The sequence below is a fragment of the Centruroides vittatus genome, unplaced genomic scaffold (genome assembly GCF_030686945.1).
Source record: "Centruroides vittatus isolate TY-2023 unplaced genomic scaffold, ASM3068694v2 contig_1109, whole genome shotgun sequence".
Lineage (NCBI taxonomy): Eukaryota > Metazoa > Arthropoda > Arachnida > Scorpiones > Buthidae > Centruroides > Centruroides vittatus.
In genome coordinates this window covers 444,251-516,339 of record NW_027120710.1, presented here as the reverse complement: position 1 = coordinate 516,339, position 72,089 = coordinate 444,251, and the positions used below count along the sequence as shown (strand labels likewise).

At 38.6% G+C, this 72,089-nt stretch overlaps 3 protein-coding genes across 3 annotated transcripts in view; 2 read left to right on the top strand and 1 right to left on the bottom strand.

Moving 5' to 3' along the window:
* LOC136976187 (protein C-mannosyl-transferase DPY19L1-like) overlaps window positions 1–19,814 on the bottom strand; it is an 82,302-nt gene extending 62,488 nt beyond the window's left edge. The window contains exons 1-9 of the mRNA XM_067271417.1: window positions 19,646–19,814; window positions 16,115–16,139; window positions 15,961–16,048; window positions 15,282–15,419; window positions 11,918–12,038; window positions 7,566–7,659; window positions 5,012–5,069; window positions 2,242–2,333; window positions 2,048–2,120 (exon numbers count right to left, since the gene is read on the bottom strand). Of these exons, the coding sequence (XP_067127518.1) occupies window positions 2,048–2,120; window positions 2,242–2,333; window positions 5,012–5,069; window positions 7,566–7,659; window positions 11,918–12,038; window positions 15,282–15,419; window positions 15,961–16,048; window positions 16,115–16,139; window positions 19,646–19,790 (834 nt within the window). The 5' untranslated portion in view covers window positions 19,791–19,814. The remainder of the gene's footprint in view (window positions 1–2,047; window positions 2,121–2,241; window positions 2,334–5,011; window positions 5,070–7,565; window positions 7,660–11,917; window positions 12,039–15,281; window positions 15,420–15,960; window positions 16,049–16,114; window positions 16,140–19,645) is intronic.
* Window positions 19,815–27,073: 7,259 nt separating this feature from the next.
* LOC136976013 (uncharacterized) lies at window positions 27,074–28,929 on the top strand. Its single transcript, XM_067271215.1, has 6 exons — window positions 27,074–27,427; window positions 27,620–27,775; window positions 27,843–28,133; window positions 28,201–28,364; window positions 28,446–28,700; window positions 28,790–28,929. The coding sequence occupies exons 1-6, from the start codon at window positions 27,109–27,111 to the stop codon at window positions 28,895–28,897; spliced, it is 1,293 nt and encodes a 430-aa protein (XP_067127316.1). The 5' UTR covers window positions 27,074–27,108; the 3' UTR covers window positions 28,898–28,929.
* A 5,386-nt stretch (window positions 28,930–34,315) lies between these two features.
* Window positions 34,316–71,755, top strand: LOC136976166 (partitioning defective 3 homolog). Its single transcript, XM_067271389.1, is given in 23 exon segments — window positions 34,316–34,736; window positions 40,883–40,987; window positions 41,320–41,497; window positions 42,140–42,270; window positions 42,673–42,794; window positions 43,142–43,219; window positions 43,700–43,977; window positions 44,113–44,250; window positions 44,467–44,606; window positions 44,829–44,969; window positions 46,001–46,195; window positions 47,525–47,749; window positions 47,752–48,026; window positions 53,584–53,804; window positions 54,524–54,610; window positions 57,601–57,666; window positions 57,914–58,204; window positions 60,917–61,109; window positions 63,984–64,100; window positions 65,439–65,730; window positions 66,283–66,363; window positions 69,602–69,666; window positions 70,886–71,755. Coding segments are annotated over 23 exon segments (4,212 nt in total). The 5' UTR covers window positions 34,316–34,352; the 3' UTR covers window positions 71,295–71,755.
* The last annotated feature ends 334 nt before the right edge of the window (window positions 71,756–72,089 follow it).

The window sequence follows — 72,089 nt, the reverse complement described above, 5'->3', positions numbered from 1 at the left end:
AGTGGGTACAACGCTGTTTCTCAGTGCATCTGTGCGATGTATGCCCAACCCAGTGCAATTAAAGCAGCAGGTAATTGCTATATAATCATCCAGAAGAATTGAGGACCAGCCTATGTAGACTCTTTGGTTCTGTATGAGCGAGTTTCTTATGCCTGGCTGGACACTTAAGATGACATGCCTGGTATGGCTGTTTCCTTTGGGACTAAAACTGCGATTAATTTTGGTGCTGTTGATGAACTCTTCTTCGGGTAGAATTTCATGTAGGAAGCTATTTTGTTGATAGATATTCTGAGTTAGGTCGCCTTCTTCTATGTAGTTGGGCACGTTATACAAGATTAGTTTTGGTAATTTCTTGATCCTATCCACAATCCGTATTTTATTTGCTAAGGCCTCGTGATTTTGGACTGATTTTTTTAGAGTGTGGAGGTCGGTTTCATCATGCAACAGTATCTTAATGTCTCCGCTGGGGAGAGGTCTTGCTGACTTAATTTTAACTCCGAGCCTTTTAGGATCGACGTGCATTTGTAAGAGCCCCATTGTCTCTTCAGGGATTGGTGTTGGTTCCTCGGGTTCCCTTATGGCTGAAATTATTAGATCATGATTCTCATTTTTTGGGTTATGTACCCCTTCAAGTTTGGCCGATTTGGCTGTTATAAGTTTTGTGGTCTGACTCATCGGCGTAAGATTCTTCTTTACGGCAGCAGAGTATGTGCTTTTGAGTTGATGGATACCAGTGATTTCGAGCGCCTTAACCCTTTCACGGAGAGCAAGCATGACCCCGAAGATCTGGTTGGCGGCGGCATGCATTTTCACCGCAGCCTCCCTTGCCTGAGTACGCTCCTTTGTTTTTACAAAAATGTTGGAGTTGATGGGAATATTAGATAAGATTAACTCAAGATTCTCATTAATTACAGTGATTAATTCTTCTTCCACAAAGCTGTTATTTAATGTATCGTTTTCGTCCTCAGTGACCATTTTGTTCGTAAACAAAAATACTTTACAGGGAAAAACAGGACTGGAACATTTGGACAGGGAGTCCAAGCTTATGCAATGGCACTTAAGCCGAGTTGGCCTCTTCAGAGGGCGAGAAACACGACACGCCGAAACGGCGCGAGACCGCCGAATGGCTAGACCGAGAATTACACAAACTGGACGCGCACGAGCGACATCCTATAAGCTCGACCGACAACAAAAAGCAATAACGAAAGCGTACCAAAATTGGCCGGAACAGGAGAGGCAACAGCCGAAGACGCCGAACGCCGACCGGCTTACCTACGCCGATTGACAAGCACTACCACGTGGCAGAAGACAGATCTTTGTCTAACGGTAAAATTACCCAACGATTTCTGCGCTACTGTTACGAAAGATACAAAAATGAAACTTACAGGTTAAGATACTTATCGGACAGGCTAGATAATACTGACAATAATTCCGACGAATCACAGTAGGGAACTCCAGCGGGGGCCGAAAATGAGCGAAAGAATCGTACGTTAATATCTCCGGAAGTTGATGTCCAAACTTAAAAAAAATTTTACACACAGGAAGTAATCGTTGACCTGGAACTAACGATACCAGATAATTCAAGAACATCAGACGATAACCAAAAAAAAACACAAACGAAAACAGAGCACGAAAAACACGACCGCTTACTAGAGATCCCCTAGCGGTCTTATACTTTAGAAGTAAATCTAGTATCAAAAACGTTCGATTCAGCACGACACAGTCTGACTGAAAATCGTTCGGATAAGCGGCGATTCGGATTACCGGGGTTCGGATTAACGACTCTCTACTGTATGTGTTTCTGGAGGAGGGAGGAGGCGCCAATAAAGTGTCGTGCCCCGGACACCAGTTATGTTCGTTAAGCCACTGTAAACTTCAATTGTGATTCATTGAATAAATTATTGATTTTGGATTAAAATTTTTCTCTATTTTAATAAACTTATCAAAGAAATTTAAACAGTTAATTTCCAAAATAATTTCATTATGCAATTATTTTGTTCATATAAAATAAAATCGGATGAAAATATTTCCTATTTTCTATACATACTTGCCAGAACAAAATGGATATTATAGTTAATATCGAAATTATTAAAAAGTTATTCCAACTTCTTCTGTTATCCCTGTAAAAGAAAGAGAAAAATTAATTATGTTACAAGATTTCTATTTGATTTAATCATTTTAACTGTTATTATTTTTCTATCTATATATAAAATTTAACAAAACTATAAAACTTAAGTTTACCTCAAAGTTTTTGTTATCATCAGCATCTGTGCTAAGAGTATCGGATACGCAAAACTCTCTCTCAATGGCGGAGTCCACTGAACACGAGTTGCCTAATAAATATGGTAAATTTTTTTATGAATTATGAAAAGTACAAATGACAGATTATCAGATGCATGTAAAGATAATTTATTTGTAAAAAATTAAACTACCTATTAAAGGGTGACTTATATATTTGTTAACTCCATATTTTCATAATTATGAAGCTTAAAAATATGTTTAACTTGTTTTGTCGACATCAGTTAATAGTGAGGTTGAGACCGAAGTTTTAAACGTGAAAACGTGTACGTCGGACGTTCGGCGGTGCTTTCCTGTAAGCCTAGAAGTTTGACAATGGCGTTTGGAAAGTCAGTGGAATTGTGCTCAACATTCCAAATGCCAATGTCAAACTTCTAGGCGTATAGGAAAGCGGCGCCGAACATCCGACGTACACGTTTTCACGTTTAAAACTTCGGCCTCAACCTCGTTAATAATTACATTTTACTTCTATTTACGAGCGCTTGATATTTGAAAATTTGATTCAATGAGCCATTTTTTCTTAGTTTCCTTTCCCACTTGCAACAAGACAAATTCCAACAAGCCACGATTAGATAGTTTGTAGGTTCCGATCTCCATTTCATTTGTTTCATTCATGTTATGTCTTTGTTTGCTAGGGATAGTGATATTCATCTTAACGCAGTTGTACAACTTTATTTTCACATTACAGAACCTTCCATCAATGATTACAATTTCATTAACTAAAAAAAAAAAACAATTTTAATTTACGCTATTTTACTTGTTTCCTGTTTACCTATCGTATTAACTATTTTCTTGTTATCGGGCATTTAATTAATGATACAAAAACTTGCATATTTGTCTTATCTTATGTTGTATTTACCGATCTTGTTAACAAAATCAAATATTTAAACAAGAAATCAAATAAATCAGATAAAGAATTCAAATAATTTGTTTTTGAGTATTTGAGCCAAATATTTATTTACTGATAAAGTCTTATGACTATCAATAAATGATGATTCAAAAAATAAATGATTAATATTATTATTTTATTAATGCATAATATTAATAAAATACAAACAATACATTAAAAATATATATACCGTATTTTACGGACTATAAGACGCACTTTTTTCTTCAAAAAATTGCCTCCAAAATTCAGGTGCGTCTTATAGTCCGTAGCATCTTAAGCAATTTAAAAAAAAAAATACCTATAAAATTTAAGGTGCGTCTTATAGTCTGTAGCGCCTTATAGTCCGTAAAATACGGTGTATATATATATATATCTACTTTAAAAATCAAAATATAATGTGTAGAGATTAAAAGAAACTGAGAAAAAATATTTGATAACATCAAATATCTGAATTTGGCCATCATAAAAAGGATATTAACCCCTTTTGATGATAACTTCATTGTTAATATTCTAACTCATTCAGAATTCAGAAGTTTTTAATTTTCAAATTATAATTAGTATATTTTTTGTTCTTTATAAGTTCCTACATGATTTGTAAAATACTCGCTTGAACTTAGAATATCTAAACTTGAATTGCAGTGCTTAACTCTTTCTTGACCGGGGTACTGATCTGTCATACTTCTAATTGTTAAGCAAATAGTCCAGGGTACCGATTCATCGATAACCTGTTAAAAATCGATTTTTATAAAATTTATCGACAACAGACGTCAGCACTTGACGGCAGCGTCTTGTTTATTGTCTGTTTCACATATTTTTGTCCAGGTGGTGTTTCGTTGACTTAAAAAATTTTAATTAATAGTTTTTTTCCTTAACTCTGCATCACCTGATAATTTTTTATTTCATTTTTAGCATATTCATGCAATAATATTACTATAATAAGTTCATTCATGCTGTAATAAGTTTATTCAGCTATAATACGTATTATAAATATTCAAGTAGTGATCTTCAGATCTGATCTTTTATATATTTTTTTATTTTTTATTTTAATCAAAAATATAAGCAAATGTTACATCTATTGCTACTGATAATCATATGTTTATTATAAAAATATATAATCTTGTTCGATATGAAGTGAATAAAGTATATTAGTTCATTATATTAGTTGATAGCAGAATAAAGTTTTGATTTCAAACAAATGTTTGATATAATGAGCGATAATTTCACAACAAATAAATGTACATGCATAAGTGTTATATCAAATTGTTCATAACAATATTCTACATCTTTCTGGCTCAATGCCACCAAAAAACTAGGTAACTAGACAATGTTAATTTTGACAAAAAGTTACACATTTTTAAGTTTAAATGTCAGTTCTGCTATATATAATTTTTTTTCTTATAAATTTTTCTAATAAAATGTATTGAAAAATATCGTATTTAAAACTAAAGATATTACTAAATGTAAGTGATTTTTTTTCGTATGAATATAATGATAATTTAATTTTTGGTGAATTTTTAAAATAATATTGCCTGAGTGACCTCGACTGACCTATATTGCCCTCGGCCATTTTACAAAGTAAACGTAAACAAGAGGGCATAGGAAACGGACAAGAAAGAGTTAAAGAGTTAAATTAAAAATCTGTTGTATTCTTAAATGTAATCTATGATCTGAATATTTCAAACATCAATTTGTTATATTATTTAAAATTCTGAAAGAAAATTTAAGAGAAAATTAATTTTTTGATATAGTTAAGTAAAAATGTAACAAACTTCCTTGAGCAGAGAACTAAACAATTAACATATATAATATTTGCTTAATACTTACCTCACCATGATTGAAGAAAAAGCCAGACACTGCTAAAATTCCACCAAGAAATGAATTGCTGAAAATTAGAATGCGTCACCATTGATAATTGTCAAAATTTCTCTATATTTGTTAAGTATTTTTATGCTTTTTTTTTTATCATCGTAAAAATTAATTTTAAAAAATTGCTCTAAAAATTTATTTATTTATTAATATTTTATTCACAATACTTGTAAACAGGGAAGTAAAGAAAAAGTGTGACTATATTCAGAACTCAATTAAATTTTATTGTACTTACTTCATGACAAAAGAAAACATGCTAAATATTTTTACGTAATTTAGAATACGTTTTTTTTTATTTTTGTAATTTGATAGACTGAAGAGAGTCGAATAAATTAAAATGAATATCTACATAATAGTAAAAAAATACCATACAAGACCAAACCATAAATGCAAAAAATTATAAAAAGCACATTTTAAAGACAAAACTTGCAGACACCTGTAGGAAATGCCACATCGTAAACAAAACTACACGATATGTTGTATCGGGTTGCAGTGGCATAGCGAGGGGGGTGCAAGGGTGCCTCCCCTCGCTATGCCACTGCACTGAGTGCCACTACTCACAGAGGGACGCCCAAATGGTCTCCAAGACAAACTATATGTGTTTCTGGAGGGGGAGAGGGGCGCCAATAACTTTGTGAGCAAGCCCCATCTGAAACTACTGTGTACAAGTGGTATCTGTGCTTTCAATTGGGTGTTTCAGCTTTAATGACAATGAGCATGAAGGGTGTCCAAGGACTGTGGTAATTCCAGAGATTGATGTTGCCAAGGCCCTGCTTGATAAAAACTGATGAATATGTTCAGGCAATCTATGCATTTCTAGATCTAAAAAGGAGAGTTTGACATTTAGTTCTTCCTCCACAGTAAATTTGATATTTTCCCAAAACTGCTATTTTCTGTGTACCATAAAAATAACAGAGTGCCACATATTATTCCCGTCACTGCATTCCAGCCTTCACACTTTGTAAACTCAACAATTACTTCTTCTATTTGCAGAGCACGCCTTCTTCCGTCCAACCAGACATTAGTAAACAATGAACAACAACTTATTCTTAGAGCAGTACGCAATGCTGTTTATTTGCCTTCTAGGTTTCGTTAAATGCCTTCTAGGTTTCGTTATCTCTATAATCGGGTCAAGAAGTTGACCCTACAGACTTTCCTCCACACCAAGGATGAACTGAGGGTAGTACAACACCATTTTTGGCCCCATATCGTTGAGAATATCACATACTTTTCAGAATCAGATTTACTTTGTCTATAGCCCCCAACCTACACTACGAAGAAATGTTATGTAATGATTGAGACACTATCACATTAAATGAAAAATCAGGAATCTACAACATTCCGTTACAACACACACTCTCAGGGGAGGAAATTATTTACATTAGAGCTACTGCTAGAATGTTACAGTCCCGTATTTTAGAACATCATGATATTAAAAACAACAGACCAGAACTGAGTTATCTGAACGGGTACTAGACCAAGATTATCTAATGCTTTGGGTACACACCAAATCACTTAAGCAGTTCATTCAAATAACCAAATGTTCGAGAATTAACTGTCTTCAATTTGTTTTTCGCCTGAGGATGGCAGCTGTAAGCTGTTGAAAGTACTAGCAAGTACTTCTTAATTATGCTAATAAATTGTAACTGTAATGCTGCCACACTGTTGTGTTAATTATTTTATATGGTTGTTGGCATGAAGTGTCTTTTTATGATTATTATTTATTATTAACATTGAAATAACTACTTTATTCTGAAAACTAATTGTAACACACCATTTTTCTGTTCAAAACTATACATAATATTTTCAAAGAAGAACAAAAATGTTACTAAATGAGATAATCCATTTGGTTTCCAGAATTAAGCAGTAATTTTAACAATAATATTATAGTACTAAGTTTTAATTTTATTGATGTAAATACTTAATAATTAGAGAAATTACTTTACAAAGAATTTCTAAAAGAAATGGATCAAGATAAGACAGAAACCATCAATCCTCATATGTTTTAGGTAACGTTATTACCAGATACATTATTTGAACTAAGATTTTTTTCAAACTACTACTTTTTTCGTATATAACCCTCAAGTTATCCATGTTTAAAAAACAATTCAAGAGATTAGATTCAACAGATTATGTAAACAGCTACTCCCATAGGTACAGGGTACATGGTAATGTACCCTGTACCTATGGGAGTAGCTGTTTGCTCTTATAGTGTAGATTATACAAGGCTTTTATTTTTGTTGTTGTAATTCTCTGCAAATCACAGACCGCTGCAAGTTACGTCTGTTGTAAAAATACAATATTTCAATTTTGAATTTAAAAAGCTAAATACACATAAATGTTTATATCTAATATTTTATACTGGGTGATAAAGCAAAATTTACCTCGCTATGTGTTTTGTTTTATCAAGAACTACGGAGTTGATAAAGTCATTAAATTGAGTGTTTTAAAATCATTAGTATCTGTATTAGTACATAACTTAAAATGTTAAAATTTAAAAATTTCTTCATACCTTAACATTTTTCCATATAGAAATATAAGACCACTAACAAGTCCGTTCCACAAGAAAACTGCCGTGATATAAAAATATGCAGGTTCTCCAAGACCTAGAAATTAAATACAATTTTCAATTTTAACATATTCACATTGTCAACAAACAGTCAGAAAAAAATCATTAAATATAATTAATTAACTGTAAAAAGATTAGGCAGCAAAATATTTCTAGTTTCTAATAATACTTAATAAAACATTAGAAATCATCCACTCGATAACGGAACTAAATCAATAAAACACATTTAATGTAATTACAAATGCCGACGTTCTAATACAAGCGTAACTGTCAATGTTGTTATTTTTTCGCTGTTATTTCATTAGAAAGTGTTGAAAGGCCTTCTATTCTAAATAACTGCCCTTTAATTTAATATATTATCTGCATTTTCATTTATACATTTTACAATTGAAGTACTGAAAAGTCAATTCTAGAAAAAAGCCAAAATTCTGTTGTTAACAGAGGCATGACTAAGAGGCAAGGATATGCTCCGGCACCAACCTCGCAGGCTTCGAAATGAGCCCATAGAATTAAAGTCCCACAGAATTTTTTGTAACTGATGTTGAATCGGGCACCGGAAGAGGTTTGTCCGGGGCACCAAAACCATTCAGTATGGTCCCGGTTGTTAAATATATAAAAGTTAACAAATTTTTGAACCTAAATATGTCTTCACGTTAAATTTGAAATTTTATAATTTTTCTTAATAGTAATATATAGAAACAACACACAATTGAATATTTCTTGGTGCAGACTATGCTCTCGTCATAAGATTAAGTAAGGCGTAAACTAGATCATAAGACTTGTTATATTGCTTTTCTAATCAAAAGAACACTGTTATGCTGTAAAATGTTAAAATTATCAGGCACTGATATATCAATGAAATACAGGTATTTAAATCAAACTGCTTGCTAGATAAAAAAGCAAAATGACAAGTATTCCGAATCACCTATTCATACACTGCTTAATCTGTTGATGAGAGTAATGTCTGCACTGACGAATATTGAATTGTGAGTGTAATTCTATACCGTGTACATATTACTATTATTTTTACATTACAACAGATAATAATTACTGATTTTTATAGATATATATAATTATAATTAACTACTGTTTACAAATAATACTCATCAATACTCTTTGCATACAAACTTTTATTCTAGCACAAATTACTTATTAATTTTCAAAGAAGTAAGAGAATTTTCAACCTTGTTAAAAAGTTTTCAGGTTTAGAATGCAAAGGGACAGAGCTAAGATCATAATGCCAGCTTGATACAATCCAACATCAAAATACACTGAAGCACTTGAAATATACAAATCGGCACCAAAAGGCAAATTGATAAACTAGTCTGTAAAGACCAGGGACTACATCTAACGCATGGAAGTCGTGGTATGAAGTGAGTGAGTGATACAATGCACTTATGCATACAGACCTGTAATAAGTAAATTATACGTTAACAACTGTAGTTTTGTGCACTTAAATTTGGTCCAATATAATAAAGTTAAGAGAGATTTTTGTAAGCTTCAATCAGAACTTTCCACAATTACATTCCAATAGACGATACATAGGTGATTTTCTAATACAGAGATGATAATTCTTGCCTCAATATCAAACATGGCTGTGTATGGCAATTGTTTAATTCCAATGAAGAGCTCTATTTTTTATAAGAGATCATTTGAGACAATTTGTGGTTGTCTTTTATCCATGAAATCAATATATTTTCTGTCTTGTCGCTATGTCAGTTCTATGTCATAACAGCTACATCAGAGTTCAGTAGAACTCTTACTTTAGCTGCGTTGTGATTTTCTGTGAATGATCTTTAACTCTGACCAGAAAGCAGTTAGCTTCTCTATTACAGAGTTGACAAACTGTCTTAACATTATTAGAATATAAAATGTGGTAGGCACCAAAAGTCAAAGATAACTAAAATCAGCCTCTTCGTGTCCTCTTGCTTCGGAAGGAGATAAAACTCATCACTGATCAAATATTCCTGGTATACTCACTTGAAAACTTGGTCAGCCTGAGATTTTCTGTCAATTAGATCTATCTGATAGCAGCTGTTCATTTCTGAATGAAAAATTGGTTTGGAAACTAAGCCTTTCTTCTTATTATTTCTCTCTTGTTGGCTTGTTTCACACATTAATAAAAAATATTTATCATTTCAGTTGTTGTGTTGGCATATTTTCTTGACATTTCCATTTTCACTCCATCTTGATCTGCATGAAGATGTTCATTTCATCAAGAACACTGAATCTTTTCAGCTTTTGATATTGTAAAGACATATTCATGGAAGATTTAGCATCACAAGCTTATGGTAATTGTCATTATGTTGTAGTGGCTTTTTTTTCATCTTTTTCTGAAGTAATTTATCCACGAAACATACTTTTCATTTTCTTCACGGGTCCTCCTTGTATTGTATTTCATCAATCATCTCAAATAAAGATAATAAATATAATAATTATTAAAGAATTCCTACACACTAAGTAAACTCATAACAACCTAAAAACTCAACAAACAAACTTATGACACATACCAGTCAATGGAAAATAGAAAACTGATACTTATAACTACAACTAAGAAGTTGCTACACCCACGGCCTAAGAACATCTCCACAACGGCACTCAGCCAGCTAACGCTGAGCTGGCTGAGTGCTGTTGTGGAGATGTTCTTAGGCCGTGGGCGTAGGAGTCATCCTCAGCCAGCGCCGTATTTAACTAAGAAGTTGCTAATCTTTTAAACATAATGGTACAGTTTATTTTGAGGCATGATAAGTAGAATTGATGTAGAATTGTGACAGAGTGAAGTGGCCTAAAGATAAAGCAGACTCACACCAAGATATACTATTAAGTGTAAAATAAACTGTCTTTAGTGTTAAAAATCACAAAATTAATTCAAAAGACAAATGATTGTTTACAAGATTTTAGTCACAAACATTTTTTACACAGTAGGATATTAACATAAAAATTAAATAAACAAACTCAGATAAAATGTGTAAAAACAATGAAATAAATAAAGCAAATACAAATATATAAAATTATGTATAACCTTTAAACTAAAGGCACCTAAAAGTGTAAAAAAACTATTTCCGCTATCTATCAAGTACCGTCCAATTCTCGAGGAGGGCCATCATCATAGAATTGCAAGGTTGCTAAGCAAGAGGTGTACAGTAGACAAACTCTCACAGGCCCACAATTATCTGTCATACCCTCCAATCTGGTTGCTCATGAGCTTCTGTTTTCATGAAAATGCTAGTCATTTCATATATCCTGTTTTCTCTGGTTTGATTTCTGTGTACAGTATTAACATCTCAGCCTGCTATATTATTTGCCTGACTCCTCCAAAAAGAATTCGTACCAAAGGATGACGAGTATATCATTCTCTGCCTTTAGGCCTATACACTCTCACTAATCCAGCGCATCTCTTTGCAAGGAATGGACAGATTAACAAGAGTCTAGTTTAATTAAGTTGGGATCTGTACAAGCCTGTATCAGTTACTATTCCTTCCAAATGGGTTCAAAACTACCATTTAAAATCTTCCTACTAAACTCCATTGTTTGCTAGGCCTGTGAAATATCTCTTTGATATACAACTTTGCAGGTAATCAGCATTTTGGTTGTGGTTTCTATCTAAGATGTCTTAACACACCACCAGTACTTCTTAATGTAGGGATTTTATAAACTCCAGATCTTTCCAATAGAGCAAAGTTGTCCCTATCATTTGTTAACATTCTCCTGAAATTGAATCGGGGATATATGGCTAATACTGGAACAATCCTTTCTAATGATTCTTAACTTCTAACAGGCTATTTTGAAGCTTCCTTTCAGCACACAGTAAATTCTAGAATAAACTAATTAAAAGCAGAATTAGTTCTAACAAAGCATTTTTGCTATAACTAATTTTGCCAGTAAGACATGGTTCTGACAGACTTCAGGTTTTGATTGTAACAGTGGCGTAGCGAACATAACTGGTGCCCGGGGCATGACACTTTATTGGCATCCTCTCCCCCACCAGAAACACATATAGTTTGTCTTGGAGACCATTTGGGCACCCCTCTGCGAGTGGCACCCAGTGCATAATACACCCCCTTGCACCCCCCTCGCTACGCCACTGCATACACACATATTTTCTGTATCAATTAAAGCTTAAAGTCAAATACTGAAATCATGTTTCTACCTGATCTCAATATTTGAAATAATCTTGACCAATTAAAAACAAATTACTCATAATTAACAATATGAAAACCACAGGATATAATGTTTAAAAATAAAAACACAAAAGAACAACTATGTATTTTTGTAGTCTGTACAAAATATATTACCTTCACAACTCTCAACTGGAGGAAGATCGTCTCCTCTCGAAACCGTCCAACACTGCTTTATGTTAATTTGAAAATGATGTGCAATCTTCACAAAGAATCTATATCCTATTCCCAATATAACCTAAAAAAAACAATTATTATTGTTTCAAATAACAATTTTAAATGAAATACTCTAATAAAAGTCTTATTATATGTCAGCCAATCAATGGATGACTATAATTTTCAGCTGAAATTAGCTCATAGTCAATCACTCAAACATTTTAAAGATTAGATATATTATTATTTGCTTTTCTATTTTATTAATATAGTATATAGTATTTAATAAAAAAAAATATAGAAAAACAGAAAATATGTTTAATAAAATTTTGCATAACACTGCTTGCACTAAATATTCAAATTTGATAAATTTAAACGAGTAAGGAATCAACAAGATTGGCTGTACTACAGATTACCACCTACGGAATTTCGGGACTTTGAGTATATATTTGACCTCGGGGGACCGAGACGAGTTCAACGATACCCTACTTTTGGACCCAAGACTAAAAATAAGAAAGTTATAATATTTACAATCTCTTGCCTTTCACGGTGCATTCCATGCCGTTTCAGATTTTTCTGCTGCCTAGTGGTGACGGTCATCTTTCGAAGGGATAGGTTAGGTTTGTTGGACAAGCCGCAATAGCGGCGAGTAGTATGAGTCGATGGTGAGCGATAGCAAGCGTGTCTAACTGCAGACGATCGGTGTGCTCGTGGATCAACATCTGCCTCTGTTGAAGGTATACATGGCCGACTTGCCGGACTGCCTGTTAAACATGCAATAGACTTAGCAGAGAGAGCAATGCGACTCCTGATCGTCGCACAATCGCCAGAAAAAAGTATAATAACTTTCTTATTTTTTGTCTCCAGTCTAAAAGTAGGGTATCGTTAAACTCGTCTCAATCCCCTCAGTTCAGAACAGGGTTTCTCATTTTCCGGTCTTTTGCTTGTCCCGGGATTCCAGGATAAAAGTGAACTGTTTCCCAAGATCCCAGGACAAAATTAATTATTTTTAACATATACAAATTATCATGAAATCAAATGATATAATTATTTTTCGTCTTTTAAAATAATTTAATGCATTCTACAACCTCCAAAATCATATTAATAACGCTGTGTAAGATATATATTAAAAATTTCCTTTGAACTACTAGAAATTTTCACAAATAGAAAAAATTTATTAGAGCTTGTTGGAAACTGCATACAACAACAACAAAATGCTTTGAATTGAGTTTAAAAAAATGAACTTAGATCAAACTTCTAACTTAAAAGGCAATTTTCGTTTTTTAAATGAAATATAATACAAAATATTGTAAATTTTTATAAGATTTTAAAAAGCAAAGATGGTCAATACTCTGATCACTCAATCTAATTCTTATTTTAGTAATAAAAAGCCTTGCTACCGAGAATGCCTTTTTCGATTCAATTGATGTGATTGGAATCGTGTTTAATGCATTTAAGAGAAGACAAATATTATGTGTTATTCACCTGTATCCTGAAAGATTTCTAGTTCGTTTTCGAGATTGTAGTACTTCTTTTGTTCTCTAGTATTCTTGATTTGTCTACCTCGACTGCTTTAATTGAAACATCATAGCCCAATAATTCGGCAGTTCGTTTGTCTTTAATAATCAAGTTATAAAGAAAAACTTCATACTTGCAGACTTTGTTTGTATCCTGGCCCAATTTGCACAACTTAGTGTTATGCAGTTATTGAAGCTACTGGGCATGGTTAAAAATTAAGACAACATAAGCACAATTATTAGATATTACAGGTAAAGAATTTTGAGAGTCTTGCCACAAATAAGCTACGTATTGATTATTGACCATTTGTGACGTGCCATAACGAGTAAAAATTAAAAAAACTAATAAGTAGGTTTAAAATTAATAAATACAAATGTATTCTGACAGTTTATGAGTTAATTATACTTTCTATTTGCAAAATTTCCCCAACCTTAACACAAAAGTGAATTTTTCAGAAATTTGCGGGATTTCCTGGGATATTTCCCAGGTTAAAAAAACCTTCTCAAACAGGATCCCGGGATCCTGTTTGAGAAACCTTAGTTCAGAAATATACTCAAAGTCCTGAAATCCATAGGTGGTAATCTATAGTATCCCCACAAGATTTATCATAATTTCCTGCTACGTATAATCCACAGACGACATTTCTTGTTGACAAACAACTTATTGTTACATAACCTGCAGGACAGTTTCTGGTCGAGAATTAATTTGTCGTGTCATTTGTGCATGTTTGCATTGCCTTTTATCTGTTTGCTCGCCAATCACCAATCAGTAAATAAATTATGCAATATGTAAATACATTTGAAAATTAAAAGACATTCTCAAATCTAGTAAAGAAACGAAATGACTCATTTTAAAGCAGTACAATGAAAATGAAAGTTTAAAATCCAGTATTATGATATACTGGATTTTAGTCTCAGGTTTATGACCACCCAACTTACAACAGCCAAAATTGGTATATTAAAAAAAATCAACTCATAATAATCAGTTGCATTCCTTAACACACTATAACAATTAAATATTTAATGTAATATTGTAATGTACATGAGTTCGTTTGTTTTTACCTACAACTCAAGTTTGCTTAAAAGTCATAAATGAAACTAAGTTTCTGCAGAGTTGTTTTGTCCAAGATTATCATTCTAATCTCAAATTTATAAAAAAGTTAATATGAATTATTATTGAAAGCATTCCTTTATTTATAACTTTTGATGTGGAGTATCATATCCATCTAATTCTGAATTAATAATAAATTAAATAAATAAAAATTAACAATAAAAATAAAATTGATTTCACATGAAGATTGTGCTGATGCCAACAATAGCGAGGTGGAGGCCGAAGTTTTAAATGTGAAAACGTGTACGTCGGACGTTCGGCGCCCCTTTCCTGTATGCCTAGAAGTTTGACAACGGCGTTTGGAAAGTCAGTGGCATTATGCTTGACATTCCAAACGCAATTGTCAAACTTCTAGGCTTACAGGAAAGCGGCGCCGAACATCCAATGTACACGTTTTCGCATTTAAAACTTCGGCCTCGACCTCGCTACTGATCGTTTCTTCATGTCTCTTACAAAAAGTCTTGTATTCCATTAGGTGGTGCACCTAGAGCAATTGCAAAGTGAGAACAAATTAATTAGTCTTGTAATTTATGTAATCTTTGCAAAGCTAATATTCAAAGTGAAGAGGTTGGCGACTGATAACACGCAAACAATTACCAAGAAATAAGCATGTCAATATATGTTGAAGTCCTCTCATCTATGACATTTTTAGTCCATTTCATAAAAAAATATATTTCTAAATTAAAAATAAATTACTCACCTCAGGATAAAGATTAAATCGTTTCAACGTATTTATAGTGCTTGGATACTCAGTTAAATTATTATACATAATGTTATGAAGTCCTTCAGAAATTGATTTACTTTCTACAATTGTTTTAAAATAAGAATAATAAAGACCCTGAAATATAAAATTTTTTCAATTAGGTCAATTTTTTATTTTATATAATGCAAGAGAGATATCAAACTTTACAAAAATCATCATAACCTTATTTGTGAAATAATGTTTCTAATTGCTTAAACACCAACCTTTATATTAAACATGAAAGAAAAAGTGATTGTAACATAAATTTTAAGTCTAAATTTATTTAATGGAAAAATGTACTAATAAACAACACTTTGAATATATAAGAATCGTAAAAATACCATCAAAAGATTAAAGCAATAATAAATTGGTTATGAAATAAAAAATATTAAAAAAACAAGATATCAATTAAGTCTGCTTTTAAAGATATGGGAGTGCTCTTCTGCTTGTACCATACACATCATGCGTCTAAGAATTTGTCTTAGCAATCGGAGTGCTAGCCATGGAGGATACCGGCAAGACGGTGCCATCCACACGCCTCACACACTTTTTTCACCGGTCGAGACAGACAAAACAAACCGTTTCGGGACCCATCAGATGGGGCAGTGGAGTCTAGTAGAAAAAGGAAAAAACTCACCATCTCCGTTCGGAAAGTCATCTCCCTCTCCAAGGTGGACAGATGAGAGAAGTGGCGGTAGTTTTCGAACAGAACATACTGGTGGTAGCTGCAATGAAAAACACGTCATCGGCGTCGGACCCGGGGACCTGGGCCCATTGTCACCTGGCCTCACCTGTTCAAGGCACCACAAAACGTTGCTGAAAATATAAGAATGAAGACAGTGAGAAGATTCAGTCCTCCTTTCTTAAATATGAGGAGGCAGAAAAGACACTTTTGTCCCCTATCCTACTAAAACCAGTAAAACCATAAAAGAAAATGCTCCATCAATTGGAAAAGCATTCTTTCTCAGATTCATAAGTAAAATGCTTTCCACCAGCAACTCTTCCAGGCCGGCGTGCAGTATTCCGGATCTTCTTCGATAGCCCTTTTAACCAGAGGCTGACCTCTGCCTCCGGTTAAAAGTCCACACAGGAGACTCCCTCTCGATCAACAGAGGGATCCAGCCCTGCATCCATCCACCCAATTCTATTTGGACCCTTTCCCAAAAGCACCCATTACGGTACAGGTAACTTTTGCCCGCTTAAAAGGAATGGCTCCCACAGTTTTACAGGGCCTCCAATTTTTAAGGCCGGCGGCTGGAAGTCAGGCCTCGTTACCCTTGCTTCTCCGGCCAGTGGCACCCTCATAGTCACCACTAGCCAGAGAAGCAAGAAAAAGATATAGTAAGATGGGGAAATTGGCAACTCAATTTCATAACTGTACGGCAACTGTATACGTGTATGAACAAAACAAAGTCGAAAAAGTATTTTCATAACCTTTAATTACAATACTGGATAGTTTCACCAAATACAAAGCAAAAGCGTGTAAAATCAAAATATGTCGAAATGCAATTATTCCCTGACGGCTGGGAAATACAACCACGTGCAAAAATGTCGACAGTTAGTGCTGTACTGGTTGACATTGTTCTTAAAAGGATAACTAACAACCAACTATGCCTAATTGTGAAGATAGGTAATAATTAATGAATAATGGTAAGTAATGTTTTCAATTGTCCTCTGCAGTATCTTCACAAAAACAATTAGACAGCGAGCTTATCTCGCGAGTACAACGCAGAGGCTGCACCCATTGAAACCAATCACATTTCAGTTCTTGTTTGTCACCTATGGTATTATACAGTCGAGTCCGCATAAGTCGACACCCGGATAACTCAACACCATCGGTTAAGTAGTCAGTTTTCTCTGGTCCTGGCCAACTTACATAGGCATTAATGTTAAAAAACTCCGGTTTACTCGACACTGTTTAACTCGTCACCACCGGATAAGTCGACATACTTTTGCTGTCCCACGCTCCAATAAGTCGTCACCCCCTCCTGAAAAGATGAATTCACTCCACTCGTGTGGTGCGAACTCATTTTTTTTTTTCAGGAGAAGGACTCAATTTATTTATTAATATATAATTAATATATTTAATAATATATTATTATTATTAATATATATAAGGCATTTTTATTAATATGTATAACATTTTATGTATTATGTATAAAATAATAACAGATAAACAAAAAGAAAATATACAATCTACAGCGTCACACCAAAATCCAATTTTGCATTTTCTCATGCCAGAGGCATTAAGAATCCTTAGAGACGTTACTCGCCAACAACTGACAATTGCAAAGACGATGTTTTAAAGGCGTTCGTGATCGTTGAAAAAGGATCTCAAGACAGTTCAGTGCTCAAAACAAACAACACTAAATGAATTTTTCAGTTTTTCATCTACAGAGTAATTGTAAATGAAGGACACAATGTATTGTAAGCCTATACTACTGTATAACACCCTACTGTATTTTATTAATTGTAGTTTTGTGGTTTTATTTCCAACTTTGCTTTAGTCATCACATTGGATAACTCGACACATTTCCACTTCCCCTTGGGGTGTCAACTTATGCAGAGTCAACTGTACGTCGCACACGGCATATCCCCCATCAACTGCCTAGCTTATTACCCCAAATTACATCAATTTTTATAAATTATGCTTAATTAAGCTAAGTCATTTTCAACACAACGGTTTACCAATGCCTCGATTTCTGTAAATTAAATGAAGAGTGGATTCATACTTTAGCCCACCTTTTCACTTTATTTACAGAAATATTTGCTTCTCCTTTCATTTCTACATTTTCCTGCACCTTATAAAATTTTGGCTGCCATAGACATAAATACCTTGTAATTCTGGTGAAAATCTGTCAAAATGACTTTTTGTCGCTATCATGTGGCATATGCGACATATTACCCTACATGCCATATTTCCCCAACTCATTTTATTCCCAGCACAGACTGGCGAAGTTAAAAAAGAGGGTCAAATCGACTGACACATGGAGGAAAGTAATTTCTGGAGGAAGTCGAAAGAACACTTTTCCAACAAAAAGAATTTTTCGTTGGGGTCTTTATCCACATCGGTGGAAATGGGAAAGCCACTTTTCGGCCGCCTTCCAATTAAAATTTAAAAAGGGCACTGGGAACGAACATTGCAACATCCTGAAGGACCTTTTTCACAGAAAATCCATTATGAAAGAAAACGCTACAGAAACAGCAGATGTGAGTGACACTGTAAGGACCTTAATACAACTGTAGAGCATTCCCATAGGAGCAAAAAAGTCAAAGGAACCATACCTCTAAATGTGACCCTTTGCGATTTATCAGACAGAACAGCACGGTAATCAGACATTCTAACAATATTTATTGGTAAAGAATAAAGAAAAGTCCAACACCTGACTCTTTGCAAGATATTTGCCTCCAAATGTGAAACCCAATGACGGCAGTTCCAGTCGCCACCATCTTACATGCGAAAGTCACACTTGCAAGTTATAGTCACTGATCACAGTGCCGATAACAAACAAATGCATTAATTTCTATTGACCAAAAAGAATTTTTATCTTGAACCAGTCCTGCGTCAAGGCGAGCCTTGACCGATGCTCCGCACGTAGTCATGCGCTTCAGTGCTAGCTGTTGCTTGCATGTCAGTTTCTCTCTCTCGTCTGCACAGTCAAAATAAACGAGAGCATGAAACAAAGAGCATGAAACATTGTCACCTCTTCTTGCCACATATTCTCACTCGATTGCTCGCTTGCACCCTCAGAAATGTGCGAGAACCAGAAATTCACTCTCACCAGCGAGATTTCTCACATATTCACGTTTTCCTTTGCAAGAACTATATTGCTTCACTTGCACCACAGCGTCAAAGTGGGGCAAGCCCACTTTTTAGCAATCAAGTACTCCACAGTCAAGCAAGCTACTGAGCTGTTCGTGGCTAATCGAACATAAAATGGCATAGTTGTGTGGGCTAAATAGTTAAACGCCATGCGTGCGATGCTACTTGCGATTGCATGCGGCCAATTTCGGGAGGCTTTATCTCGCAAAGCGTTACATTTAGAGAGTTGTGATTCCTTTGACTTTTCTCTCTTATGGGCATGCCCTAAATCTCCATTAACGTCCTGACAGCATCGTTCACATTTGCAATCTAACCACAGAGACGGTGGGAAGAGAAAAACAGTCGTTTCCCGGGAGAGAAAGGAGCGGAATTCGCCCTCCCGGTGGCCCTTCCCGATTCCTGTCGGATTTTACCCGGAAAAGGCGCTAATTTCCACGGCCCGTTCCCTAATTAATTAGCAGACGAGGTTCTCCGCCTACTCGTCTGGGTCGTGGCTTACCCAGAACCGGGACGAGCGCCAGAGAGAAGAAGGCGGCGGCCCGACTTCCCTTCCGTTCCGGAAAGGCTCCGCCGCCTCTCTTCTCTCCCGCGCATTCGTCCGTCCGTCGTCTCTCCGCTCCGATCTTCCTCTTCTTCGGCGCCATTTTTCGAACTGTGGTTTCTTTCTTGGCCGCCGGAGGGAGCTTCGAAAAGGGGAATGGGTTTCCCGACGCGAGTTTCTTTCTCTGTATTTTTTTTTTTTTTTTTTTTTTTTTTTTTTTTTTTTTTTTTTTTTTTGCTCCGAATAAACGAATTAGTTCTTCTCCGTCAAAACTCGGAAATAAAAACTATGTATCGAAGGAAAGAAGCCCAAATCTCCGCCGCGAGATTTTTCATTCGTCGCTAGCTTACATTGCGGTCGCTAGAGGTCACTGGAAAAATTGATAATAGCGGGACTATTAATTAATGCTAAGAAATTAGCGTAATAAATATTTCTGCCGCTTCGAGCACTGTAATCGCTTTGCGGCTGTAAACGTTCCTGTAATTAAAACGTGACATTTTTTCAATTCGATTATCGACTTTTAAGTTGTATTTACTTCAATTTGTTGAAATATTTTGGGGAATTACCTTAATGAGTAGGCAAAAGCTAGTCAAAAAACTGTAATTAAACTATCCATATATTATTAATATGGGATAGCTCGGGATTCTCGAGAACTCTCTGAGTCGGAAGAAGACAGGTTGATGAGAATTATGTAAATTTAATTATTGAAATATATAGAACTGTTAAATCAAGTTTTAGGATAGGTTACATAAAAAAATGGAGAAATTTTGGAATTTATAGAGGTTTAGCTTTAAGCCAGTATATTTCTTCTTAATTAATATTAGATGGATTATTGCAGGATACAGTGAAATTATTCACAATTGATATTGTGTTTAATGAGATAGAGAATAATTACAGTTGGCCCAGAAAAGGTTACGAACACATTAAAGACAGAGGGGGATTAAAAGTCACTAAAGACAAGACAGTTCCTGGAATTCAGATATGGGCTTTTAGAAGAAACAGAGGGGATTACACTTTGGGACGTGTTACATTTCAACTATTTAGGTCATAATTACACGTGTAGAAGTAATTAGATGTTAAATAATTCCCAGTGATTTTTCGGGGGGAGTCGTCCGTTCGGATATGTCGGGCCCTGTCCCTCACCATCCGGCCGCCCTATTGTGGACCTAGCCGAACCCGTAATGAACTGGCAAAAAGATGCCCGACTATGCAGACGCGAATTTAGTAGCAAGCGAGAGGTTGCGCGATATAGTTCTCTCGAAGAAAAACACGCATAAGCGAGAAGCGAGAAATTCGTTCGCTGGCGAGAGCGAATTTCTGATTCTCGCACATATCTGACATTTATCGCATTTCGTTTCTTCTCGTCACATATTCTCTCTCTCTATGCATGGTCGCACCATAAATATTTTCAACAAATTAAGCTATACCTTTCTAGTTACGTAACCGGTTCGGAAGTGCCATTAAAAATGCCGCTTCTCACCAGATTTCCTGTAGCCAGCCTGGCACCCGGTCAGAAAACACTTAATAGGTGCTCTATTTATTTACAAAACTGTAGAAAAATCTTACAGAATTACTCGAAAACAACAGAACTATGCATGTACCAACCAAATAAATATAATAAAATAATAATGAGTCCATAAATGTTGAAATCTGGGAGGTCATTTACTGACCGATGGCCTTACTTCCCCTCTATTATACTATATAACAGAGCCGGAAAGGTAAAAACAAAAGTTTATTTCTTTCCGTCTGGCAAATGTTAGATTTTGCCGCTCTTTGGCTCATTGGTTTTGCACTTAACCGGAATTGTTTAGGGAGCAACAAAGTAATTACTAACGGGATTTTAGGAAATTCTGACGAAACGGATACAAACCTTTATTAAATTATTGAAAAACAAATGCACAATTACATTTAAAAATTAGCTGGGTATAATAACATGCTCTAAAACTTCCACGAAATCTGGGTACTCGGGGGGATTGCTTATTAGTAAAGCAATGTTGTCCTTAGGCTGAATATCAAAAGAGGTCAAATAAGGGCGAAATAAAGACACTAATTACTTTAGAGAATTTAATTTCGGGAATTTAGTAGAGAACAATACGATACAAACGGCTTGAGAAGAAATTCCACGAACAGTTTTAAACATTTTAAATGCTCCCGATAGGAATTTATGTGTTCAAATAACAAATAGCTTTTGTGTTCTTCGGTGTATTTTTTACCGTTTAATATCGCTATTGAAATAACGTCGTGTTTTTTGCCCACATTTTCTGCCATGTTGCACCGATCTGTCGTTGGCCACCCCCGTATAGTGTTTGTAGTACGATCGGTAAATCTGACACGTAAATTATGTATTTTGTATTATGTATGTTGTATTCTCCAGTCAATACACTCGATATTCGGAGCTGTCCATAAATTACGTCCGCATTTTTCTCGAAATGAAATGAGTTAATCTGGAAGGCCATTTAATTTTCTACGGGACAAACGACGTCGCGGGCCTTTAAAAGTGGTTTTCGTCGGTCAACGATTAGTTCTTTCTGCCTCCCCGTTCGGTCCCACTCGGCCCGCCGTCGGGCCGGGTGGGAACGGGAAAACCGAGCAGAACGGAAAGGTGCCGACACCGGGCAAAAACCGTCGGTGCCGACGACTAATGGAGGTAATTACCGTACCACACCGGGCACCTCGAAGGCGGTTTCGGCTCTTTACGCCAGCCGTCTTCAAAGCGGCCCGCGGCTTCGGACGTCCCGTTATTCCCGGGGAGGGAGGGCTCTAAAATACTCCGCCGGCCGTATTAAAGAAAATGTCGGCCGCCAAAGGCCTTCCGACGGTTAGTTCGGCGCCCAGACCCGAGTGGACCCCGCCCGCCGTCGGCTGGGGGATTTTCTTCCCTGCTGCGATCGGAACACCGGTAACCTTACGTAACCTTACCGGTAACCTTGTATGTAACACACAAAAACTAGCAAATCAAACGCTTACCGGCTAGTAACAAAAGATTTAATAAATTGACAGAAATATGCCAGAAAAGTAAACCTTTTTATATCAGTAGTAAATAGGTCTTTCGTCTTATTATTTAATAAACTAGAAAATACACTTGATGGCGCCGGTAAAATAAATTCCCTCCCCTTACGTACTGTACGAGAATACGAAAGTCGTCTTTTTGTCGGTGCGGTGCCTATCTATCAACGGGATCCCGGCTGCTTTTTAACCCGGGACGAGCAAAAGACCTATTACCTATATACCCGGCGGGCACACTCTAACGCGTGAAAGAAAACAATTGACACTTCTGTCGTCGGTTATGTCGGTGCGCGTGTACTCGACTTAATCATTTCTTTCTGGAATATTTCGTCGGGATTCCGATTAACTATCGTTTAAAACTTGACACGAGACGTAAACGAAAATAGAACAATCGATTTGTATTAAAACAATACCGTTCCCGATCTTCGTTTTATCCAAATCCCTGGTCGTTTGCACTGCTTTCTATAGCGTTGTACTGTATATTGAGGAAATACGTCGCAGTCCTAAATTCGGTAGTGGCTTTTAATAAAAATATCGGGGGAGGGGAAGCAAATATTGGTATTACAAGACTTTGTTTGAACTTCTCCCACACTCGAAGGATTTATTAATTAAATGAGATAATGGTAATGCAATAATATACGCTATTTGTCTTAGAATAAATATATTACACCATTTTTAGTCCAGGTGTTTAGTATTTTACCTTTCTTCTTTAAAACTTAGAGGGTAGAGACGAGTTTTATAAAAGTCATAAATGCTAATAACTAGGGAAAATCTTCATTAATTACAGTTGACCCTTGATAATCCGACAGGTATGGGACCAAAGGGGTGTCGGATTACCGAAAGTGATTACATATTTGGCATTGTTTTGTTAGCAGTAGCCTACAATATTCCTACATTTGCGAGTAAAATGCTGCGGTATGTTTCTAAAACATGTTTATTAAAAGAAATATGGAAGCCAATAAATGTACAGTACAGTACATACAGTATGTATAGGCATAAATAATACATTACGTACAGAATTGCTCACGGAAAACACAAGAAATGTGTGTCATTGTGTAAGAATTGGGTGGGGATATTCATGTGGCGACATCCTTCTGTGCAAGCAGACGCGTAACGGGACCTTGATGGGAGGTGCGTCGGATTATCAAGGGTCAGCTGTACTCTTTTTTACGGCGATTTAACCGCTCGGTTCCGGCCCGTATGGCCCGCGCGGGTAAGTATTTTTTCAAGAGGAGCCGCATCCGGGCTCCGGAAACGTAGGGCGTGGCCACGTCCCTGGGGCCCCGGCCTCTATCAACCCTTTCTAATTAAGTCTTCTCGGAAGAAATATAACGAGAACGTTTCGGAAGGAGTCCTCGAGTGGCCCGGGCCTCTTTTCTCTTCGCCGCCCCTTAATTATCACTCCACCGGGGTCGATTGCCCCTTACCCTTTCCCGGAAGTAATCGTTCTTTCGCACGTAAATCTTGCAATCTAGGGGAAAAATTCTAAATGCAAATAATTATAAAGAATTACTCTTTGTTTATTGGGTAGGGGTTTTTTCCCAATATTTATTTATATGAGATGCTGGCAAACTGGTCATAAATGGATTCGAGATGACGAGAAGTCTTTCGGCCGGTCCGAATTTCCATGTTTTCCTCGTAAATAATTGGCTAAACTGTGATAATAAACAGTTTAGTCGACTATTTACGTTCGTTTTTCCATTGGCAAAACTTCTTTTATAATTTAAATACCCGAAGATACAAGCTTTAATCGGAGCCGGTTCTAAGCTGTTAGCCACCCGCGTGCTAGAGATATTCGGCCGTCCCCGCCCTCATTTTGTGTAGATTTATAACTTAACCCAACCGATAGGAGTTTAGTCCATATAAATCCATAAAAACATTCGATATATTCATTCGAATTTTATCTTCGAAAAACTCCTTTAACCCTACGTTACACGTGACAAAAAATTTGTCTTTCACTTCTTTCCCAAGACAACAAATATTTAAAGTACAAAGTAACCGGTTTTAACTAATTTCTACCTTAAGAAGTAGTTAAATAATTAAGAGATTGGGGAATTAGGGACATAAATAAAACCCCTGTGCAAACAGTCGCAATTTTACTTAAAGGAAAACTTAAATAAACCAATCTCTAGCGAGTACACTGGGGACTGATTTCTTGGAAACGTTAGACGGAATAAAGACAAACACCTGGTCTTAAAACGAATCAGTTAGAAAACAAATGACGGACAATCTATTAAGTTTAACATATTTGTCGGAACGAAGTTATGACTAATACTTCACTTCATGCATTCCTTGTCAACAATTATAACTCTAGAATGATTTGTCCGATCTTGACGAAATTTTCTAGGACGACTCATCATCACTCATGGATGAACTGAATAAAATTTCAACTCTCAAAAATGATCCATTTTTGTACAACTGGCGGTAGGGGTCAAAACGAAGATCGAGTTTTTCTTCAGTGTGGATCATTTTTGACAGTTAAAATTTTAATCGGTTCATCCATGAGTGATGACGAGTCGTCCTAGAAAATTTCGTCAAGATCGGACACCTCATTCTAGAGTTATAATGTTGACAAGGAAAGCATGAAGTCGAGTGTTAGTCGCTTCCTGCACGCACGTGTAGAAGCGTCATCTATTGGTCGGAAAATTTGACAAGCATTAAAACGGTCATTTTGAAAGGTAAACGTTATCGCTAACAATAGATACACAACAAATATAAAGAATCTTTATAGAATAATAAGTTTAAAAAAGTTTTCTTTTTAAAACGTGGAGCAGCAGCGATCAATATTGATGGCTTTGCGATCCCTTCTCTCCTTCGTCTCCCTATCGTTAGTACGAAATTTCCATCTCTAAATGGAGAAGCTGCACAGAGATTCCAGATTGAGATAAAGTCGCCCAAATTCGTCGTCATCGAAGAAATGTCAATGATTGGTGCAAGAATGCTTTACATGATCGAGAGAAGATTACAGGAGATAAACCCCGAGAAACATGAGCCGTTTGGTGGATTCTTTATTTGTTTGGTGATTACATTGTAATGTCCCAACAGGTAGTGACATTGTTGGGACATTACATTACATTCCCATTTGATTCTTTTCTTATGAGAGTAATTCTCATAGACAAAATAGCGCAGATAGTTCCTTCACAGATGTCTTACAACATCTAGCTTCGGGTGATTTCTCTGATACAGATCTGAACATTCTGACAAGAAATCGAGCCTATTTATCCAGAGATGAACTTGATCGGTTCCAAACGGCAGTAGAGCTATATCCAACAAACGAGCGAGTTAAACAAAGCAACGAAGACTACTTGCAGTCAACTGGGTACCCTTTTGCTTATATAGCATCTGAAAACATTCCAGATATTGCCCCGCCTTCGTCCAAAGATGACTCGGCTCTTGATCTCTCCAAGTATTTGAATCTCTCAGTTAATGCCAGAATCACGCCGAGAGTCAACTTATGGGTGCGAGGAGGTCTCGTCGATGGTTCACTAGGAACTACACGCTACATTATATATGCTCCTAATGCTCGCCCTCCAGCTCTTCCCGTGTTTATTTTAGTGAAATTCGATAGCTATCGGGGATCTTTCATCTATGGTAATCTGTTTCCAATAATCCCCATAACACGCTCTTCGAACGATGGCAGTATATTGCCATTTCGTAGACAGTTTCCCCTCACCTTAGCATACTCGTGACTATACATAAATCACAGGGATTAAATCTTCCAAAAATCGATATAGAGAAAAAAGAGACAGCTATCGGTCTTACCTATGTTACATTGAGTCGAGTGAAAAAAATAACTGACTCGGTATTTTTAAAGAGTTACAATAAAGATGGCTACGAGTCAATCTGTAAGTCCAAGGCCCGTAGTCATAGTCAGAATTTCGTGAGACGTTGGCATAGCGATTAATAAATGGCTTATTCCGACCTTATATTTGTACCTTTAAATGATCCAATAGAAATCAAATATATTGTTGAGAACGAATGATTCTGTGTTTCTTTTTTTCCCTCATAATCTAGATAATAAAGGCGCGAGCAGCTTCGTTTCGACTACACGCTGATACAGCGTTACTTAACTAGTTAAATTATTACAGCTGTAGTGAGAAACGTAACAACCTGTCGCGCCCTTTGAATTCGGCCGCCTGCCTGCATGCACGCATCGCACACCTGGACTGGCTCTATCTTTAATAACAATACTCCTCTCGGAAGAAATCGAATTCGGTTTCTTCCGGGAGGAGCGGAGTAAAGATCCGTCCCCCGATTTTTGTTTTTTCTGCGGGTCGGAGGGCGATTTGGGTAATCGACTCCTGCTCCTTTCCCGCAAAGGGGCCGCCACCTCTTTGGCCTTTCGGCGCCCGGGGGACCGGCGGCGCCACCATCGCCGGTTATAAGAGAACTCCCGTCCGCCGGGGAGGTCAATCATGTTTTACACGCTACTGGTGACGTGCTGTATGCTGTCTTTCGAACCCGGCTGTCGGGCTTCCGACCTGCCTGCCTGGGCCTCCGCCGCCCTGTCCCTGCTGCGACCCGAGGGGGAAGTCAATCTCTATCTGGCTCCGGCCGACCCGCGGGGAACCCTTCCGGTGGTCTTTCCCGATGGGTGGACGGTCCGGACGCCGGGCCACGTTCTGCTGCTGGATCCTTCTCCCGGAGTTCCCTTCGGTCATCCCGTCTTCCTCTTCTTTGGCCTGTCTTCCTCCGACGCCGATTTCTGCCGGCGAGGTGCGGGACGTTACTTGGGTGAGTGTCTCTTAAGCCTACTTTTTTTCTCCCGGTTTCTTGCCTTAGAATCCTATTTAATCCTTCCGTATTTATATTTACTGTACATTTGTTTCGAGAAAGTAGAGATTGAAGGGTTGAGAAGAGCTTCGAGCCGAGCTCGACGTTGTCACGCTGTTCTGCAGCCCTTGACAAATCTTTTTGTTTACGCAGGAGACGGTCGCTGTCTGATACCCGTCTGCCGCAACGGGACCCCGGAAGACTTTCCCCGTCCCCCCTGCCACTTCGACTTCCTGCCACTGGTGACCGCCGGACCGGATTCCCCCCGCCAGGACCGACAGAGACTCGTCTGCCAAGACGATCTTCCGGGTGAGTCTCCTTCCTCTTTCCTCTTCCTCCTCCTCTCGTCGCCCTCTTCTCATCCTTCTTCTTCCAGGTTTCTCTCCCTGTCCGCGCCTCAGACCGTTGGAACGGAGGCGGAGTCTCTTCTGCGACCACCTGAGATCCAATCGACGCCGCTGCCCTCCTCCGGCGTCCTGGCGCTCGGGTTGCGGGCCGTCCGAGGGGCGGGGCCGGGCCCTGCTACTGTCGGGAGGTTGGAATGGACAGACCACCGACGCCGATCATCCCGATCGCCTGAGGAACTTCTACCGGAAGCTGCGAGAGGACGGATATCGTCCCGACGACGTGCGAGTCTTCTTCGCCAACGGAGCAAACGACGCATCCGGTGAGCCCCCTTTCCCTTTCTTCCGCTTCCGGTGGGCGGCCGTCGACTAAAATGCCTTTTGTTTCAGGCGAGATGGCTCCCGTCTACCCCTCCAGCCTCAAGTCCGATTTCCGCTTCCTGCTGAAGAGGACTTGCAAGAGTGTCTGTCTGGACACGCTGCTGATTTACCTGAACAGCCCGGCCACCCGCAACGGATCCAGTCTTCTGTGGGATGCCGACGGTGACGGAAAGGTGAGTTCTTCCTCTTTTCGACGGGGGGTCGTCTTTTCTCCCGCATATTTTTACCCACCGCGTTCCTTTTTTTTATTCCAGGTGGACCCGGACGAAGAATACTCGGCGGCGGAGTTGTCGTCGGACTTGGATAACTGTCGCGCGGGTCGGGTACTTCTCTTGCTGGATCAGAGCTTCTCCGACAGACTGGTCGATGCTATCTCCCCTCTTTCTCGATACCGCAACGTCTTCGTCTTGTCCGGAGAGAAAGTCCACACGTTTCGACAAAGAAACCAATTGGATGCGGTCTCCACGTCTTCCCTCCCTCCCTTATCCGTCCATTCTCCCGCGCACGAGGTGAGTATCCTTCTCCTTCGGACCGGATTTGCATCCTTTCTCCTTCAAACTGGATTTGCATCGAAGAGTGACACTTTCTTTGGTTTCAGATGCCGACTCTTCCGACCTCCTTAAGAAGAATTAGCGCGGCCGTCGCCGGAAGTCGAGTTCGTCGGAGTCTTTCCTCGGAGGGGACGGAGAGGAAACTTTCGTCCTAGAACGAGGGACGAAGATTTCGCTTTCCTATTTATTTTTTCCACCGGATCCTAATTATTGTTTATTCTGAATAAAAGAACCGAACGTGTGCCACAGAGCTCCTTCCGCCCGAAAATACGAACGAATCGTCCGAAAGAGAATCCGCCGAATCCCTACGGGAAGAAAGAAAAAAGGGGAAAATCCGGAGAAATTTCTGCCGAAAAAGGGGGGTAAATGAAGGAAACGTGCGGAATAGGGCAATAGGAGACGGCGGAAAAGGAAACCGGATCCGCCGTATTTATTTATTTAACGGAATCCAACGACGCTCCGTCTGAAAGAGTTCCTTTCTTTTAGGCAAAGGAGAGATAGAGGAAGGCACTTCCTCCTTATCGGGAGCACGGTATAAGGGAGACGATTAACGAATTTTCGGAAAGAATACTGTACGGAGATACGACGTCGACCTTCTCCCCGTAATTTGGACTTTTTTAATAAACAATGGTTAAAGGTTTATCCAGTCTCGTGTCTTTTTTTGTCTTCTTTCGCGCAAAGCCATCTCTACCTCTTTTCCGCTTCCGGTATGTGGCGTAGCACCAATAGAATGCGACGTCAGTAGGCCCGCCAGTATCCAAGCGGTTCCTTTCCCGAACAATGGGAGTTCGGTGGTGGGTTCGTGCCCGTCCAGAACGGGCTGGCCACGTGGAGTTTAACTTTTTTGCCGGGAAAGTCACGCAACTGTTTGCCGGAATTTCTATTGTTTTATAAATCAAATAGTGTTTAATGCTTGTTATATTATATTATTTGATGCAGTATAATACTGCAAAGGTTATCCTACGTAAAGGTTTATCACACCGAGTGACCCATCTAACACATTTTAAATTAAAAATTCTTTATTTCTCTACTGTACACAATTTAAACAAATATTTAAATGTGTTAGATTGTTCACTCGGCGTGATAAACCCTTACGTAAGATTAAGATAACCTTTGCACTTACATAAACCAAATTCTATATAATACAACAGAAGGGTATATTCTGTACTTACTATAGTATCGTATAATATAATCAAAATGGGTTGATAATAATAACAATAATAAGCGCAGATCCACGTGGGGATGAAAGAAGTGTATTCCTTAACAATAAAAGTGTTAAAGAACTGGCGTAATTTTCGTTTGTTTGTATATGGGACGAGAGAGATGCCCTGTGTTATTTTTAACGGCATGGAAATTTAATGCAATTTAAATCGGTACCTTTAAAAATATGACAATATATTTGAGGAAGTTTCCTTCCGCTGCTACTAGGCTTGTCTTATGTTTCATACATTTCAAATGATTTTAATGCCCGAAAGCCCACCACGAGTTACGAAAATTCTGAAAAGTACAGTTCGTGGCAGCTCGTGGTCTTCGTCCCCGTACTTTGAATGGACAAGACACTGAACACTGGGAGTTCGGTCGTGGGTTCGCGCCGCACTCGGACGGGCTGGCAGCGTGGAGTTTTCCGACGTCGAGGATGCCAGTTTCCCATAAAACTCCTCCCGGAAGACATCCTTTCCCCCGTATTGCACGTATTGGCACTTTAAGGCCGGCTCTTCGGTCGCCCAGCGATCGAAACCAAGCTATTTGGAGTATAAGTGCCTAGCTGTGCCATAAACTCCATATAAACCACCTCGTCGAAAGAAAGAAAGAAAGGCGGTCGTGGGTTCGTGCACCTCCAATACGTGGAGTTTTTTGTGTTTTCATCACGTTGGTAATTTTTTTTCTCGTTGTTTTATTAGCGAGTCAACAATTTGGCTATTGACATCATCTTCTTTGTAGCCAATCAAAACTCACCACGTGGAGGTGGCTGCTTCAGAGTTCCACCAAGAGTTAATTCGTCCTAACTTCACACTATAAAAATATTTACAACTAGTTAAGTAACGCTGCATCAGCGTGTAGTCGGAACGAAGCTGCTCGCACCTTTATTTTCTAGATTATGAGAGAAAAAAGAAACACAGAATCATTCGTTCTCAACAATATATTTGATTTCTATTGGATCATTTAAAGGTACAAATATAAGGTCGGAATAAGCCATTAGTTAATCGCTGTGCCGACGTCTCACGAAATTCTGACTATGACTACGGGCCTTGGACTTACAGATTGACTCGCAGCCATCTTTATTGTAACTCTTTAAAAATACCGAGTCAGTTTTTTTTTCACTCGACTCAATGTAACATAGATAAGACCGATAGCTGTCTCTTTTTTCCCTATATCGATTTTGTGGAAGAGTTAATCCCTGTGATTTATGTATAGTCATCGAGTATGCTAAGGTGAGGGAAACTGTCTACGAGATGACAATATACTGCCATCGTTCGAAGAGCGTGTTATGGGGATTATTGGAAACAGATTACCATAGATGAAAGATCCCCGGATAGCTATCGAATTTCACTAAAATAAACACGGGAAGAGCTGGAGGGCGAGCATTAGGAGCATATATAAAGTAGCGTGTAGTTCCTAGTGAACCATCGACGAGACCTCCTCGCACCCATAAGTTGACTCTCGGCGTGATTCTGGCATTAACTGAGAGATTCAAATACTTGGAGAGATCAAGAGCCGAGTCATCTTTGGACGAAGGCGGGGCAATATCTGGAATGTTTTCAGATGCTATATAAGCAAAAGGGTACCCAGTTGACTGAAAGTAGTCTTCGTTGCTTTGTTTAACTCGCTCGTTTGTTGGATATAGCTCTACTGCCGTTTGGAACCGATCAAGTTCATCTCTGGATAAATAGGCTCGATTTCTTGTCAGAATGTTCAGATCTGTATCAGAGAAATCACCCGAAGCTAGATGTTGTAAGACATCTGTGAAGGAACTATCTGCGCTATTTTGTCTATGAGAATTACTCTCATAAGAAAAAGAATCAAATGGGAATGTAATGTAATGTCCCAACAATGTCACTACCTGTTGGGACATTACAATGTAATCACCAAACAAATAAAGAATCCACCAAACGGCTCATGTTTCTCGGGGTTTATCTCCTGTAATCTTCTCTCGATCATGTAAAGCATTCTTGCACCAATCATTGACATTTCTTCGATGACGACGAATTTGGGCGACTTCATCTCAATCTGGAATCTCTGTGCAGCTTCTCCATTTAGAGATGGAAATTTCGTACTAACGATAGGGAGACGAAGGAGAGAAGGATCGCAAAGCCATCAATATTGATCGCTGCTGCTCCACGTTTTAAAAAGAAAACTTTTTTAAACTTATTATTCTATAAAGATTCTTTATATTTGTTGTGTATCTATTGTTAGCGATAACGTTTACCTTTCAAAATGACCGTTTTAATGCTTGTCAAATTTTCCGACCAATAGATGACCTTCTACACGTGCGTGCAGGAAGCGACTAACACTCGACTTCATGCTTTCCTTGTCAACATTATAACTCTAGAATGAGGTGTCCGATCTTGACGAAATTTTCTAGGACGACTCGTCATCACTCATGGATGAACCGATTAAAATTTTAACTGTCAAAAATGATCCATACTGAAGAAAAACTTGATCTTCGTTTTGACCCCTACCGCCAGTTGTACAAAAATGGATCATTTTTGAGAGTTGAAATTTTATTCAGTTCATCCATGAGTGATGATGAGTCGTCCTAGAAAATTTCGTCAAGATCGGACAAATCATTCTACAGTTATAATGTTGACAAGGAATGCATGAAGTCGTCACTTCGTTCCGACAATAAACAAACTTTACTAACAAGTAAGTGCGAACTATAAGCTATAAAAACAAAACACGGTGACAGTCTTAAAGGCTAAAGTCTGAATGCAACCTGGTTATAGTCTAATAAATGGGTTGTGTTGTTTGTAAACGAGGCATGATCTGTTAAGGGTCGATTTACAAACAACAGTGACGTGCCGGCACAGTGACCGTGTGGTGTAGTAAACATCGATAAATATCACACACAGCCAATCAGAGTTTCATCTACGACACGTGATCTGTAATCTGTCAATGATACAAGTGTCGTAGATGAAACTTTGATTGGCTATGCGTGTTATTTATCGATGTTTACTACACCAAACGGTCACTGTGCCGGCACGTCACTGTTGTGTGTAAATCGACCCTCATACTCAACCGCTCCCACATGTCGTCGATTGTTACCGCTCGGCAGTCCAGACGGCAATGGAGACGACATATAATCGTTATTTTCGTTTTGAAATCTTCCCCCCTCGGCCCCTTCACACTAGCTTTTGTAGCATATTACCGTATAAACAATGATCCGAATTCAAGAGTGGGTGTTAATTTCTCTCTTTAGAAAAAACTATTGGACAAATCTGAACCAAATTAGTCGTACACACTGTCCCAAATATGCTTTCCCTAACACCTGAAGTAACTAAGAATATTTCGTTCGAAAGATAATTGTTTTTTTGGGTAGTGTGCAAAATTTAGGGTCGATAGGCCAAAGTTCACGGGTTTCCCATAGAGCTATTTCAGCCATATGATTGTTTATTTATAGTTTTTTTTTTTAAACTCATTCTGCCTGTGGGTACTAAGAGCGTCTCTTTTGGCAGGCCCATTATGGATGCGGCCAGGCCGACAATGGGGCGAGGGACGGTGCCCGACATATCCGAACGGAGCTAACTGCCAAAATTTAATAGCATAAATTCTCCTAATACGCGAGCTATCGTGCCCAAATTTCGTTTCTTATATACGCCAACATACACATACACGGAATATTTTTTCCATTGTTTTCTTTCCTGGACTTAATATTCTACCTCGTTGCTTTTACACGACACAAATAGCACGCCCTTTGACTAAAAGGAAAATGGCTGACGTGTATTATTTAATTTTCTTTCAACACGGCCACGGCGTCGCTACTGCCACTCTAAGTAGTATATTCTCGCTCGTTGATACAATATGTGTTTATGATTTAGCCATCGCCGAAGGAAAATTTTACAATACGTATTTTACGTATCGAGCCGGATAAGACCCTACTTATTGTTGCGTTTACCTAATAATGCCGTTAAAATGTATATTCATTTGATATTTTAACAGACAGAAATACTTCCGCGCATCGTTTTCTAAGGAATTAATAATATACGATTAATATTATACAATGGTTTTAAGAGAATATGGCAGACCGAACAGTTATCCTCTGCGTCCCTCTGGCGGCGAAAAGAGGAAAACTTGCGAAACTGTCGTTGCGCCGTACGCCGCGACGACCGGAAACATTTATACAGGCCGAGGGGGGACGACTTTCTTCCCCGAGCCACCTGAGAACGGTAGCGTCTACGCCCGATGGGCAAATGGCGCCATCTGTCGGCCGGCGTTTGAAGACGGGAACGAAATATTTACCGGGCCTTCCGGGCCCGCCAGTCGGCGCCCGGAGGCCCGCCACCAAAATCCGGAAACTTTTTCCGTTCCGTGGTTCCTTCGGGGCCCTCCGCGGGGAGGAAAGCGGGACGGGAAGAGAGGGCCGCCGCCATTGGTCGGAACGTCGAGGTCGGAATGCGACGGCGTCCAATGGGCGTCCTCTCGGCCGGAACTCGACGTTTACGGCCCGATTTCGAGCGGGCGAATTCCTGCGATAAAGAAGCGCGTGCGGAGGGAACCCCGATTGGCCGCCGTCGTTACTCGGTTGGAGTTTTTCTACTCGGACCAGAATCGTTCGTCGTCGTCGTCCGACATGAAGAGGCGCCGCAGACGGCGCGCCTGACCTCGCGGTTTTCGGTGTTGGAGGAACCCGGATCTCCTTCTGCCGGGACCCTCGTCATGAAGGTGACAGTGAATTTCGGCAGCGTGCGAGTCATCGTGCCGTGCGGAAGAGGAGACATCTTGGTCAGAGAGTTGACCGAGTTGGCCGTCACCAGGTACAAGAAGGCCACCGGAAAGGTGAGTGTTCGGCACCCGTTCCCCCCTCGTGCCCTTCGGTCCCCCTTCTTCTCCCCCGGTTGCCACCCGAAACCCGTTGGGTTCCGATTCTCCCTCCCCCTCGCCGGGGATCCGTTTTCCGGGCCTCTCGAGTGGACTATTTTTCGGCGGAAGATTTTCCGGTGGAACCCGTCGGACGAGCGCCGCGCGGTCCGACGCCGTCGATCGCGTCTTTTCGAGAGACGTCGGGCCCGGGCCCGAGTATAGGACAGACGGGTGGGCCTAACCCGACAGAGACGATTTGGGAGAGATGGTGCCCGACGGATCCGGGAGGCGGGAAAGGGGGGAAAAAGCGTTCGGGCGGACGAGGCGAAACACCTGGAAGCGGGAACGATTCTCTCAGAAGGGACGGCGGCGGAAGAGGGAGTCCCTCCCGGCGATAACGGTCGAAGGCTGTGGGCCCTCTTTTTTTTTATTACCGCGGGCTCCGGCTGGGCCCGAGAAGCGGAGAGAATAAGGCCCGGTGGCATCACGCGCGGCGGCGAGTTTTTTAAAGCGTGACGAAAGGACGAGCATTGAAAAATACGTTAAGGGACGAACGAACTGCGTTTGTTTTGGTTTCCGGGAAACCGGGCGTCGTTTTCCATCGACCGACGAATGTAAAACCGGGGGACGGAAAACAAACGGCGCGTCTATAGACGTAAAGGAAGAAAGACGCAGTAGCGTCCGATTAACGGTCGGACCGTTAACCTCTACCAGGTGGCGCGTGCCGACGACTTTCGTCGGGCCTCCGTCCCCGACGGAAAAGAGTTCGTTGTCTCTCACCCTTTTTCACCAAATAACCCAAGTTTTGTCTATGTTTTAATTACAAAATAGACTCGAGTCGGCTTAAGACGCTCTTATTTGAAATGGCGGGCCGGGGGGTGCGTAAACTAGAGTCGGGCCATCTCCGAAATCCCGTGGAAAAGATGACCCAACGTCGTCCATGCCGTTGGCTGGCGTGTATTTTACCTGTTAAATAGATCGTATTCTTGCGATTTTCGATTATTATAAAACCCACCGACCTCTGGCCAAAATCTCGACGATTATTAAGGTGTGGAAGTCCCCATTGGCGCCAGATTAAGAGTATACCTCTATAAATCTTCCGATCGAACCTTTCGAAATTCGGAAAGGGGTAGAAAATCATCGATATCCCCCATGGTTTAATACGGTCGACACCTCTTCTAATGCTCATTTATCCATAGGATGCCAGACAGGGTAATTCTTATCGAAGTTAACGTGGTAAGATTAGCCGTAACAGAAGGAAGATTAATTAAGATGGCAATTTCTTTCCTGGTGTTAACGTCGTGGTGTTAAGGGCGGAAACCCGTTTTTAACGGGAAGGCCACGTCCCGTTTGGTAGAGTAGCAGTAAGGCCGAATTTATCCGGGGAGGTGCCACAAACAAAAGGAAGTATCCGCCGTTGTTGTAATAAAAAAGCCGTATTGTGATATACGACGTGTTTGTTCGCCTTATAAATAATAAAGGCGGTTGGAATGGTGGGTTACCCGTGCCAATGGGAAAAATCGTATTTTACTAGGTACGGTCGAAGTTTATACTTAGCTGGCCGGCGGCCCTAGTTTTATTTTTACACTTACGTATAAGCAAACATCCGTCGTTTAAAAAAAGTGGACGTCGGCGATTGTTTCCTGGTCTCTTCATTGTTTGCTCCTCCCATACTTGGAAGAAAAACGTCCTTACCGAAAACAGTAGGCCTACCTCTAGAAGGAGCCAAAGGTGGCGGGTTCCCCACCCCCGACTCTTAGGTACTAGCTGCAATAAGACGTTATCTGTTCTTCCGGTAGACGTTAACCCATGCTCGAACTTTTGGACTGGCGGGCCAAATTGCAGTGGGGGCCACAAATATTTTTTATATTCCGCCCCTACGATACTAAAAGTAGGCCCGTTTCTATCGTCGACCGGTGATGCGTCCAAAGCGTGTGTATATTGTAAGCGATGAAACTCTATTGTTCATTTGATCGCTGATGATATCAGCGCTCCCTAGTAACGGTCGTGTAGACACTCGTTCATTACCAGGTTATTATTAGCATGTTTTGGTTTTTAATTGATAGCATCGTAATGAGGACATGTTTGTTTAATGTTTGCAAAGGAAGAAGAAAGGTAGGCCTAAATGATCGAAATCATTTACCTTTCTTCTTCCTTGGGATATAGATTTAATCGGTTTCCAGTTGAAGACATCGTCATACAGCTTGCAAACACGCAACAAATAGCAGGTAAAAACAAACTTCTTATGTAAAAAAAGCTCATTTTCATTGTAGCTAATAACACGTGGTATAACCTGACAACGTGCGAGTCTACTCAACCGTTACTAGAGGGCGCTGATATCATGGAGGGGCGAATTTAACAATAGAGTTTCATCGCTTACCATATACACGTCAATGCATTGTCCGGTGGGATGTGGCCACCATCGCTTTATAGTAAATACGTCGGGCGACGCAACGTACTGCAAAATAGAAACGGGTGTCCCTACCCCCCTTTCGGCGGCCCGGAAATTAAATATACGAAATATAAATGAGATATTTTAAACCGACGGACGAGCGCAAAAAGCAAGAAGAGAAACAAATATACGGAAACGTGTTTAATTGAATACGGTGGGAGATAAAAGATTAGATAAAAACAGTGACAGAGTTGTTATCCGTCCGTACGGGGTGTTAACGATAAGTCTGGCCAACTTGACGGAATGATACGACTTGAAAAATAACTGTAATTAGGAGGGTTAATGTTACCTATGGTTCCAAAATGGCGGCTCGTCTGATTCCAGCAAGGAAACAGGGGACGCACGTTCTAACCTAAACTAACCTATTCTAATAATTTTGTTGGTAATAATTATGGTCATTTGTTAGAATAGGTTAGAACGTGCGTCCCCACCGTTTCCTTTCTTCTGTTAGCTGGAATCAGAGACGAGCCGCCATTTTGGAACCATAGGTAACATTAACCATTAGGAGAAATAATACTGTCTCATAAGGGGGCCGAAGTAGCACAAAATGTCTTTTGCTGATAACTCGGGAAGAATACCAGGTATTTAGTCGAAACTTTTTCTATTGTGTTTTCTACGGGAAGCCTACGTTTTTAAAGGTGTGATTGAGCACCGTCCGTAGGTAAGGACAATAGAGCCGAAGCAATACTCGCGACGGAATTTCGGGATTCGATACCGACATATTTATTAAATTTATAAATAATGGGGTTTCTCTCCGGGACCCTTATCGGACGTCAATTTTCCGCAGTATTGTAAGCTGTTAAAATCACGCCATCCATTTCTTACACGCCAAATCTCGATTGTAATGTTTAACAGGTGTGTACTGTACTAATCGATGGCACTTACGATGTTTAGCATCGGAATACGTGTGTCTGGGGAGTTAAATGTAATAGATCATCGATCTATCCTACTCGTCAGTACTTCGAAGTATCTTAGTTTTCCTTACAGAAGGAGACGGTAAATGTTACCGGAGTAGAGCGGAACTGGTAGGGAAGGAAAGTTACGGACAGGAAACGGAGTAGAATAGAATCCGAGTGGCCTAAATGCACTTTACGGGAAGCGTTTAGGAAAGAAGATTAAAGAAGGAAACTTCTGAAAAATAGAAAAAAAAAATTATAAGCGGAAGGCACGGTGGTGCCAGGAAACGAATGGCATATCGAGCAAAATAGAGGAGGGGTGAAGAGACTGAGATGCTTACCGAAAAGCCAGAGATATTCGAACGAAAGTGTACCGGAGGCCGAGGAACACTACTTCAGATTCTGGTTCTCCGCCCGTCCCGCTTCATACCAAACTGGCGGCGCGATAACGACGAATTCCGAACTAACTCTCTATTCGGGTGACCCAAAAATTGGTATATTCACATTTCTGGAAATAACGCTAATGACACTTACGCACGCGAAATCTCTTCCGTTAGGATTCGGGTCGACTCCGATCCCGACCGAAGCGGAAAGAGCGTGTCCGAAATTTCACAAACGTCTCTTCCTCCTTGTTGCCAAAATCTCGGGACAACCCGTAAATTATCTCAACACGTTCCCTCCAATTTACACTTCGAAGAATTACGTTTAAATTGCTGATTGGTTATCATAGAAAATAGTAATTTCTTGGGATATTTTTCCATTGTTTTCCTTCTAATTAAATAACCCTCCCAACTTTCGTCTCGTTTCATCGCTTCTACAATACCCCTTTTCGAAAAATTCATTTTCCCTTCACATCATTTCACTTTCGTAAAGTAAATAAAGGGATTCCCAGATTTGTTTACTGGTTTTACATGTGAGAATGAGTGCAACTTGAGTATTTATTGTCTTGCCCCTGTAAATCATACTTTTCCGTCAGCAGTGGAGTCGTGCCGGTCATTTCTAACTCCGTTCAAGAGAAAATTTTAGAATTCAAATAACGTGACTTCCGGTTAAAACCGGATGTTATTATATAGTTAATCGGGCTACCTGTCTCTAAGCTTTCTACATCCGGTGTTGACTTTTATCTATCTAACTCCGTTCTGGAGATTAAGGACGGACGGACGGAAGAGCGGTTAATAGATGACCGGCACGATTCTATTGTTAAAGGAAAAGTATGACGTACAGGGCCAAGCCACTACTAATTTGAGGTGGAGAGCATATATTTTAAATGAAATAAATTAAAAATTACGAATACAGCATTCATAATTTGTAATTATGACCAGAAAATAACACAAATCGAGCTGGCTATTGGCTCTGTTTGCTGCACGCTCGCTCAGGGTCTAGGTGTTTTGTGATATTTCGAATGAGACTGGCTGGGGTTTAAATGACCGGGGAATTATCGATCCGGAAGGAAGGTAAATGCGTACCGTCTAGCGTACGCTCTTATCTTTATTCATGAGGAAAAATGACGTCAAATTGACTTCATTTTTCCTCAGGCTAGGCCACAGCTGTCCAACCTTTTTCCCTAATGGGCCAAGTTAGAAATTTAGGTATATTCGGCGGGCCACAAAGGTCCGCTTTAGGTCATCATCATCATCATCAGCTTCGGCTTATTCCACCATTTCAAATTATGGTGTAGCCTCCCTTACATAATCGTCTTCCATTTGTGCCCACGTTTGCCTGACATTTGTTTCTCTCCACCATATTGTGCCTGCTTGTTTCCTTACATCATAGTCTCATCTTAAGTTTGGGTCTTTTGATTCCCCGAGGATACCACATCGTAATTCTCGTGGACCATCTGTTGTCAGTCCTTTCTTGCCAGACGTCTCGCCCATTGCCATTTGAGAGATTTAATTCCGTGGATCACATCAGTTACCTGGGTTTTCTGCCTAATCCACTCTATTCTTCAGTGATCACTCCTGTTATTCCAAGCATGCATCGCTCCATTGACCTTTAGGCAACTTGGAGTTTCGCTGTTATTTCTTTCTTTAGTGTCCAAAATTACACATCCGTAAGGCGTAGGCATTGATCGAACGCTCTTTTCTTCAGGTGGATTGGGATTTTAGACGTGAAGATTTCAGAATTTACATGCTGGTTTGATCCTCCTGTTGATTTCTGGAAGTAGTGAGCCAGATTTGTTTATTACTTGGTACATTCGCCAAGTTCATTTTAAGGCCAATTTCATTGATAACTTTGTTGCTGACTGCTTCTTGTAGTCCTGCAGAATCTTTAGCTATCGGGATGATATCGTCAGCGAATCTTAGACGGTTGAGGTGTTTTCTATCTATAGATATACCTTTCTTCTTCCAGTCTATTTTACCGAATACATTTTCTAGGGTTGCCGTGAAGAGCTTGGGTGATATTGAGTCTCCTTATCGAATGTCTTGGTTGGTTAAAGCTTCTATTAATACCTTAAAAATTTAGTGTAGTGTAGGATGTAGTGGGCCGCATCCCTGGGGTAGCCACTACACGCTCGAACCCAATTCCAGCATTACACCGACAGTTACGTCACTCGATTTTGGTGACGAAAGGTCGAGGGGGTGGCCGGATAGAGGAGGGTTTCGTTTCGTATCTCGAGTTGAGTCGGACACGAAGATTTTACCAGTTATTAGCATATATTTTTTAAAATATAACCTTAAACGGCGGGAGAGAAAAAGAGTCGTCTTCCCATGTCGGAGATGGGAAGACGCCTGCAGTGACGTTTCTCATCTAATGTCGTTTGTTTATTTGTTTAGCCTTCTTGCGCCTGGGTGGCGGTACGCAACCTGAAGAGCGTCGACGACGGTGGCATCCTGGACCCCGACGACCGACTGTCCGATGTGGCCGACGACAGAGAACAGGTGAGCCGCCGTCCTCTGGTTAAAATCTGAGATTCTTACCTTTTTGCCACGAACTTTTCTCTACCCGTGGGAAATACGGATTGCGCCCTCTTCTAGTACGATTTTCGAACATAATTCGTTCCTAAAACCGAAACAAATTTTCCCAGATAAACGATTTAAAACGGATTAAAGAAGAATTCTCCGATGCCATTTACATCAGTTGGTGTCAGTTAACGCGGTGTTTATTAATTAATTTGATTTAAATTCATCTGCGGCGCGTACCGAAAACCCGACGTACAGTACAGTAGCCCCTCGTTATAATGCACTTAAGATGTTCTTTTCTCTTTTTTCAGATCGTGGCCGACTTCGAAGAGAGGCCTTGGCCTCCCGCCCACCACCCGGGCGACGGAACCAGCTCGAGTTCGGCCGGAACCGGCAGTCCCGACATCTTCCGCTCGGCCGACGAAGACCGTCCCTCCGGAGATCTTTCCGACTGCGTCGACGTGCGCCTGGGTCGGCGCCCGCCCCTAGGCGAGTGTCCCGCTCGTTCTACTCCGCCTCGGTCCCACCCCTCCCCGTCCTGCGGCGACCGGTAAAATTTCAATTCCGTTCGGAGGCGAAGCGAAACGTAAATTATACGACCCCCCTCGCTGGTGGGGGATTTTCTTTTTCGCTCTCTCGGCCCGTAATTTTGTTTCGTCGCCTCCGTTTAAAGAGAAACTCTGCCTTTAGTTTTCGTTTAGACTCCGCCCTCCGTTTTTTCTCCGCGCCCTGACTCCGCCTTCCGGTTCTTCCGTTCGTTCCTTTTCTCCGATCTAGGTCTTCGACTCCTCCGTCCACCGCCGGGCGGGCGACCGGGGTTTCCCCTTTCCTTTCGGCTTTTAAATACTTTACCGGGCGAAACCGTCGGAATTTTACTTCCGCTTCCGCCGATAAAAGAGATTTCGTTAATGAACTTCTTCGACCGGTATTCGTCCACGTCGAAATTCGGGTTTAGCGCGCCTCTACATGTAACTCGGCGTCTTTTCTCCTATATAGGAATTAGCGAAAGTCCGCCAAACAATTTGGAAGGTGTCCCGTCCACGTATTAACGCCTCCGAACACCGCCGGTTAAACCCCCGCCTTTCTCGGTCGTTGCCAGTTTGTTAAACGGTCCATCTCTTCCGTCGGTAGGTGTGGCCGGTCTGCGAGTGAGGAGAGGAAGCGAACCCGCCCTCAACCGTCTGTCTCCGCCCGTCCAGGCTCCAGACCGCACCAAGAGGTGGTCGGCCGCCCTCGTGGTCGAAGATCCCGCCCGCGCCCAGGTGAGTCTCCCTCTTATCTTTACTCGTCGGTCTGCCCTCCTCCCGGAAGGGTCCGAGTCGCGTAACCCATCGAGTAAATTAAGGGTAGGCGGAGTTACTCGGTATCCTTCGGCCGGGTCTTTGTCTTTGATTTCTCGTCTCTAAATTATTAACTTTTGTCGGAGTTCCTTCCCTTCTTCCCGACCAATCGTCCTCCGGGATCGGGGTAATCTCGTCGGAAGAAGTGGTGCCTTCGGCTCGAAAGGCGTGGTCGGCGGAGAATCTTGGGTCCGTTGACCCCGACGGTTTTCTTTACGGAAACGAACGAAGGAAAGATCCTCGCGGGAGGCGGGTTCCGAGAGGATCTCTCCGAGTCTTCGGCGGAAATCGGAAGACTCGTCTAGGTTTTGTCGTCTGTTTCAGGCCAGGAAAGAGCCTCTGGGAGGATCCTCGCCCGAAAGAGACCCGGAAGAAGAGGAAGAGGAGAAAAGAGAAGAAGGGGAAGAAGAGTCGGAAGAAGAAGAATCGTCCGGTTCCTCCGTCCGGTGAGTAAACTTTCCGACGGCGGGTGGGAAATCCACGGCCGGGAGAGGGCGATTTTTCGGTCTGTCGGCGGAAGAAAGGAGATTTAAACGCGGCCCGTCTTTCTCCGGACGTTTTAGGCCGTCCTCCGGGGCGGGGCGGCCACTTCCACTTCCGTCCCGTCGATGCCCAGACCCGGAAAAGCCGGCCGATAAACGCTCTTTTCCTTTCTCTGGCCAACCAAAGGACGACTCTCCACCCGCCGACGGAATTCCTCTTCCCCGCCCATCGCCTTTCCGTTCTTTTCCGCGCCCCTTCTCGGAAGGACGGCGGGGTCTTCCGGACCTACTAACGGGTTGGGTATTTTCAGGGAGGCGCTGATAGCGCTGAAGAACGAAGCGGGTCCCTTGGGCATTCACGTGGTTCCCGACTACGACCGAAACGGAAGGTGAGTTTCTTCTCTCTCCTCTTGATAAGACCTTTCTTCTCCTCTCCAGTGGCCGGAATAATTAGGCGGATGCCGTCGGCGGTGGACCGACCGTATTCGAATCACTGCATTTAAAATAACGTGACTTCCACTTTGCATAGGAAGTTCGTGTATAATTAATCGGGGTCTCCCGCCCCTTAGTTTTCCATATCTTGTCTCGGCTTACGTCTATCTAACTCCGTTCTCGAGATTAAGGAAGGACAGACAGACGGACGACAGTGAAAATTTATAGGTTTGCAATTTTTTCCCAATTGCAGCCCAATAATGAACTACTTACATCCGACAACGGAGTTCGCGTCAAATAATTGTTATTAATTACGTCGCTCGGACACACAATTTTACAGTAAGAGGTTGACATTCTCTACCACCGATTTCTATTTGCTATTTGGACCCGAGACGTTTGGATTTTCTCTGCGACTGAAGGTGGTTCCGGTCTTTCAGGGACTGCGGCTTGCTGGTGCAGGGAATCGAACCCGGAGGGAGGATCGACCGCGACGGCAGACTCCGAGTTTCCGATCGCATCGTGGAGATCAACGGACGTCGCCTGAGCCGCGTGGGTTTCCGCCAGGCCCAGGACATCTTCAAGGAGGCGCTTAAGGCGCCCGAGATTCGCCTTCGCCTGGTCCGAGCGCCCGCCGACCCCCTCCGTCCGGCCGGAAGTCCGTCGCCGGAAGGGGAGCAGTCTTCGGAAGAGACGGCGGTACGAGCCGAAGAGAGAGGTGAGTGTCCGCCCGGCTTATTTCCTATTTCGGTTTAAAATTCCCTACGGGAAGAGGGGGCAGGTGGAGGGATCGACCACCGAAGCGACTTTTGCCTGGCCACCCGGGATGACCGTCTTTTCGTTCGTTCTATAGGAGAGGCGGAGACGAAAGTGGCCACCGTCACACCCACCAAGAAGGTGCCGCCCGGCGTGCCTCACAGAAATCCCAACGCGGCGCTGACGGCCAACACCAGGAAGATCGGACGGAGGATCCGCATCCAATTGACCAAAGGTAATCAATCCTCTTCTTTTCCACCTTCTCTTTCGTCGTCCCGCTGGGCCCGCCCCCTTCCCCGGTAGGCGGAGTCGGAGAACTTTTCTTTCCGAAGTATAAATTGCAATCGAAAGCGAGAGGAGGTGGAGAAAAGGAAGCGGAAAGATTTGTTCTTGCGGGCGGCTGCAGAGCGAGAAAGACCGATCCGAAGTCTTCGGGGTTTTGTTTTTTCAGGTGCGGAAGGACTGGGATTCAGCGTCACCACGCGAGACAATCCGGCGGGAGGAAACTGCCCCATTTACGTCAAGAATATCTTACCGAAAGGAGCCGCCGTCCGAGACGGTCGCTTGAAGCCCGGCGATCGACTTCTGGAGGTGAGTAGTCCGCCCTTATCCGTTCCCCACCCGGGTTGGGGCACGGCCGTAAAATTTTAAAACCGAGAAAAACCGAAAGAATTTTAAAATGAGGGTAAAAGTGCCGGTGTTTTTAAGACCCGCACGTCAGTAAAATGGGTATTTTCCCGTCCTCCGCCCGTTAGCGTGGCGGAAGACGGGAAGAGCCTTTATACTCGGTTTAATCCCAAACCTTTGTTTCAGGTCAACGGCGTAGAGATGACCGGAAAATCGCAGACGGAAGCCGTGTCGGTTCTCAGGAACACCCCTTTGGGAGGAACCGTCGAATTGGTCGTCTCTCGACAAGAACCGGACCTTTCGCCGTCGTCCTCCGCCAGAGAATCGGTAAAAATTTTTCTCTTTAACCCTTCGTCTTCCCGAAAATACCTCTATTATTATTAATTTCGAGAACGGAGTTAGATAGATGAAAGTTCGAATCAAAAATGTTTCCTCCCTAAAGGTGTTAGATGGATGACCGGAACGACTCTATTGTTAAAGGAAAAGTACGATGTACGGGGGCAACACACTACGGTACTAATTCGAGGTGGAGAGCGTATATTTTAAACGAAATTAATTAAAAATACGATTAAAAATTGCAGCCCGACACGGCATTGTCGCCGTTTCACAATAAATAATTGCTCGTTCGATATATTTTTTCGAACAATTCGTATGCATTTACAGACAGATACTTGGAGATTTCTGGCTATTCCTCAATGAAGATACTATTACAATATAATTAACGTTAAGGTTATTCAAATGGCGGTACCGATTTGTGTATTTGTTTGTACTGTATGTTCTCAAAAGTTGTGTCTGTACTGTACAGTACATAATCAAAAGGCATAACAACATTATTTTACATGGTTAATGTTACCTTAGGTATCCAAGATGGCGGCTCGTCTCTAATTCCGGCAAGGAAACAGTGGAACGCACGTTCTAAACCTAACCTATTCTAATTACCATAATTATTAGCAACCAAATTATTAGAATAGGTTAGGTTAGAACGTGCGTCCCACTGTTTCCTTGCCGGAATTAAAGACGAGCCGCCATCTTGGCTACCTAAGGTAACATTAACATTTTACATTATTAATTACATTTACTTACTTAACCAATTATACTAGTACTGTTTTTGTAAGGTAAACAACTTTTCTTTTGTTATAGTTATTATAACCTGCCGTTATTACAGATTTTATAGTGAAGCTAACACGATAAAAGATAAGTTTTCAACGGGGGGGTCGGGAATTCCTTCCGATAAAGCCATCATTTTTCGCTCTAAGCCGTTATTTTTCAATACAAACGAAACAAACGACGATATTTATTACGTTTAAAGAGTTTATTTCGGCTTGAATGTGTATTTAATTGTAGATAAATATTTACAGATGTCCGAGAAAAATGGAGAACAGGCGTGGAAGCGTAAGGAAATACTTACGTTCGAAATTCCACTTAACGATTTCGATTTCGGTTCTACCGGTCTGGGCGTAAGCGTGAAAGGAAAAACTTCTACCGGACAAAATGGAAGTGTCGATCTTGGAATTTTCGTGAAATCGGTAATTGAGGGAGGCGCCGCTTTCAAGGTAAATTCTAATTTATCTAAACTTTAACCACAACTTTTGTATTTTTTCTCTCTCTAAACATTACGGTCCTATCTTCTGTGTTAACTTTTTGATTAATGTTACCTTAGGTAGCCAAGATGGCGGCTCGTCTCTAATTCCAGCAAGGAAACAGTGGGATGCACGTTCTAACCTAACCTATTCTAATAATTGGTTGCTAATAATTATGGTAATTGATTAGAATAGGTTAGGTTAGAATGTGCATCCACTGTTTCCTTGCTGGAATTAGAGACGAGCCGCCATCTTGGCTACCTAAGGTAACATTAACCAACTTGTTATATTATTTTCATTTGTTTTACATAAAACTACGTAGTTTTAACCTGCAAATGGGTTTTTACCCTCCTTCGGCTGGAGTATTACACTCGAATAGTCAAAAAATGTCTCTTTAATTGGCAAATCCCTGCAGTTATTTTCAAACTTAGCAAACACAAACTTCTGTACATAGAAGGCCGAAACTTTCAGGACCTACATTTTAGAGGGAAGACAACTCTGACAGTTCTTCCCACCCCGAAATCCTACGAACATACAAGATTAAACTTTATGTTTATTCCATACCTATATGTTTACGTGTATAATTATCCGAACAATAGTAACATACAAAGATCTATATCATATTTGTGAGAAAATTATAGCCTCCTTTGACCCTTAAGACCTTGCTAATACATTTCTGCTTATGTAATTTGGTAAGTTTAGGCTTCTTGGGCTTACAAATCGTTACGTTTTAGGCATTTGTGGATAGTTGAATGCAATTTCTAGAGAAAAACGTATTAAAACCAACGATTATTTATTGTGATGTGGTCACAATGCCGTGTTGCAATTTTTAATTGTGTGATAAGTATAAAACATTACGTACTTCTTTTAGTCTTCAAAATCATTTAGTGGAGTTAAGAATGTAAGGAGTGATAAAATAATCGTATATTTTTATATTTTTAAACATTTGTATTGTTATAAATAAATAAATAAATATGCTCTCCACCTCAAATTAGTAGTATCTTGCCCCTGTACATCATACTTTTCCTTTAGCAATATGGTGATGCCGGTCATCTATCTCCTTTTTAGGGGAAATGTTTTGAATCGCTCGAATTGCAGCCCAACAATTATAATAAATTCCCACTATTGTCCGTTCATTTGGCCGTCTGTCTTTCCTTTCAGAAGTCACGTTATTTCAGTTCAAACTTTCCCCCCTAAAGCATAGTTAATAGATGACTGGCATGACTCTATTGTTAAAGGAAAAGTAACATTTTGGTTTTCCTGGTTGGTTTTCTGACACAAAACTTTTATCTTTCCCTCCAGGACGGTCGACTGAAGACTGATGACCGACTGATCGACATCGACGGGACGTCATTACTGGGGATGTCCAACGGCCGGGCCATGGAGGCGCTGAGGCGGGCCATCAGCCCCCGCGACGGAGTCTTCCCCCCTTCCATCACCTTGTCCGTCCGCAGGCGAGTCCGGTCTGTCGCCTCCCACCCGGCCCGGGCGCCGGCTCCTGGCCTTTCCGATTCCGATTCTGGCTGCGACTCGGCGGAAAAGAAGAGGAGTGCCGACCGCCCTCGGATGCCACCGCTGCTTTTTTAGGGGAAGGAAGGAAAAACGATGACTTTCGGAAGAAAAGCCGAGACCCGGAGGCGGCTGCCGGTTCGGGATGGGGCGGGACTTTGGAAACCCCATCGGGAGAAACGGTGCTGATCCAAACCGACGTTCCCGATTGGTCGTCGAGGGCCGTCTTCTGCCCCTGCCCGTGCCCGGCCGGCGACCCCAAAGTGGAAAAGTCGGAGAATACCTCGGACGGACGGTGAGTACCTTTCTTTAACCGTATTTGATCGCTTACGTCTCCTTTAAGCCTCTATACGCCATTTTCTATTTGTCCTTTCAATAAGAGACATTTTCCATCTTTTATTCTTTAAATGTAACAATTTGTAAGCCCAAGATGCCTAAACTTAGGCTACCAAATTACATAAAAGGAAACGTCTTAATTTTGCCAAATGCCATAAAGATTGGTCCTTATAAGATTGGAAGACGATTGCATGGTTTGATGAATCCAAAATGAATATAGAGTTGGATCAGATGGGAAAAAATGGGTAAGGAATACATCGAGAGGGAAGTACAAACTACAAACAACATTGAAATTTGGTGGTGGTAGCCTTATGGTCTGAGACTTTATTACCCATTATTGGTCCGGAATACTATGTTTTATTCCTAATAGAATGGATAGCATTATTTACACTGAGATACTTGACAATTATTTGTTACAACCTGTTGATTATTACCACGTCGATAAGAGCTCTTTCATTTATCAGCACGATAATGATCCAAAACACATCCAGGAAGGCAATGGCGTGGCTTCGGGATCAAGTGACCACCTCGATCTCAACCCGATTGAATACATTTGGTCCCTTCTTAAATGTCGCTTTTCTGACTATGCAGTTCTGCCCGAAATATCGACCAATTATGGGAACGTGTACGGGATGAATGGAATAAAATAACATTGCAGGATTGCAGGAATATTTTTAATTCTATGCCTGATTGCATTAAGAAGATTTTAAAGGCCAAACGAGGCTATGCTGATTATTGAAGTGTACCTTTTCCACAAATATGATATAGACTTTTGTCTGCATCAAAACTCTCCCAATGCGTACGTTCTTTACACGTTACCATTGTTAATAAAATAATTATGTTGTTTGGATAATTATATACGTAAACATATAAGTATGCAAATACATTTAAAGTTTTTTCGTACTAAATGTGCTTTGAAACATTTTCCAGTTCTTTAAAATGGTCTCATGCATGAAATGGACTGAACATCTTCAACACACAATATTATTCACATGAACAATAAATAAGCAAAATCACTATCTTATATGTAAACATTCAAAATGCATTTCGAAATTTAATTGTAAAAGTGCATATAATATCTTTTTATATAGGGTAACATTTCAGTCAATCCTTCGGAGGCATCAATTATCTATCTTGCGAGTTTAATTGAAACACCAACCATTTAGAGTCTGAGATGCATTTTGGGCGTATTATATACATATTAGTTTTAATTATTGTAAAATCTTTGTTTTGTAAACTTAAATATGTAATAAATTTAAGATATTTTGTGTTCATATTCATTGGTGTGATAAGCCCTAACATAAACGTTTCTACTAACTTAAACTAGTTATTTAAGTCACGCGTTGATATAATAGATATGGCAGTGCAGACCGTAGCCAATCTGCCAAGGCGGATGTCTCCCCAGAAGATCTATGGAAAATCGGTCCCGTATTAGACACGATGAAAAATGCGGAAACTCCAAACACCAGTGCATGTTCAGTTGGTCCGTTGTTCGATGATTTTATCCATGTGGCCACCAGATGGACGATAGTTACACGAAGGTCAGGTAGCAAAGGTGGATTAGTCGTCAGCTTACTGCTTTGGAAGACCAGAAATTTGAATTCGGACTGGTTAACAAACCCAAGAATTAGTGTATGGTATGTTCTGGATACGCCGAGACCAGTCCCTCGCCACCTAACCGTTGCGGACTCGTTGCGTATAGAAATTTATCTGGTTCCATGTGAAATTGCTCAAGATACAGAGGTGGCTAAATTGACAGGTTCTACTCCACTTGAAATTAAAAAAATTAAAATAAAAAACACAATAAAAATTTTTGTATTCCAAGTACAGAAATTTTGATTTAAAAGATTGTCCTAATCTGCATATACTGTATATATTTTGAAAGTATCAATATATTTTCTGAAATACTTTCATGTTTATAGTTGTTTCAGGCAAAAATCATTCCTATTCCAATAACCTATAACAGTTGGGGTGCATCCAGTTCCATTACAATGCTATTCTGTTTTTTTAATTAGTAATTATTCTTTATTTTATTAACATATACAATTCTTAAATATACTTAAAAATGTCTAACCACAATGAAATCAAATGCAATCCTCATTGCATTTAGTATTGCCCTATATTTCTGGTGTTGTTATAAACAAAGTTTGCAACTCGGTACTTTGGCAGGAAGACAAAAAACACAAAATTAGTGGGGTTGTCGGTGCAATATGCACATGCGCGAACACTGTCGAGAACCCTGCAAATAATGATTTTTTTAATGTTAGATTAATCTACTTTTATCCTAAACTTTTTAAGTAAAAATAGCTGACTGTACATAGCCTACCCTTTAAACGGGACAGTACCGTTTTTTGCTGTCCTGTCCCTTAAGCAAAGTATTCACTTTTGTCCCATCCACTTAAAACAGACAGAAGCTTTTCTGCACAAAACTCCCTCTGATCACGTCGTCTGTAAGGCCAGAATAATGCAACAACTAGAAGAATTACCATCTTCTTTTGGGTCTTGTAAATTAATGTTGAATTTCTGTGACACGATGATAATGCGAGGGTTGCGAACGGAACTAACAATTTTCTTATAATGCATATGGCACATCTCTTCAGTCAGCACTTAGAAAGTGACCTGCAAATACTATTAATCAATAGAAAAAGATATTTAATATGCCAAACAAGATTTTATCTCTCGTTTGTCAAATCATCAAAAATATCACAACTATAAAAAAAAAATTGTGAAGTAGTGATAATACCATCTTCGTGCGATTGCCCCTACCCAGTCATTAGAGAGGTCAATGTGAACGTATTTGGCCCAAAACGTGAAGGAGATGATACTCTTGAAGATGTCATCGCTGCATCCCTGACTCGCTGCCCGGCAGTGGCTTGTGGTGGTGATTTCTCGGATGTTATCTGGGCCTCATATTTTAACTCTTTTATTTCTTGTAGAAGTTGATTACGTTCTGTAAATTCCTCTTCTGTTCCAGATATTCGCAAACTGGCTCGATCATTCTGAAAAGAAGACTAGAGATAAGCTATTTTATGAACACGGCTATAAAAATTTTATTGACACTTTGCATCACTCGCTAAAAAATTGAATAATTAAATAATTTCCGGATTAAAATCGTCTGTTTCTTTATGATGTTATTCGTAAATGCTTAAATAACCTTTATTTTAATAAAACAGGTCATAATTTTAAGCCCAAACACAAAAAAATGAAGAAGTGTAACCGATCGCATACTCACCATTCTAGACGAAGCCAACGGCATTATCGACCGCATAGAATTGCCAGATGGCTGCGCTCGAACCGTCCGCCGTTCACGTTTTGCGCCGATACGTGCACCTCGACCTCTCTATTTATACTTCTGAAAATAGGGTAGGTTCTACAGTCTGTTACAAAAGTATAAGAACACCATAAATTTAACTGCCAAACACAATCAATGCATTTAAATTGAGCTAAAGACAAGATGGGATGGACTGAAGAATGGCGAGAAATAATGTTTAGTGATGAGAAGTTTAATTTATATGGCCCTGATGGGTTCTCACATTATTGGCATGATTTAAGAAGAGAAAGCAGAGTTAAAATAAGCCAGCAACAAGGGGTTGGGTCTGTAATGATTTGGGGTAGTTTCAGAGGTAAATAGGATGGATGGGAAGGTAAAACTAATTTAGTATTTGTTGACAAAAACATGATTACATTTGGTGCATTAATTGGAGGTCATAAATGGTAGTTTCAAGCAAGATAATGCTCCCATTCACGTCTCAATGTCAACAAAAAATTGGTTTAAAAAAGAAAATATTGATGTAATATTGACTGGCCTTCGTGTAGTCCAGATTTAAATCCCATTGAAAATTTATGGAGGATTTTAGCAGCCATTGTTTATCAAAATAAGAAACAATACGAATCTGTAAATCAATTGAAAATTGCAATAATGGATACATGGAATGAAATTAACAAAGTAATAAACTCCATGCGTAACAGAATTTTTAAAGTAATTGTAGCCAAAGGGGGTGAAACTAAATATTAAGTGTTTAAAATATATTCAAAATTTATTTTTATGTAATTTTAGAAAGCTCACCAGTGGCAGAGCGGTTCTGTTGCTAAACACTGGGAGTTCGGTTGCAGGTTCGTGCCACGCTCGGACGAGCTGGCCACGTGGAGTTTTCTGGGTTTTCTCCATGTTTGTAACACCTAAATAGGGGCCAGTTTCTCTTATAAGACCTCCCGTAAGGCATTTTCCCTCCCGTAACATCGCGCATCAGAGAAGGCAAGGGGAAACCACTCTGGTTGTAACTTCCTCCAGGATACACCTTGGCGCCTTACTAACCACTTATTAACCTGCGCCAGGTGCTTGCCGACGTTGGGATTTCTGATATGGCACGCAGAGAGAGAGAGAATTTTAGAAACTGTACCTATACTTTGGTAACAAGTAAAAAGTGATAACTTCTATTATATTTATTAAAAGACAAAAGGCTCAAACATGATATTTTTGTAATTGTCTTAAAACACACAAAACTGTTTTCTGATAAAAAATTTAAATAAATTTTGAAAAATCACAAAATTTATGGCGTTACTATACTTTTGTAACAGGAGACATGATGGCTGTCTACTACCTTGTCATAATACCGTAGAAGTAAAGTTGTTCTTTCCCGGCATCTTTTACCATTGACAACGTAATATGTCTAAATTTCAGATATACTTTTCCAAGCACCTTTCAGATTTTCATACGCATAGGGATTTACGGCCACTACTTCCCTCGACAGAAGTGTCATGATAACAGGAAAAACACATTGAAACTTTCTTATTGTTTCTCACCGGAGTAAACACGACGCTAATTATAGTAAAAAAATAATTATTTAGTGTTATAACATCCTATAAATACTTTAATTTGTTTATTTACCTTTGCTGGTAATCCTCGTTGTTAAATATTTCCACCATTTTTTCACCAAATTTCCCGTGAGTCAATGCGCAATGTTTGCCGAGTCAGGTGATGTTGCGAACGTGCGCCTCGACATATTTTACTTGGACTTCAAACGTCAAACGTGTACTTCTGCTTGCCGTACAAGTTTAACATTTGAACTTGCACTTCGACCTCTCTATTAACAATCATCGGTATTTAGCCACCTCCCCAAGGTTAATTAATGGTGATGTAATCTATAGAAGGCCCTCTAATTATTGGACTAACTAATGGACTCTAAAGCTGCATTCAGACAAACTTACGTCATGTTATGTCAGCCTGTCCAAATGCAGCTTAATGTCAGTAAATTGACGTTATCAAAATAACAACAATTAACAATTTAGACTATTCTATTTCAGTCAAGACAACCAGCATTTAGCTATCCTCAAACTCTGAAGTTGTTGGAACCGCCAACATGTAACTTAAAATTTCAGTCTTTATCAACAGAAATGTATGAATTTGACATACGAAATGTGATTTAGGAGTATCGGTGTATAACATTAGAAAGTCTGTAAATCATTGGAGAGTATAAAAGTGGAAATTACAAGCTAAATAAACTTTCAAATTTCAGGTTATCTTCAGAAGATATAAGCTTTTGTAGAGATGGATTTGGAAGACAGAGTATTTCTGAGAAACGACACGCTCAACTCGATGCAAAAAATACGGACACGTATCAGAGAAATAAAAAAGCTCGAGCGGAAAGAGACCGCCACAAAAGTGATTCCACGGACGTCGTTCAGTCCGAAGAACAGAAGCCCGCTAAATCCGACTTAGAAGAAAATATAGGAAACGGTAAATTTGAGAGATTTATTTATATAATTTTAAATATTTTATAAATCCTCGGGCTGTAATTTATGGCAGTCGTCGGCGTGTCGTTGCAATGCGTCGGGTTTTAGTATAGATGTTTATATTTAAACATCTATACTGCATTTAGTGTAACTAATTAGAGTTAAGTTTAAGTTATTAAACAAAAAATATAACTAAATCATATATAATCAATTAATTTTGATATTTTAGTGAAGTATGAATAAAGCGTAGCTTAAAGTTTCAGCTAATTGCAATACACATTGTACTTTTTCCTGTAAGTTAACCATTTTTAATTCTGAAAGATGCTAGTACCGTGTATCATTTTCACTAGAAAACTTTCTTTTATTGCAAATTACATGTTAATAGACTGCTTTGTTTGTGTTATAATTTATTAATATACTACATAAAATTGTCCCAAATAAAAGCAGCCATCTTGTGAAAAGCACTTTGTAATGTAAAATAAATTTAATTATAGTAGACCCCCTATAACATGGTAGATAAGTTCCGTGTTGTACGAGTCACTTAAATACATGAGCCAATCACAGCCTGGCACATGGGCTGTGATTGGCTCATGTATTTAAGTGACTCGTACAACACGGATTCGTACAACACGGAACTTATCTACTGTGTTATAGGGGGTCTACTGTAGTCAATTTAAGCAAAATTTAATAATTTAAATTTAATACGTGTTTTATACTTTTTAGCCGAAGGAGAATTAAAACCCGCTCTTAATCTGATGAGATCTAATTCTGCCGATTCTCTCGTGAGCCTAAAGCAATGTAATAACGAAAGTAAGAAAATTTGTTTTACCGAATTTAATATTTTTGTACATTGTTTATCGAGTAAAGAAACTAATTAGAAATAAACTGTAAAACTTGAAACAACTTTTAAAGATTTAAAAATTTTAGTTTATATTTATCAATTTATATAGATAATTAATTTCTTAAAATGTTTTTAAATTAATGGCTTGTTACTGGACGATAACTATTTGAACTGCATAGATACGAATCTGCTGTTTTCTTCTTTTCTGTTATTTGATGTTGTTTAATATACAGACTTCGAATGATAGAAACTAGACTTTTTATTAGTAGAAGTCAATCTTAGATTAATTCCTATCAATGCAGCAGCATTACTGTAAACTGTGTGTGCTTTGGCTTAGAACTCTGGACTAACAATAATGATAAACATTTTTATAATGTTTTTGATCTGTTCAAAAATATTTTTTACATAAATTAAACTAATATATTGTACATTATTATTAGAGTAATGTTCCACCTTATATAACCAACTCTCTCTCCGCGTACCAACCTGGCATTGGCTAGCACTTGGTGCAGGTTAATAAGTGATTAGTTAAGGCGCCAAGGTGTATCATGGGGAAAGTTACAACCAGAGTGGTTCCCTGTTGCCTTCTCTGGGGCACAATGTTACGTGAGGGGAAATGCCTTTTGGGAGTCTTGTAAGGGAAAGTGGCCTCTATTCGGGTGTTACAAACGTGGAGAAAACCCGGAAAACTCCACGTGGCCAGCCCGTCCGAGCACGGTGCAAACCCGCGACCTAACTCCCAGTGTTTGGCGACGGAACCATTCGGCCATTGGTGGGCCCATTTAATTACTAGTTAGTTATATAAGGTAGAACATTAATCGCCACTGGTGTCAACTAAAAAAAAACAAAGAATACAACTGTCTCACGAGTAAAGCACTTAACCGTCACCAAATATACAGCCAGACAATTCGATCCAAAAGTAGATTGCCTTTCGTACTTGTAGTCTCAAGTTCATTTTCAGCAGCACACCTCTCCATTGAACTTATGTGTTCTACTTTTTTAACTGGCTTACAAAGTATATTGCCACACTATCCTATTTACATATTTCCAAGTATTATCGTCAGTCATGGAATTTGGAATTTAATTTTTGGATTTTAGGGAATTTGCATTCTTAAAAACATAATAAAACATCCCTGAAAAGAAAATAGCGATAACTAAAAATAATGCCCGAAACATAAAATAATGATCGAACTTCGACTCCTTACCCTTTTACATTTACTGATTTTATTCACTCATCATTAGTGGGCCGTTTTGGTTTACACTTTATTTTTAATAACAACATTTCGTTTAAATTCTTCGAGAGAATTGGATGGTTTTTTGAAAAATATATTAGCTTTTTCAAAAAATGACAAATGGCGAATGACAATCACTAATGTTGTATATATTTTTAAAGATTTTTTAACCAGAGGAATGATGTTTATAAAACCATGTTTGTGACCACAGAGAAAGGATTGATGGCCTCACAAGATCAAATATTTGAGAATTGTTGCTTTACACTATTATTAGTATAATGAGAGCAAAGTGATTAAAAGTACAAAGCAGGTACAATAAAATAAAATCAACTTACATAATAGCGAGGTCGAGGCCGAACTTTTCGACGCGAAAACGCGTACGTCGGACATTCGGTGCCGTTTTCCCGTAAGCCTAGAAGTTTGACAGTGGTGTTTGGAAAGTCAGTGGAATCACGCTAGACATTTCAAACGCCATTGTCAAACTTCTAGGCTTACGGGAAAGCGGCACCGAACGTCTGACGTACACATTTTCGCATTTAAAACTTCGACCTCAACATCCCTAATATTATCATTTTTTGTACATATTGTGCTAGAGAATTCCATTAAAGTTGTCAAAATCACCACATTTTGATTAAAATTTTGGCTGTCAGCTTTTTTGAGCAAATATCAAACTTTTCTGGCCTTGATACCAGCTTTTTTCAAAATTACAGGTTGAGCATTCTGGATATACAAGATGTGAAACATGTCTAAGTATTTTGTTGGGCTACAATTTGAAAAAATTGTAGACACATAAATTCACACTGTCGTCCGTCCTTCTATCTTTACTTAATCTCAAGAAGGGAGTTAGATAGATAAAATCCAAGACCAGATATGGAAACTTTAGGAGCAGGAGGCCCCTTTGGATTAAGAGAAGCTTCTGTTTCTCTATGTCTGCATCAGTTATAAGATAGTCTCTCAGTTAAAATTCAATAGTTTGTTCACATTTCAAAAGTATACTGTAGTTTCTGTTATTGATTTCTTTAATATTGATTTAAGAAGTAATTGTTTTTAGAATTTGAGAATTCTCTAAATTTATAATTAACACATTTTCAGACAACACAATACTGAATATATAAACAAAAAACTACTCACACAGTCAACCAAAATCCAGCAATGAAACAGTTGCGTGAACGTTTTCATCTACCTTCGGGTGGAATATTACGAATGTACGAGAAAATTATTCATTTAGAATTGCACGTGCTGCATAGTAGATGTGGCGCCTGGCTATTGTTGGATACAGATGATGTCGTAGAATTTGCATCGGACGGAACATCGTCGGCCGGACGTCGACGAACGTGGGGAACGATTCCGTGTCCCCGTGACTAACGGCATGCTTTTTTACCGAAGTCTTGTAGATCTCATACTTCTCCAAGTGTCATAAAAGATACTTTCAGACTAAATCAACTACAATAAAATAAAACGTGAAAGCAGGTTTTTAATTTTTTAAAAATTTATGCGTGTGCGTACCAACCTAAAACTTTGGTAAAAATTTTTATTCGTCGTAGTCCATATTTGAGTAAACTTTTATGTGGGCTCTTTTTTAACGTTGTTTTCGGACAAATGGTTATAAAAATTACGCTATTTCATTTATTTGGAATAGACAAAATATAGTTATACGAAATAATAATATGGTGTATTAGTCGCAAGAATATTTAATATCTAAAATACAATAATAAATCTCTCTACAGAATTTAAAGGCAAATCTTCTGGGAAGTACCATAGGAATCATAAGTTCTTCTCTTCGTCTTGTTGCTGTAGGTAGTTTTTCTTTGCTCTCATTTTATCTGTTTATACTAAAATTTTTAATATTGTTTGAGCTTTTAGTCATTTCTGTTAATTTTCTAATTTTTGTCACATGAGAAGTGCAATCTTACTCTTCAATGCTAGTTTGCTTATTTGCTTTAAAATTAACACTTCTGTCTAATAAATAAGGATTTTGAAATTTTAATTCAATATTATTTTTTTTTCATATATTGTCTATTTAACATTAAACTCTTACAGGGAATTGCCAGTCACCTGGTTGTCCCTATCATGCGGTGACGCTTATAGGTGGCGATGGCATTATCAACAAAAATAGTTTGGTCCAGCTAGGACCTTCCTTAGGAATGAGAAAATCCAGCAGTTTAGAAAGTCTTCAAACCATGGTTCACGAACTTCAGAAAAGGGAAGAAGTGAATGAATCCATTTCCCATCCTGCCACCAGAGTGATTAGGGGCCGTGGCTGCAACGAAAGTTTCCGTGCAGCCGTCGACAGATCTTACGAAGCGCCGGTTGCAGAAATGATGGAAACACGTAAGCTCTAAAAAACATTTAAATATTCATTTACACGTACATGTATCCCTCATTATATACAGTCTCACTAAGATTTCCCTGTAGTGTGATAATTCAAACGTTGAAATAGATACCGAGTTACATCACCACGTTGCTTCATTTATTATTCAACTGTTACAGGCGCAGAAGTAGTGTAAATGTTCAGTCTTTCTTAGCGGCAACACAGTATTTGTCTTCTTCAATAACAGTAAATACTGATAATTTTTTACAACTATTTCTTCGACGACATTGAAAATTGTCAATCCGTCAACTTGGTACCTTTAAAGCAGTTGGAAATGATTATTTAGATTTATTGCTTGTGTCAGTTGATTTAAATAATATCAACTAGACATAAATACCAATACAGGTATACCTCGTCTTACCTCATCGCCTCTCCTGGAACCAATTAGGTTCCAGGAGAGGCGACGTAAGTCGAATTTACTTGTGTAGTTACGACTTACGTCGTAACTAAACGCCAATAATGAGCACTTAAAGACCGCTAAATAAGATGACAACACAGAAACACAGATGTTTTCATATTTTGTTCTCTAGGATTTATGACGATTATATTAACATTTACTGTAAATGTACATATTTTAATATGATTTTATGTGCTTTCAACGCTTTTCTAGTGATATTACAACTTCAATGTTTGTGGCGGACGGATTTAAAGTCGAATAAACTGACTTAAACTTGATTTTTATTTTTCCATATACTTTTTTGACAAACGACGTATAATTGGAAACGACGTCACTCGAGAGCGACGTAACTCGAGGTATACCTGTACTTCAGTTTCGCTTTAGATTAAGCCTTCTTGGAACCAATTAATCGCATAATGTGAGGGATATCTGTATTTGTATTTAAATACAGTATGTACGAATGTAGATATGTATGTATTACTTTGAGTATTTACAGATAGTTAATTAACATTAATTTATATTTATATTTATATGAAAATTGAACTGTGCTCAAGTGTTAAAGAAATAAGAAATTTACTCAAAAATTACATTACACAAATGTTATTCACTTTTGATAATTACACATTATTACTTTAATGAAACCAGGTTAGCCTGATTTAAATCTGGTAATCGTTATTTTACTGCTACTATTAATAATTAAATACCGAGTAATTTGGTACTAGTACTTTTGTAATGCATTGCCAGTTACGCTACCCAGAGTTGTTGTTACTGCGTGGCTTGTTGGAATCTTCAGCATCTTTGGATGTGAGGGATCAGATAGAGATCCAGGTAGTGTAACTGGCAATGCTTCCATATGGTAAGCAGCAGTTGTTGGTTCAAGTTCATAAAAAAATCAACACAAAATCCATAAATAAAATACATAAATACTGTATAATAAAATGAAAATTGAATTTACTATTCACATACCATTCACTTTGGCATCTTAAACATGGCTGCCAGATATGTCATACGTCTACCAATTTCAAGCTTTGTGATAAGTTCCTTTTTTAATCTGAATTGTCGATAATACAACCTTCCTCTAACCTTCTAGAATTTGTTGCTTCCATACACTATTTGGATGCCTTTGTTAGTAAGTATAGGTTATTTTGGGTTGAACAAAAGGTTTTTGTATATTTTTAACAGGTCTCATTACTTAATGTAGATGTGCGATTTAATTATAACACTCGTGAAATTGAACACATTATTCTTAATTGGGCTACAATTTGAAAATTGTAGACCTATAAATTCCCACTGTCATCCATCCACCCGTCTTTCCTTAATCTCGAGAATGGAGATAGACAGATGAAATCCGAGACCGGATACGGAAACCTTAGGGGCAGGAGGCCCCGATTAACTGTATATGAACTTCCGATACAAACCAGAAGTCGCGTTTTTTCAATTCAAAACTTTTACCCCGAAAGCGGTTACTAGATGACTGGCACGACTCTATTGTTAAAGGAAAAGTATGATATACATGGGAAAGCCACTACTAATAATTTGAGGCAGAAAGTATATAATTTAAATGAAATAAATTAATTATAAAATAACAACAAGTGGGGTGCAAAACAGCTAAAATTGGGCGTGTGTGTGTGTGTGTGTGTGCACGCGCTTAAGAGTTAAATATAATTTGTTCCCAAAGGCTTAACACGCATCTTTGACAATGTTGTTCTAATTTACCTGTATGTGGATTCTGTATGGGATTATAGTTTCAAAAAACATTTAAATCTAAATAAATATCGAACTCCTCAATTGATTCTAGTGTTATATCTGAATAGTTTCTTCTGACATTTTATGGAGTCATGCAATTTGCTTAGAAGTGTGAAATAGAGAAGATTGTAAAGGCTCTTCTTGTGAAGAGTTAAAAATTAACCAGGAATAATTTTTTTCTACTGGGGAATAGGTAGAAAATTTTCTCAAGACTTTAAGTAGACACTGTGTAAATGACTATTATTAATCATTTAATAATAGCGAGGTTCAGGCCGAAGTTTTAAACGCGAAAACGTGTACGTCGGACGTTCGGCGCCACTTTCTCGTAAGCCTAGAAGTTTGACAATAGCGTTTGGAATGTCGAGCACGATTACACTGACTTTCCAAACGCCATTGTCAAACTTCTAGGCTTACAGAAAGCGACGCCAAACGTCCGACATACACGTTTTCGCATTCAAAACTTCGGCCTCGACCTCGCTAATAATCAAAAATTATTCGAGATTTATTTGAAGCCTTTTTACTTATTTAGTGGAGGAAGAGAGTGAAAGTGGAAGTTCAAGTTGTCAGGTTGCAAATGTTCTCAGTCGACCCAATTTCATTTCTCATAATTCTAGAATGGCAGAAAACAGTACTGTTCAGGATGAAATTATTGATCCTTATCAAAGAAAAGACATTAAAATAAGAAAGAAAGGAATATTTAAAGGTCTTGGATCCGTTTTCAAGTAAGTACTACAAATTAAAATATTGGAGAGTTTTTGATATATTATTATTATTTATATTGAATTTTAAATGATCATTATAATGAATTAGCAGTAGTAAAATAATTACTTGATTTCTTTTTTTCCATAATGTTATGTGCTGAAATTGGGGTGCATCTTATATGCTATAAAATCTGGTTTGTCAATGCTTCATTAGTGTTAGTAATTATTATGATATAACGATTGTGGCTGTATTAATGCTACTATTAATAATTAAATGTTAAGTAATTTGGCCTAGAGATAGATTGAAGGATACATCACTGACTAAAATATAAATAACTCTAAATGCCAAGTATTAATATGAAAAGAGAAGCCATACAATTGTCGTTGAGTATTACAGAAAACGATTTATTTCACAAGTACTTTTGACAGCATATAATTGTTCTCTTCGGGCAATATCATTCATAGAAAACAGAACATTTGAGTTCAAGAAAGAGAATATTTTCAAATTGTTTCTCACACACAGGCATAGAACTTGAATTACATATATAAAAAAAAATTACAAAATTATACAATACAGTGGACCCCGATATAACGCGTATGTCGGGCAGGAAACAACACCCGCGTTATAAGGTGAACTGCGTTATACCGAGCGGTGCGGCGTAATGCGGTTCACCACTTTACTTTAGCAATAATGTCAAGCTTTTCTTCCCCACTTTGAGCTTTTCTTTTACTCATCATGCATACAATAATTAAACACTATTCAAAATACATGCAGTAACTCAATACACACACAATTACTCAATACGCAGTAACAATAAAATGCGCTACTCGCTAACACCACACGGACCTGTATAAACGTGTTTGAACTTATTGTGTCGCAAACATCGCCCGTGCTATAACCGAGCGCGTGCTATAGTGAGCCGCTCTATAACGAAGGTCCACTATATTACAAAAATAACCATGATATACAAAGGAATAACACTAATAGAAGTGACTGAATTAAAACACAAAGAATAAATGATTACTAAAATTTAAACAATAAATACATAATAAATAAATACACAGCAGCACCATTGATGATTTAAGATGTTTTATTGTAAACTTACGATTTTAGAAGGTTAAACAGTACTATCCGCAGCTCTGGTATATCGAGTGTGGGAGAGTTGCACGACGACATTAATGTAATGAAAAGTGATTCCTGTATAAACAGTCCCACAGCATTTTAGAAGCAAAATTTGTGACTAAACTAGATCAAAGTTATTCTCTATCAATTTTTTAGTTCTGACGTACACCTGTTATGTAAAATATCTTCACGACATTCTTCAAGACAGAGGAGTGGCAACCATAAACCTGTCAGTCTCTCCAAACAGATGGTCGCTAGTCAGCCATTAGTTTGACGCAATTTTGTCAACGTAGCCCCGAGCTAGGTCACAGACACGAAGTGCTTTTTGAGCCCATGACTACTTAGTGATGTATGTTATTTATGTGTTGAGCTATATCCGGGTGCTCCGAGTATAAGTTTAAAGGTGTGTAGTTACTGTTTTCCAGAGTTATAGCTTTATGTAATCTTGATGTTTATTGTTTTTTGTGGAAAAACTCTCGCAGTGTCAGAATTTGTTTGTAGTGCAGGTTGATGATATTAGTCAGACCAAGTCCACCTTTTTTACAAAGAAGAGTTAGTCTTTCTACAGATGATTTAGGATGATATTGTTTATGTTTAGTAAGTATTGTTCTTGTTTTCCTTTGGGGTTGATCAAGATCTGTGCATGTCCAGTGCATAACTCCAAAAGAGTAAGTGAGTACAGGGACAACATATGTAGTAATAGCTTTAATAATATGTTTTGCATTTAGGTGTGTTCTTAGTACAGCATGCAATCTGTTTCTGGTATTCGAGTGTTTTATCTGTGCATGTTCTAGTAAGTTTGGCCTAAATATCTGTAAAACTTGCTCTCTTCCATAGATTTGATAATATCTCCACTTCTGAGTACAAAGTCTCCTTTCTTCAGAATTCCTTTTTCAATGTTTAGTGTTTTGCATTTGTCTACACTAAACTTCATTTGTATTTCGTTTGAGTATGTATGTGTAGTTTGTTAAAGATAATGTAGCTGATTTTGTGCGGAAGTGTAAAGTTTGATGTCCATGTACATGAAGTGTGATAATACGAACAGTGTTGTTTTGTTGTCTGATATTGTAACCATGTTGTGTTTTGTTCAATGTGGTAGATAAAAGGTTAAGTGCAAGGCAGAACCAAAGATGACTCAAGGAATCTCCTTGAAAAATTCCTTGCTTAATGTATATTGGATTTGTTTTTACGTGAGAGTAATGGAGGTTAAGATGTAACGTTGTTCTAAGTGAAGCATGGTAAAACAAAGGAAACTAATGAGTGAGGGATGAATTTTGTATATGCGAAGTGTGTGCAGCAGCCAAGTGTGTGGGACACTGTCGAATGCTTTTCTGTAATCAATGTATGCCATGTGTTTGTTTCTGTGTTGCTTATGAACTTATGGTAAAATGGAGTCAGTGAGTAGTTGTTCTTTGCTACCTTTGTGATTTCTATTTGTTATTCTGTAAGAATGTCATGATTGTATATTTTATTTGCAATGCAAGATGTAAAATCCTGTAAAATGTTGGAAGATGTGTAATCGGTCTGTACTATGGAGGGTCGTTGGTGTTGTTGTTTTTAGAATTAAACTGGGCCCTTTTGGGGTTTGGGAATGGATTAATTCACTTCACATAACTCCTTGTGAAAAAAATTGCTTTGAAACTCAAACTTTCTGTAACTTGAACACCTTCTAGGAACACATTGAATTTGAGTTCAGAGTACCACTGCATTTTAAATTAATTAATCTATTAATTTGAAACTGAAACTAATTTGATTTTTGATATTTTTCTTAGGTTTGGCAAAAACAAAAAGCTTTGTCAAGAGAGTGTTAAAAGATTAACAAAAGAGGAATTAGAACAGGAAGCCGAACGACTGAAAGCTAGATTAGCAGCTAAAGAAGAACAAGAAAAGTAATTCTTGTATTCTTGAATTCAATATTTAAAATTTATATCATTGAGTTATTAGCGAGGTTGAGGTCGAAGTTTTAAACGTGAAAACGTGTACCTCGGATGTTCGGTGCCGCTTTCCCATAAGCCTAGAAGTTTGACAACGGTGTTTGTAAAGTCAGTGGAATCGTGCTCGACATTCTAAATGCCATTTCAAACTTATAGGCTTACGGGAAAGTGGTGCCGAACATCCGACATACACATTTTTGCGTTTAAAACTTTGGCTTCAACTTCGCTATTTATAACAGAATTATATTTTTGTCATTATTTTCTTTCTTCTATTTAACATCTACAGTAAGTTTGATTTATAAGAAATAGTTTAAATAAAATGAAATGCAAAAAATGACAACTCAATAAAATACAAGAAATAAAAATACCATCATTTCCTGCATATAATTTGCAGCGACTTATGCCCCTGAAAAATTGCTAGAATGAAAACAAAAATTGACTTATTCCAAAACGTGTCTTCTTTTAATTATTATTTACTTCACAACTGGGTGCATAGGTAGACGCTGGGCACCTTTAACATCACTCTTTATTCGTTATTCGGGAATATCTTACATGCATACGCATCCGATACGCATTTCAGGCATATGCCCCTCTTTCGTCAGCTATTTCTTTAAGACATTTAGTAAAGAAAACTATTAATTAATTACAAGTTGGAAACATTACTCTAATAATAATAATAGAAGAAATATTAATATTAGTTTAATTTATGTAGAAAATATGGTTAATGTTACCTATGGTAGCAAACATGGCGGCTTGTCTCTGAAACAGTGGAGACGCACGTTCTAACCTAACCTAACCTATTCTAATAAATTACCATAATATATTTCCAACCAAATTATTAGAATAGGCTAGGTTAGGTTAGAACGTGCGTCCCCACCGTTTCAGAGACGAGCCATCATGTTCACTACCATAGGTAACATTAACCGAAAATATTTTTTGAACAGATTAAAACATTATGAAACTGTTTGATATTATCGTTAGCCCAGAATAAAGACAGTCAATAGGTAATGAATTACATAAAACAACAATAGTAAATAATAATGATCTTTTTAAAAAACAGTACATAGTATATAGTATTTAACTGCAATTGTAAATCTAATCATACATATATTGGTGAAACTGGCCGTCCATTAGGCGTACTTATTGGCGAACACGTGAGAGCTATTAAGTGTAATTATGCATTACGTGTAACCTTTCAGTATGTGTTTTAAGTAATATGCATAACTAGTTTATTTAGAAAAGGACAATTGACAAATTAAATAATAATTACAAATAAATTATTGTAAATTTCAGAATTCAAGAAGAATACAGAAAACTTTTGGAAAAACAAAGACAACAACAAGAGAATTATTTAAATAATTCTAATCCGTCACTACCGGCCGTTTCTCAAAATCGGGAAACGATTTCGGGTAATCCGAATCTAGATCTTCTTTTTCTTTCTTCGAGTCGTCAAGAAAGAATGCAGCAATTGAGAGCGCATCATCAACGTCGTCATCAAGAACGGCACGGACTGTATCCGCAAGACGAACAGGAAGAGTGGTACGAACAAGAAATCAAAGAGAAGATTGACAAAAAACAAATTACAGTGAGACTTAGATTGAATTTTGAATTTTTTCATTTAATAATTGTTAGAAAATTAATTTACTTTAAATTTAATGTATTATCGAATATGTTAGGTACAGCAATATATCCTAACGAATTAATGCTGTTGGTCAATGTTACCTATGGTTCCAATATGGCGGCTCGTCTGATTCCAGCAAGTAAACAGTGGGGACGCACATTCTAACCTAACCTATTCTAATAATTTTGTTGGTAATAATTATGGTAATTTATTAGAATAGGTTAGAACATGTGTCTCCACTGTTTCCCTTCTATTTGCTGGGATCAGAGACGAGCCACCATCTTGGAACCATAGGTAACATTAACCATGCTGTTTCATAAATTGTTTGTTTATCTCTTAATTGTGACATAATTATAAAATTTTAATGATATAAATTAGATCCTTTTCATTGAAATGACAATTGTTTAAAAACTACTTCAATAGAGTAACTATATGATTATTTCTTATTACTTGGCTTAATATAATAATTTAACATGCTCATATATTTTACTTTTTATTTATGTTTGATATAATGAGAAGACAAGGAAACCACTTCCTTCTATTCCTCTACAGCAAATTAGTCAGAATTATAGTTCTCAAAGAAGAGTTTTTCCTAAGGTATTAATCACAAAATATTTACTGTATTTATTTTTGATGATCAATTATTCTCCAAAACTGGAATATACTACTTAAACACTGATAAAAGACCTGAACTAGTATATATTAACTCAAATTAGCACTTTTATGAATACTTTTTGTCTGTTTATCACAGACATCTTCAGGTAGTTCTGTGTTATATGTACTGTACTTCAAAATGTCTGTTTATAAAGACAAAAACATATGTAAAAGTGCTAATTTGAGGTAATAAAAACTCCCCAAAAGTGAAATTGCAACACCACGAGGGAATGTGCGTAGCCACTTGCACGTTGCAGGGCCAGTAGAGGTGACAAAAATATGCAAATGATTAAAAGAACAAACAAAAATATGCAACAGACATATTTATTCAATAACAAATATGGCCCTTGTGGGCAGCTAGACAGGCTGCATCCACTGCGGTGCACATGTTGTCTACAGTTTGTAGTGGTGTTCCCCTTGCACCTTATGTTGGAGAGGTTATCACAGGTATTTGACAAGAGAAAGACCTGGTGAGACTGCCAGCCAGGGAAGTATGTGAATTCTGTTCAGGCTGATGAGAGTTTGCTGTGCGACATGCAGTTGGACATTGTCTTACTGGAACATTGTGTTGAGTGTGGCTGCAGTAGTGGCTGAACCATATGTGCCAAAATTCATGTGACATACTGTTCCGCTGTCAGAGTACCAGAAATGTGCACTGGGGCTGTCCACTGATCAAATATGATGTCTCCCCAAACTCTGATGCCTGGTGTGGGGCTAGTGTGGCACTCGACAAAAAGGGCTGGCACGTAGCATTTCCTGGGATTCTGCCACATCTATCCATGCCATCATTCCTCCACAAACAGAAGCGGGATTCACCAGTAAACAATACCTGATTCTATTCGGTAGTCTGGTTGCAATGACAGCACCATGCCAGGCATGCAGATCTGTGGCAAGTGGTTAATGGCACTTTGGTTGCCAGTCATCTTATGTACAGCCCGATGTTGTGCAACCTGTTGCAAATGGTTTGAGTGGATGCAGATGCATCCATTGAAAGTGAAAGGTTGCTTCAGATGTTGTGTGCTGTAGCAAACAGGTCCTGGCAGGCAATTCAGCAAATCTACCAGTCTGTGTGCTCTGTTGTGCAGCAGTGCAATCCACTCCTTTAGCATGTTTGCAGATGTTCCCACATCCATCATGTCACACGTCGCCGGACGGTACTCATGTTGTGCTCAACATGAATGGCAACTGTGCACATTGACAAGCCGAGATTGCGCAGCTCAAGAATATGGTCTTGTTCCCCAGCCATTAACTGATGGTATGTAGCTCATTGTCGTCTCTGGAGGCATTTTCTACACTTCTTCAAAAGTTTGACTGCCACGAACCATTGCTAATAGCATTTGCAACACAAGCTGGCTGCCGGTCTTTATAACCCGAAACTGAATACCACATGACCCAATGCATACTTAAACCTCTACCAGTCCTGCAATTTGCATGTGGCTATGCACATTCCTTCGTGGTGTTGCAATTTCACTTTTGAGGAGTGTATGCTGGTTCAGGTGTTTTGTCTATCTTTAATTATACTTTTATAAATTGTAAAATCTGTAAAATTTTATGATATTCGACAAAGATAAATTTTCATTATAATCAATTGGTAAATATAAGTGTTTAGTTATAATGATAAATTATAAATATAGGAAAATACCATACGCTTAAAGGGATCTGAATTCTTTCATAAGTTACAGGAAGTATTCATTTTATCCCATTGTAAATAACATATTTGATGCCAATTTTAGAGAATTTTTCTAAATTTATGATAATTTTGATTATTAGGTATTAATATTTTCATTGAAGTATGCTAATGTGTATAGGATTGAGATCGAGATTTAAATACATCGCAAACACATTCCAAACACAAACCCTCCGTGCAGTATTGCAACATGCATTATACAAATATAAACATCTTCTAAAACCCAATTCGTTACTATAAAGCCACACCAACTCCTGTATAATATCAGGCTATATTCCGGAGATAATAATTTGAATTACTGAATAATTTAGAGGGACACGATATGAGATGGCACCTAATTATTTGACAACTAGACTGTTCCTTTCAAGCATAACAGGGAACTGTGTAATTAATTGTCTGGTCTTTTGTTTGAGTTAGGTTGGTCAGAGCCTCCTTGTTAATATATTACTATAACATGGGGAAAAGAGTAAAATGTATTTATCCCACTCCCTTCTATTACATTCCCATCCAGTGCTATTCATTTGTCAAACAGCCAACTTGCTTTGTTTTCTCTTAGGCATTTCCTGAAACATCAATATGCCATGCTTCTAAATAAAAATGATAATGCCAAATGATATGAAGTGGCATTATCTGGTCGACAATTTGACTTTGGATATTATAACAACAACATAACAATAAAAATAATCATAAGAAAGATAACAAAGAAACCCACAAACAAACAAACTTGCTTGCTCTGTTAATACAATCAGTTAATCTGAGGCAACATTATACATTAAAAAGAAAACTAATAGTGGAAACTAAACATATAATTAACTAGTAATTTTCGCGTTAAATTAATGGTCTGCAACCACAATACACAACCATGTTCCATGCAGTGAATGTTTATTATTCCAACATTTTCAGTCTTCTTGATCAACCTTCTTCGGGAGATAGCCGAGTTTTACAATTTACAAAGGACAAAGTCATAACTTATTCTGTAATGATTCAAAACCTTTTTGGTTTTGGAACAAGACAAACTTTAAAGGTGTGTACTGGACTAATTTTCATGGTAAATTAACAGTCTAAGTTGATCTGAGTGGCACGTTTCTTATTGGCTCTTCTTCAATAACCTTCGGCGAATCTCGAGCACTTAGATATATTGGATTCGGCAGATAGACCAATCTCTAGAATCCTGGCATGGAAACAACGAAGTCTTAAACAATTACCGTTTTGAATTATGACATCATATTGTTTTCCAGGAATCAATATAACAAATGCAACGTTCCCAAATAAAAGTTTTTCAGTTATAATTTCACATTCTGTAAACAGTTTTATTTTGCTGATTCCAATTAGAAAATTATAGGAATCCCCCTATAATAATTTAGAATCATTGTGTAGTTTGTTATCCATTTAATCACTTCTTAAATAGTAAATTTGTACTAATGTAATTTGGTATATTATTATGTGAAAAACATCATTACTTTAATTAATAATTTTCAAAAATATTATTTTCAGAGATACGAAACTGAAATGATGCATTCCAGGTCTCAAAGCTTTGATATATATAGAGAAATGGAAAGGTAACTAATTTTGGTTTCTTTGATTTGTATACTAATTTGTTATAATCTGCTATAGGGTCCCAATTGTTCAAGATCTACCCTGGTTTTTATTTAGGATATTACAATTGTTTCTGCTCATGCTTCCAGGGTATTGTGTAATCTTGTTCTATTTTATCTATGTACACGCGGTATTTGTACTTTGTTGTTGTATTATTATGTCCGTGTTTATTCTGCCGGCACGGTGCCTTGGCTGCTCTTTGAGTATCATTAGGCACACCCCTTTTGGTTGTAAGCAGTTCCCAGCCTGGCATCATGTGATCCCTCCCACTCTTTTCTTCTCACCTTTCCTTCCCCCTGTCCTCCTCCTTCACCTTTACCTTTATTCGCCCATTTATCCTTGGCTATACCTGTGGGTAAGGCCTTCTCTATCTATCTATCTATCTATAGGGTCCCAATATGCAGTTTGCTCCATACCCTCATCTCCTCTGAAAAGCCTGGTGAACATTGGAGACACGTTACACACTTATTATTGTTACCACCCCCCAAACAGTAAATTAAGCATTTTTTATGATTTAATATATCCGTATATTTATTTTAAAAATTTCAAAATGAAATAAAATAATAATTATAAGAATATAATTACAAAGTATACTTCTTGTAGCTGCTGTGTTTAAATTTCTTTTTTTATCTTCAGATAAAATTTATCATTGATCAATTTATCATTCCAATTAATAGTAAAGGTTAATGTTACTCTAGGTATCGAACATGGTGACTCGTCTCCAATTTCAGCAATCAGAAGACAGGGAACAGTGGGGATGCACGTTCTAACCTAACCTATTCTAATAAATTACCATAATTATTAGCAATCAAATTATTAGAATAGGTTAGGTTAGGTTAGAACGTGCATCCCCACTGTTCCCTGTCTCCTAATTGCTGAAATTGGAGACGAGCCGCCATGTTCAATACCTAGGGTAACATTAACCATAGTAAATGTTTGTCACAAAATTAAATTATTTTTGTAGTATGATCTTAAAATTTTTTTAACAAACTCTGAAATATTAGCATGAAGTAAAATTGGATTAATGGAAAAACAAAGCATAATTAAATTGAAGTTTAAATTTCTTAATGTATGAAATAACTTAATTCAGGTATTAAGATATTTACAAAACACATTTCAACATTAAATTTAATTAATTAATTATTTAAATTTAGAAGTAAACAATTATTAAATCTCCGGCAGGCCCGGAAGCAGAATGGGAATAGCAGCCGATCCTAACAAATACAGTCATTACATGAACTACAAAGAAATACAACAGCATCTTCGACAGATTCAACAGAATCAAAATCAGAATGTGACCAGGAAGGAAAGACCCATTTCCAATTATTACGAATACGAAAGTGCCACGCACCAACAGCCTTCGGTCGAAAGTCATACCAATTCGTTACCCAGAAGAAGTCGCATTCCCAGTTCGCAGTTTTACGGTAAGGCACAAATCACGTCTCTGTTTCACAATAGACAGTCGAAACACGAAGAGCCACGAAGTGGGCGGAACTACGATCAGCAGTATCAAGTCATACCTCACTTTACAAATACAACAGAATCCTCGTGTTCCGAAGAAAAGAAAGACGCGTCCGGATCCAAGGTCTGATCTGCAATCCATAAACTTTTATCATAAATCTCATGTAAAAAGGCAATAGTAGTTAATTAATCGGATATCCGTATTTAATACTAATCCTTAATCTGCTGTTTTTGTGTGTATTACGGATCCTTAAAATGTGCCTTGAAATCCGGAAAAGTTTTTACAGAGAAGTATTTTTTTATAAACTGATATATTTTTGAATGTTTCACTTTTGCACCATGATATTATATATATATATATATATGATTGTACATAAAACGTTTTAATGTATAGAATATTCATTTTGACACATTCCATTGATATGAAGAAAACGCCACGCAGTTTTCTTTTGTATGTAATTAAACCGATTCGAGTCTTGTATAGTACTGTATAATTTGAAATCATGAAATATGTAAAATGTAAATGGAAATACATCCCTTTCTACATTTGAATGATTTTTAATCAATAAATATAATTGCTGAAATATAAAATTTCTATCGACTCCATAAAATCATGGATATTTTTACTTTCCCGGCCAGTACAGAATATAACAGGGAAATTGTGACAATTGGATCCTTTTTTTTGTTTTGACGTTTTGACACCTGGAGCCTAAAAATGTTTTAAATTGTTAGAATTTCGGTCCGGCCCGCTGGTGGCCAACGGTTCCATTCCCCGAATACCAGGAGATCGGTGGCAGGTTTGTGCCCGGCCGGCCACATGGAGTTTTCTGGGTTCTCGCTACAAAAATGGGTTGTTGCTGTCTGGAGGCTCTGTAAGTAAGAAAATTAAATTAAATTTGACTAATATTTTCTTTCTGACAGGAAA

What these genes read in the sequence shown, in the direction of transcription:
- LOC136976013 (XM_067271215.1), top strand. Translation starts at nt 27,109, where the DNA reads ATGTTTTACACGCTACTGGTGACGTGCTGTATGCTGTCTTTCGAACCC. An exon ending in ATGCCGACGGTGACGGAAAG is followed by an intron (nt 28,365 to 28,445) that starts GTGAGTTCTTCC and finishes TTTTTATTCCAG; the next exon opens with GTGGACCCGGACGAAGAATA. An exon ending in TCCATTCTCCCGCGCACGAG is followed by an intron (nt 28,701 to 28,789) that starts GTGAGTATCCTT and finishes CTTTGGTTTCAG; the next exon opens with ATGCCGACTCTTCCGACCTC.